The sequence below is a fragment of the Coregonus lavaretus genome, assembly GCF_964263955.1.
Source record: "Coregonus lavaretus genome assembly, chromosome: 6".
Classification (NCBI taxonomy): Eukaryota; Metazoa; Chordata; class Actinopteri; order Salmoniformes; family Salmonidae; genus Coregonus; species Coregonus lavaretus.
This window is the reverse complement of record NC_139993.1, coordinates 29,148,762-29,220,850: the sequence shown is the minus strand read 5'-3', so window position 1 is coordinate 29,220,850 and position 72,089 is coordinate 29,148,762. Positions and strand designations below refer to the sequence as shown.

The window sequence follows — 72,089 nt, the reverse complement described above, 5'->3', positions numbered from 1 at the left end:
GATGGGGAGCGTTGCTGCATAGCTATTTTCAGATCTCTCCATAGCTATTTTCACGTCTCTCGATCGGGTTCAAGTCCAGGCTCTGGCTGGGCCACTCAAGGACATTCAGAGACTTGTCCCGAAGCCACTCCTACATTGTCTTGGCTGTGTGATTAGGGTCGTTGTCGTGTTGGAAGGGGAACCTTCACCCCAGTCTGAGGTCCTGAGCGCTCTGGAGCAGGTTTTCATCAAGGATCTCTCTGTACTTTGCTCCGTTCATCTTTGCCTCGATACTGACTAGTCTTCCAGTCCCTGCCGCTGAAAAACATCCCCACAGCATGATGCTGCCACCACCATGCTTCACCGTAGGGATGGTGCCAGGTTTCCTCCAGACGTGACGCTTGGCATTCAGGCCAAAGAGTTCAATCTTGGTTTCATCAGACCAGAGAATCTTGTTTTCTCTGCACATGCTCGTGGTCCTCTGTAGCTCAGCTGGTAGAGCACGGCGCTTGTAACGCCAAGGTAGTGGGTTCAATCCCCGGGACCACCCATACACAAAAATGTATGCACGCATGACTGTAAGTCGCTTTGGATAAAAGCGTCTGCTAAATGGCATATTATTATTATTCTTATTATGGTCTGAGAGTCTTCATGTGCCTTTTACTGAGGAGTGGCTTCCATCTGGCCACTCTACCATTTAAGGTCTAATTGGTGGAGTGCTGCAGAGATGGTTGTCCTTCTGGAAGGTTCTCCCATCTCCACAGAGGAACTCTAGAGCTTGGCGCATGTGACAAATAACATTTGATTCAATTCAATTTGAGTTAGAATAGTAGAGTACACAAGGTGCAATTTCGAAAAACGTGGTTGGGCATCAGCAATTTTCCTCTTGTTATATGTCACTCACTGACAGTCACTCAATTAGCCCATGTCAAAAAATAATTAGCTGGCTAGACTAACACTAAACTATCTAAACTTGTAGTAATCATGGCCGAATTACCGACCAGGCACGCAGGGCCCATGCCCAGGTGCCCTGACATCCAGGGGGACCCCATTGATTTAGTCACTCTCGCTCAGGTATCAAATTAACATGGCATAAGTCATTGCAAAACGGGTAAAATTGCAGGAAGTTAACTTTAAAACTTTTTAAAAATCCCTACACCCCATGGAAAAATGTGTAGAATTGCAGGAAATTAGCTGTAAAACTGCTATTTCTTCTCTCCGACCCATTGCAAAATGTGTAGAATTTCCCGTATTTGCCCTTGCACGACACGCCCTTACAATCCCCCAATCCGGGCCTCACTAAAACTCAGACCCTGGCTACGGCTCTGGCTGCAGCCCAATAAGTCGACCAGAATATGGGCAAGTGGGTGTGTCGAAAGGAAAGTAGAGGGCATGAGGGAAGGGTGGGTGTGTCGAAAGGAAAGGAGTAACCACGCAACTACTGTCCCGCTAGTATTTGGACTTCTATTTTGAAGCCAGATGATGAGTCTGAGTCATAGTACGTTTTACACAAATAGTTGTACATTTTCAGTTATAAAACTGGCAATTGTTTATTTTTTATTAAAAGTACTGATGATGGGTGTATTGTTGCTTGCATGCATTGTATGCGTGGGCTTACTGTGTCTGTCACCCTGATATTGGCTACTAGGTAGCTACTTCCCACGCCGTTGCAGGACAGTAGTGCTTGGCAATTGGTTGCGGGACAGTAGTGCTTGGCAAATGGGAGCGAAGGACACCGGTGTTGTTGCCGTTTATACCCTCCCCATTGAATAAACTGTCTGTATCAAGGTGATATCTAAATTGGTTTTCAATATTAGTTATTTCTTGTGTAGGCTGCTATCCTACCATAAATAAAATCATGGGAGGGAAAAATGGCCACGTTAGCTACTGCCTGTGACACCATGATACAGCTGCCCAGTGGGAAGCACCTCAGGTTGGCAGACACCTTGATACAACACCGGTGCACTGGTCACCATGTTAACTACCGCTGGCGACATCGTGATACAGCTGATACATCTGCCCTGTGGGAAGCACCTCAGGTCAGCAAGCAGCTCCATACAACACCGGTGCACTAGTCATTCGCACTGGCTTACCAACTCAGCCATGCAAAACGGTTTAGTGGCAACAAATCTGCCCAATTAACTGATTTGCTTTCCATACACCCACTCCTTTAAAATATTATGTGTATTAAAGTAGTAAAAAGTACTTGGTCTCATATTCATAGCACGCAATGACTACATCAAGCTTGTGACTGCAAATTTGTTGGATGCATTTGCTGTTTGTTTTAGTTGTGTTTCAGATTATTTTGTGCCCAATAGAAATAAATGGTAAATAATATATTGTCATTTTGGAGTCACCTTTATTGTTAATAAAAATAGAATATGCTTCTAAACACTTCTACATTAATGTGGTTACTACCATGATTACGGATAATCCTGAATTAATCTTGAATAACGATGAGTGAGAAAGTTAGACGCACAAATATCATACCCCAAGACATGCTGACCTCTTAACATTACGATAACAGGGGAGGTTAGCATTTGGGGGGGGCCTTATGATATTTGTTGAGAGGAAGTGTAGTGACGGGAAGTGGGAGAGGATAGAGCTAGATGAAACTTGGCCAACATTCTTCAAATTTTCTTATTGATGAAACATTCGATCTCAATACAGTTTTCCGTTCCCAAAACGATCATCTGTTACTAACAGAGTGCACTAAGTTTTGTGGACTTCACCCTTTCTAAAAGTTTCTAAAAATGTTATTGTTCAGGAGTGCAAGGGCAAATTGCGATATTGCACACAAGCGCTTCACAGAGTAGGTGTTCGCTAAGGGAAATATGCAAATACATGCTAGAACGCTAGCTCGTGCTTGGCCCTGCCCACCTCCTTGCTTGTTCTGCCCATTATGCTTAATTTTCTCCCATTGGAAACGACACCCCATGGTCTATCTTGGGTTAGTTATCAAAATCTTTGCTTGCACTAAGTGGCAAATCAAGTTGTTTTTGACTGGAGTCACTGGGCTAGTGGTCCACTAGTATATTCAGACTGGGCTACTAGTGGTCCGTAAATCCAGTCAAAATAACCAACTTCATTTTACATTTTAGTCATTTAGCAGACGCTCTTATCCAGAGCGACTTACAGTTAGTGAATACATATTTTTTTTATACTGGCCCCCCGTGGAAATCGAACCCACAACCCTGGCGTTGCAAATGCCATGCTCTATCAACTGAGCTACATCCCTGCCGGCCATTCCCTCCCCTACCCTGGACGACGCTGGGCCAATTGTGCGCCGTCCATGAGTCTCCCGGTCGCGGCCGGCTGCGACAGACCCTGGATTCGAACCAGGATCAAGTGGCACAGTTTGCACTGCTATGCAGTGCCTTAGACCACTGCGCCACTCAGGAGTTTTCCACTTACCTTGGCTGTTGATTCACCTAGAAAGTTTGGTAACTCTTTATTTGAGAATATATTAATAACACATTCCCTACATAACATACTCACACACAGTACAACAACCGCACGTTCATATTTCTGATGTCACTTGCGATGAGATAATTTGGTGGCACTTTTCTCTGGGACTCCCTAAAAACACGCCACGTAAGTGACTATTCGTAGCAGGTTAGGAGAGCCTTTTCACTAACCCTTTCCCTAACCTTAACCTATATCTCCTAACCTGATTCGTTAATTCTACTAACCTGCGATGAAAAAGTCGTAGGCTTGTTTTCAGTGAATCTCCTTTTTTTCTAGGCCTTTTTTCCAGACATGGCTAGAAGGAATCCAGCTTTTTTCAAATTAAGGTCAAATGTTTATTTTATTTTTTTGCATTTTAGCTAACCCTAACCCTTTTCCTAACCTTAACGTAGCAGGTTAGGATAATTAGGTTAAGGTTAGGAAAAGGGTTAGCTAAACTGCCAGAAAAACAAAACAACTTTTGACCTTAATTTGACAAAAACTGGATTCCTTCTAGCCATTACCCTTTCCTCCCTACAACCAACTTTGAACGGGGAGGGGGTTCATTGGGTTGCTTGCTGATCACGAGTGCGCATGTGCTAACTGTCAACAGACTCAAGAGTAGCAGCTCTGTGGTCGCAGCCTATGCTGAGCAATATATTCCATGGACATTTTTGAATAACATGTGAACATCCCAGTTCAAATATAACCCATTTTTGGGACCATTGTGGATGTACCTTTTTTCTCAGTGATAATAAATTGCTTTAATTGATTAGGCCTAAGTACTACCGCACTGCGCAGTGACTGTTGGGGGAAGTTCGCGGTTGGACTTGCTGTATTGTCTGCCCCAGACGCCGCCGAGTGTCTCCTACAAGCGCTGTCCAAGGCTACTTCAGAACAGACCATCCACATTGGCGTGTTTTCGCATCATTAAAGACGGCCATAATACATTTCTTAGAGCGGTGAAGTCATTGAAAAGTATAAATATTTTTCTTATTTTTTCAAAAATGGCCGCAGCAGTGGAAATGGACGGAAGTATAATGGAGGGTGTGAGTATTTCACACGATTAAAATACACTTTCTACTACATATTTTATAAAAATGATTTGACAGTAAACGTAGGATATGTATTTACTGTGTACATTGTCATGTTTTGTCCTCTTTCAGGGCGGGCAAATTTTGAGAGTAACCGCCGCACTGAGTTGCATCAACGGCGCATCCATCAGAATACACAAAATCCGCGCAGGTAGAAGTACACCAGGATTAAGGTAATACATTTAATAAATCTATGTCATAATATTATAGAGAGTATGTATAACAACAAAAGCCACATGTCATTACTAATAAATGAAAGCTTCACTCTAGTCGCAGTCTATAGCCCTGGGGCGATCCCCGGCGTCCCCAGACCGAAGTTTAGTGAATCACAAAACAAAGCAAAGTTGGTTTAAAGGACCTTTCTTTTCAAAGCAGATAGAGCATAAACGTACGGCTCTGATCAACAGTTGATAACGGTTTTACAGCATTGATTTGTAACTTGTCTGTTTTGTTTCATATTTAACGGCAGATGCCCTCCCTCGTACATTTTTCATGTGATCCTTTGTTGGTTAGTGCGCAAGCACATGGCTGTTCACTTATTCCGATCAACAACTGAACTAGCCTACTCAACTTTTCCCTCATCGCCTATGTTATTCTGCACAGATAATATCAAAGCCTACATACATTTTTTTATTCTAGTGAAATAAGACGTTTGTTCCTTTCATTGTTAACCCCCACCCCCCTTCCCCCTTTCACAAGACCACAACATCTGTCAGGGTTGGAGTTGGTGAGAGACATTTGTTGTGGAAATCTAGAGGGAGGCACAGTGGGATCCACTGAAGTCACACTCACCCCTGGGAAAATAAAGGCTGGGAATCACACCGCAGACCCCCAAACAGCAGGGTAAATCATGTCAGGCTGCTCCTCCATTCTTCCAAACTGCACATTCAATGGGAGTATGGGACAGACAGTTTGTTGTTCCTAAACTCAGACAAGAAAGACAGAGCTGTTAAAAACCTTGTTGTTACTATCAACCTGATATATTTGATACCCATAGAAACACTATCCAGAACAATATCTAGAAGTGTCTATAGAATTCAATACATAATTTCACACAAAATATAGGGAAAAAACCTACTGCATTAGTCTCCTATCTAACTAATACTTCCGTGTGTCTCTGCGCCAGGAGTGTTGGGCTGCTGCTGCAGGTCTCTCTACCCTGTGCCCTGTACGCTGACGGACCCTCAGAGCTCTGTCTGAAGGGGGGCACCAACGCAGACATGGCCCCGCAGATTGACTACACCATAAAGGTATGGTTAACCCAAGCTGTTTTTGTAGAGGTGCAGTGGTTGTAGTGTGGGTAATGGGGGCTTGTGTTCCTGGGAAATCATGAATTGGAGTTCTCTCAAATTCTTATATACCCTGTGTCTATAGATATGCCTGCAGATGGACCGCTTGGTATATGACTGTCATTCGACATCCTCTTATTTGCCATTCTCTTACTGCTGTTAAATGCCATTGGAAATACTTTAATACATACAAATGTCTTCCAGGTATTCAAGCCCATTGTGGAGAAGTTTGGAGTACATTTTGACTGTGATTTGAGAATGAGGTTAGTATCCCTCCTCGTGTTGGATAATTTTTGGTGGGAAAATACTGCCTGGCCCCAAGAATGACAGTACGCGTTCTTGTGTCTTTAATAGGGGCTACTACCCCAAAGGTGGAGGTGAGGTGGTGGCGAAGGTAAACCCAGTGAGCGAGCTGAGCCCTGTCACCATGACCGAACGAGGGACCATCACCAAGATATATGGCAGGTCCTTTGTTGCTGGGGTGCTACCCTATAAGGTACCGTACCAAGCAATGGCTTTGGGTTAGAGTTGCCTAGGAATTTTACATTAAGTTAATGTTGTACCTGTGTAATAATATAGTACTGTAGTAATTGCATAGTAATGAAGTTGAGTGGTTTTCATCCTTATTCCACTTGTGTACTTACAAACAATCAATTAGACGTTTCTGGACAGGTGAAATGTATGTGATGGAGCAGTTTCTTTCACCTATCCGTGTGCTGCCCTCTATGCCCGTGAAAAAAAATTAAGTACATTTTGAGAGCAGTTTTGAGTGAGCTCATATACTTGTTTTCCTCCAGCTTGCCAAGGACATGGCAACGACGGCAACAAGAGTTATCAGGAGAGAGATAAAGGACCTGTACATCAACATCCAAACACTGCAGGAGAAGGACATGGCCTGTGGTAGCGGCAACGGCATAATGTGAGCTTATACCTGATATTTACCATTACATGAACCTTCAAACTGTAAACATTGTCAAAAGATGTCAATACCCGTATGACCTCAGTAAACCTGCATCAATCACAATGCTAATGTGATTGCTAATGAGTACGGAGTATACACATACACACACACAGAGACTTTTATCTATGTAAAGTCCCGTGTAGCTCAGTTGGTAGAGCATGGCGTTTGCAACGCCAGGGTTTTGGGTTCAATTCCCACGGGGGGCCAGTATGAAAATGTATGCACTCACTAACTGTAAGTCACTCTGGATAAGAGCGTCTGCTAAATGACTAAAATGTAAATGTAATGTTTTCAGTGAAGATCCTTGTCAAAACAATTGCACTAGTAGAGGGTGTGTTGATGGTGTCATCTAAAAATCATTAATAAGTAGACTGATGGCTTGCATAATGTTTGGTGGATAGACAAGAGAGAAGGCTACTTAAAAAAACTGCCATGGGTAATCTGTCATCTTAAATGCTTTGCACCAATACCACATTATTGATATGCTGTCTATCCTCACCAGAATCATCGCAGAGTCTTCCACAGGCTGTATATTTGCAGGGTCAGCTCTTGGGAAGAAAGGTGAGAAATCCACTGTTCTTGTGCTAGCTTGCAGCTTGGTCTATGAAGTGAAGTGTACAGTCCAGTATGTACCACTAGTGGGCAACATCCTACAGAGAATGCCAAGCATGTCTGTTACGATGTGAAACTGTAATAGATGATTGGATGGTGAGTGAAGTTGTGCTTCAACATTTCTAAGGCCATACAAGGTAAGCTGTCAACGGTGGAGAATAGGAAAATATTGAGAAAATGGACAATCTTGCTCATTGTGTTTTGTTTGGCAATATTGGCTACCATTTTCAAATTGCCATCAGCAGATGCATCCGTAGATAGTTTTTTTTATAGATTGTGTCCGTTTCTGCAACAACACATAGTTTGTTCTCTAGGGAGCAGAGTTAGGAGGTGTATGCAGTGCACCTGTTAAGAAAGAAAAACAAATGACAAAAACAGTATTCATGAATTATTAAAATATCAAACCGAACTCTATCCACTGGCCTGGTTTGAACCTCCCCTGTGACTCTGGCACACCCCTCACTCACTGATAACCTCTGGGCCAGTATTCATAAAGCTTAGAGTAAAGGCGTCAGCATGCTTCGAGCTCGGCTAGCCAAACCGAACGAGTGTGCTCGCATACTCCCTTAAAATACCTTTGCTTGAAAGACGAGAAATAATCGGCAAAAGTACTGTTTGACAGTTTTGAGACTCATTAGCCAGTCAGCATACACTTCCCCAAAATAATCATAATTAGTCTAAGATAACTCAAGAAAACTGTCATTTTGATGTTTTTGCAGAGGAGATCTTAGTCGTGCAATTTTACGTCTAAGATGTTTGGTGCAGTATTTCTCAATGAAAAAATGTGCATGAAAACAAGTTTTCTCCTTGAATGACAAATACTTTATTGAAGAATCCTTACTGTTGACTTTGGCTACTGACTTTGGCTTGCCTCGAGGAAAAATTTTGTGTGCTCGAACAGCCGAAAAACTCTTACTGAAGTCCAAAACTAACAACAATGTCACAAAATGTTGTCATAATATATGCACAAACTCTTCCTAACAGTTTCGGCTGGGAAGCATGCAGACACTTTAAGAGGGCTGCTGATCTGGGATCAGTTTTGCCTTTTTATATTATAATGAATAAGATTACAAGAGGGGACCTGATCCTAGATCTGCACTTTGCTCTCTTAGACACAAAAAATATGGGCCCAGATCTAAAATAATTGAAAAATGTACAACGAATGCTTTTCTTCTATGCCTCAGGTGTGTATGCAGACAAAGTGGGCTTCGAGGCTGCAGAGATGCTGCTTAGGAATATAAGGCACAACGGCTGTGTGGACGAGTTTCTCCAGGACCAGGTTAGCAATGACACCCACGCAGGGGTATTTTACAGCGCAAGTTTAGGTGTCCTCCTGTAAGTCATCTATACTAATTGTAAGTAACGTGAACTTCCAAATCCAAGTTGAATAGGTGCTTGACACCTATCTTTGCCTTACTCTCCATGTAACAGCAGCCACTTGAACTTATTATATTTAGTCATACTGAACTCTTCGTCTTCGTCCATCTCTCTTTCACTCTCTGGCAGCTCATCCTCTTCATGGCCTTGGCGAATGGCACCTCCAGAATCCGCACTGGCCCAGTCACCCTACACACACAGACTGCCATCCATGTGGCAGAGCAGCTCACCCAGGTGGGTCCAAAAACACATTTTGATTGATTTTCAAAGACTCACTTGATGGGGAAATGAGTTAATATCCTTGGTTTTATAAATGTTTATAATACCAGTCAACATTTTAATTGAAAGTGTTGTCCTTATTCCCAGGCTAAGTTTACAGTGACCAAGGCAGAAGATGAGAATGCCAGCAATGACACCTACATTATCGAGTGCCAAGGAGTGGGTGTCACCAACCCTCATTTCTAGCCACGCCCATGTGTTGTCTCCCCACCCCTTTTATGTTGACATTTCCACCTGCAGTCGTGGATAGAAGAGGCACTGGAGAGACTTGAGGACTCATAGCCGATACACTACTGTGACGTCACTGAATGGTCTGACGCTGCTTGTATTTATATTATGATTTATGGCCCTTGTGGCTCGATATTCAAGCAAATTAATTATTGGTTTAGAAACGTACAGCCACATGAGTTGGTCATCATTGTCCTTTCCCCTCCAATTGCATTAACTATCATTACCCTCTTAGCTTGTATAACTCAGGGTATTAATGCCTTACACTGTTATAATAAAAACCTTCGGTTTCTGCGTAGAAGTGGTGTACGTTTCAGCAGTTTGTTGAAGTGCCTTATAGTGCATACAGGCTTTTACGACAATACATTTACATTTACGTCATTTAGCAGGCGCTCTTATCCAGAGTGACTTACAAATAGGTGCATTCACCTTATAGCCAGTGGGATAACCACTTTACAAGTTTTTTTTTTTTTTTTTTCTTCTTCATGTTCTTTGTCCCTAGTTTATCATTTTAGTTCTATGCTGCTGTCCTTTCTTAGGGCAATTATTTCTCTATTTTTTGTTGTTGTTGATGGTCACTCTAAAGGTAATGCAGACTAGACTGCAGAGGTTTGTTGGCTACTGTATTAGTCATACGGTTAAAAAGACAATTTGGAGATTGCTTCCCTGTTTTTTTTCTTCATTTTTTTTTGTAAACATTTACAAATAAAATGCCTTCCCAGAACAGATGATTTTGAGGAAAGGATTTCTCACAGACCTGGATAAATTCAGGTATTTTCTCACCACCAGAAATATGTAGCTAGAAATCTGTCATCTTAGTCCGTCATAACACTCAAAAAGTAAATCCGTATCTTCACATATCATGTTTGTGATTCAAACAAATATTTAATTCCAGTCAGTGACTTGTTCCAAAAATCTTATTAGATGTGCTTGAGAGTAATTACATAGACATCACATGGAGTTGCCTGTCTGATGCTAATAACTATCTAGCCGACCCAGCTTGATAGCATTCTTGTTATAGTTGCCACCTAATGATTCAACAGCAAAAAGAACCCTTTGGCACTACAAATGTTGAGGCGCTTAGGCTGCGTTTACGCAGGCAGCCCAATTCTGATATTTGTTTCTCTAATTGGACTTTTGACCAATCAGATTAGCTCGGGAAAATATCTGATGTGAACAGATCTGATGTGATTGGTCAAAAGACCAATTAGTGGAAAAAAATATCAGAAATGAGCTACCTGTGTAAACACAGCCATAGTGATCTTATTCCAGATAACTAGCAGAAATAGTTGCATGTTGGTCTGACTGGAAAGCATGCAGAAAACCTGTGGAAAACCTTATGTAACTACTCCTGGCAATGTTGACTTTTTTCCCTCCCGGCTGTGGCAACTTGACAAAACATTTTCAACAAGCTCTATGTAATGAAAATGCAGTATAATGAGAAGGTCAACGACTATGTTTTAGCTTTGCTCATTGAGTGGTTATGAAAGTAAGTGGTGAATGTGTGAGGGCTTAAGGGTTTACGGCAAGGCTTGTTGCTCAGCTCCTTTTGTGGCCTGTTCCAACCCCCTTGACTCACCACCCCCAGATGCAGGGACAATAGGGGGGAAAGAATGGGTCCAACCCATGTGAATGACTATGCAGGGGAGGGGGTTGTGACCACTGAACTTTATTCAATCTCTAATTATTCACAACAGTCATGTGCATCTGTTGCTTATAGAAGTCACCAACTCCCTAATTCTACCCTATTATGTTTTAGATTGAAACCAATGTCGTTTTTATTTTTAAGCTCACAGTCAGACTGAATTGTATATCAATTTACAGTACATCATAGAACATGAAATGAAAAATGATCATAAAAAATAAAATATATATACAATGATGCCATAGTACTACACCTAGAACATCAGTGCTATAAAAACCATAGGCTGTTTTGTCTATTTCAGGGACTGCGTGCACCAGGACATGGCTATGTTCTCACGGCAGGGGATATTGCGTCATCTCAGTTATCTCGCCCTGTTTCCTTCCATCTTTCCATTGTCCTTCCTCCTCTTTCGCCATCCAGCCTCTGTCTGTTCTCAGACACAATAAAAGGACCTTTAAGGTCCCATAACATTAATAAATAATTTACGGAGCTGATTTAGTGGAACTTCGAAGTATGTGAATGAGAAAGATTTGTATGCAACGGTAAAGTAGGCCTACAATCAGTAATCTCTGTGCTTTCTCAAACCTGGGTGGTGCTGATACGTATGAAAAAAGTATGAAAAATGTATGCACTCACTAACTGTAAGTCGCTCTGGATAAGAGCGTCTGCTATATGACTAAAATATAAAATGTATGTCAACACCAGGTGAGAAAGAGCACTGGTGGTCGACTGAGAAATGTGCCAGTTTAGATAAAGGTGCAACTGTCCTGGTGCCGCTCAGAAGGCGGATAATGTCCAGCAGGAGACTCGAAGAGGACTGATGGTAGTGAATAGTGTGGGGGTCTATTATCCCAGGTTGGACCTCTGATTGTTTGCAAAAAGTCAGCTGACACTGAGAGTTCTAGAAGGATATTCCCTAAAAGCACAACACTTCGATTCAGCAAAACTTTTTCCAGATACAACTACGACTTTTTTGTAACAGGTTAGGATAACTTACGCAGCAGGTTAGGAGAATTAATGTAGCAGTTTAGGATAATTAGGTTAAGGTTAGGAAAAGGGTTAGAGTTAGCGAAAATGCTCTATTAACCTGCTACGAAAAGTAACTTGTATCGAAGTGGCACATTTTTAGGGAGCCCTGTTCTAGAAGTGGTGTGAAGAGTAGGGGCCAGAGTTGCCTGAGAACAATGGAAAGCCCATCCCCCGAGTTGACGAGGTTGAAAGCCCATCCCCGGAGTTGTGTCTCTGAGAGAGGGTCAGAGAGGTTTCTGAGAAATGTTCAGAAAATACTATAGGTTTTCTAAAATATGACTTTATGGCCATTGTGGTATTTTTACTGCAGATAAAGCAAGATAATCAGATAAGATTGTAAATATTTTCAGGTTCATTATGTAGGATGACATGAAAGAACAGGCCTGAAAATATCACATGTAAACAATATACTGTATTGTAACATGTATTAATCAAATATACACACTCGTATGTTGTTCCTCGTCAACCTTGATCAACCTTTCTGAAATACTGCTCTAACAACGGTTGCGTAAAGGATTATTGTCAACATGCTTCCAAAGTAAAAAAGATTTACTGGGAGAGTTGGCAGATCCATGAAAGCCTATGTTTCAACACCACTGTGACCTTAGATGCACAACACTTAGAGGAGATTGGGAAGTTGCATCACTTCACTGTTGTTAACTTAGCTACACAATTAAACACCCTCCCAAGACAACTCTCTTGGTCTAATGCTCCTGTGGTCGGGGGGTTCTTTAGAATATATTGTACAGATTAGAGGAAACTATGCATGTACAAACATTACCTTTTTTGAAATTCCTTGTTGAGTAGTGCAGGTAAGCCATCTCCTTACAGCTACGGGTTCACTTGTCCTGTTTTTCCATGATGTCAAAAGGGGAGAGTATCAGGTCGTCTCCACGTTTGCCCAATTGACATGATCCCAAATACAAACAACACTCATCAATGCATGGTGTCTGAAATAATACACAGCACAGCACTGCAATTAAATGAAAAATGACCAGCATTTATAGGGCAGATCGATATCTATCTACAGAGAGGAAATAACAAATGAACGGCTGATAAATCTGAGAGAAACTTGAAATTCACACCGTGGCTGCATTGTGACAGGAACAGGAGCACCATGTTAGGGCCGATCACATTGCAGTAACCTGAGGTGGTTACCTGACCCCACCATCCCTAGCTTTGTGTTCCTCTGGCACACTCAGAGGTACAGCACTCACAAAGCCCCTCTTTTGGTAAACATCGACTCGATCATATTCAGGGGTTGGAAGGGGCACAGTGATCCACAGAGTCGTCGCTGAGGTCCCGGGTGGCCCCCAAACCTTCCCTTTTGCTGCACCCCAATGAAGGCATGTCAGACGTTGTGTCCTGGAGGGCCCAAGAGCACAGTGACTGGAGCCAACCTGCAGCCGCAGCAGCAACACCCCAGCGGGTCTGGATCTCTCTCATAGCAGGTGAGCTGGATCCATGGAAAACTACATTCTCTACCTCATTGCTGCCAGATCAACCTTTACTAGCATCATCAACCTTTACTAGCATCAATTAGTATTATATCTGGGATTGGGGTTTGTTTTATGTGGTATCTCTTCTAAACTCCAATTAATTGGCAATAACCATATTATGGGATTTTTTTCTGTGAGGGGAAAAGGTACAGTATTTTTTGCAGTCTATGATTGAACGAAATGAAACAAACAGCTACTATGACAAATGGCATTCTATCACAGATACATGTTTTCATGATTGATGGTGTCACTGTTGGTGTGGGTGCGTGGAGAGGAGTCAGACGCAGGACGCATAAGCTAAGTCCAACAAGACTACTAGATGTACAACCAGTACAAAATAAAGTACCTCTATCGAGGAGGCAAAACGATAACGCAACACAGTGCGTTATAATAACAATTCCAGCGTACTGCACAGGATACCACCAACAGACAGGAAATAAAATAACACACAACTAACGAACACAACCACAGGAAACTTATAAGGCACATAATCAAGACCAAACGGACACAGGTGTAACAGACAGACCAAACCAAACGAACATCGAAACATTTAACGGTGGCAGCTAGTACTCCGGGGACGACGAACGCCGAAGCCTGCCCGAACAAGGAGGAGGAGCAGCCTCGGCAGATTCCGTGACAGATGGATACAAGAGAAAATAAAATATATGGTTTGTCAACAATCAAATTACTTGGTTTTTCATGACCCGTGATCTGAGCAGGACAAACTCTGGACCTTACTGAGGTAGCCTCTTTTTAAAGGACGGTTCAATAAAAATACAAATGTATATGATTTTGTGTTTACGTTGACCCTGAGTAGGCACATAGGGTCAATACAACGTTGAATCAATGTTGTTTCTACGTCATTTGAATGAAATTACGTTGAACCAATGTGGAATAGACGTTGAATTGGCGTCTGTGCCCAGTGCATGATGGCAATAAAACAAACACATAGTACCCTAGATGATAACTACACCAAATTTCACACAAAACAAGGAAACCCCATTGGGAAAGCTTTTTAGCTACACTGAACAAAAATATAAACGCAGCATGCAACAATTTCAAAGATTTTACTGAGTTAAAGTTCATATAAGGAAAGCAGTCAATTTAAATAAATTCATTATGCCCTAATCTATGGATTTCATATCACTGGGAATACAGATATGCATCTGTTGGTCACAGATACCTTTAAAAAAAAAAAGTAGGGGCGTGGATCAGAAAATGTGTCAGTATTTGGTGTGACCACCATTTGCCTCATGCAGTGCGACACATCTCCTTCGCATAGAGTTGATCAGGCTGTTGATTGTGGCCTGTGGAATGTTGTCCCACTCCTCTTCAATGGCTGTGCAAAGTTGCTGTATATTGGCGGGAACTGGAACACGCTGTCGTACATGATGATCCAGAGCATCCCAAACATGCTCAATGGGTGACATGTCTGGTAAGTATGCAGGCCATGGAAGAACTGGGACATTTTCAGCTTCCAGGAATTGTGTACAGATTCTTGCGACATGGGGCTGGGCATTATCATGCTGATACACGAGGTGAGACAGCCTATAGGGAGGAGGTCAGAGACATGGCCGTGTGGTGCCAGGACAACAACCTCTCCCTCAACGTGATTAAGACAAAGGAGATGATTGTGGACTACAGGAAAAAGAAGAGGACCGAGCACGCCCCCATTCTCATCGACGGGGCTGTAGTGGAGCAGGTTGAGAGCTTCAAGTTCCTTGGTGTCCACATCACCAACAAACTAACATGGTCCAAGCACACAAAGACAGTCGTGAAGAGGGCACGACAAAGCCTATTCCCTCTAAGGAGACTGAAAAGATTTGACATGGGTCCTTAGATCCTCAAAAGGTTCTACAGCTGCACCATTGAGAGCATCCTGACTGATTGCATCACTGCCTGGTATGGCAACTGCTCGGCCTCCGACCGCAAGGCACTACAGAGGGTAGTGCGTACGGCCCAGGATATTACTGGGGCCAAGCTTCCTGCCATCCAGGACCTCTATACCAGGCGGTGACAGAGGAAGGCCCTAAAAATTGTCAAAGACTCCAGCCACCCTTGTCATAGACTGTTCTCTCTGCTACCGCAAGGCAAGCGGTACCTGAGCGCCAGGTCTAGGTCCAAGAGGCTTCTTAACAGCTTCTACCCCCAAGCCATAAGACTCCTGAACATCTAATCAAATGGCTACCCAGACTATTTGCATTGCCCCCCCCACCCCTCTTTTACGCTGCTGCTACTCTCTGTTTATTATCTATGCGTAGTCACTTTAATAACTCTACCTACATGTACATATTACCCCAATTACCTCGACTAACCGGTGCCCCCGCACATTGACTCGGTACCGGTACCCCTGTATATAGCCTCGCTATTGTTATTTTTAATGCTGCTCTTTAATTATTTGTTACTTTATTTCGTATTATTTTATATTGGATTTTCTTTGGTATTCTTTACCTGTTGTATTCGGCGCATGTGACAAATAACATTTGATTTGATGGCGGCGGATGAATGGCATGACAATGGGCCTCAGGATCCCGTCACAGTATCTCTGAACTTCAGTCAGGTCAAGACCCTGGTGAGGACGACGAGCATGCAGATGAGCTTCCCTGAGATGGTTTCTGACAGTTTGTGCAGAAATCCTTCGGTTGTACAAACCCACAGTTTCATCAGCTGTCCGGGTGGCTCGTCTCAGTCGATCCCGCAGGTGAAGAAGTCTGATGTGGAGGTCCTCGGCTGGCGTGGTTACACGTGGTCTGCGGTTGTGAGGCCGGTTGGACTTACAGCCAAATTCTCTAAAACGACATTGGAGGTGGCTTATGGTAGAGAAATTAACATTACATTATCTGGCAACAGCTCTGGTGGACATTCCTGCAGTCAGCATGCCTATTGCATGCTCCCTCAAAACTGTGGCATTGTGTAGTGTGACAAAACGGCACAATTTAGAGTGGCCTTTTATTGTCCCTCGCAGAAGGTGCCCCTGTGTAATGATCATGTTGTGTAATCAGCTTCTTGATATGCCACACCTGTCAGGTGGATGGATTATCTTGGCAAAGGAGAAATTCTCACTAACAGGGATGTAAACAAATTTGTTCGCAACATTTGAAAGAAATAAGCTTTTTGTGCATATGGAACATTTCTGGGATCTTTTATTTCAGCTCATGAAACACTTTACATGTTGCGTTTATATTTTTGTTCAGTATATTTTGTCTATAATCAGTCCCAGCAGCCTACTTTCAAAATGCCCAAGTATGTCAGTTATATGTGTGTGATTCCTCACGAAACTAGAACAAAACAGGACCATGATTTTGGGGATTTTGGGAAAATCACCCTAATCCGGCTATTGCCGACCCCTGCTCTACAGGCACATCAAAGTACCAGAGAGGGATCTCTGCTAGTTTTGCAGTTATGATCCAATTTGTAAGCATTATCAACAGAGTGAATGTGAAAATTGATTTAAATTGGTCGCCTCTGCTGGTGATTTGCAGGATGTGCAATGATACAAGTAAAAGGAGGGCTGATTGCCTACTATGCCAATGTCTCTGTATAAAATAGGCCATAACCGTAAAACTAGCAGAGATCCCACATGAAGTTTGATATGCCCGTAGAGTATACTATATTGTTCAACAATATATTGAAACTTTTGCCAAATCTAAAATCATATATTAATGTAAGAAAATTGCTGTTGAAATCAAAATACTACTCATATTACAGAGCATATGATATATACTCATATATCATATGACACCACACATACAGATAAAACATTATGGAGTCTTAAAGGAGGCCTGGGTAAGGCCAAGATGTCACAAATGTTCTAAAATTTGCCCCAACAATATTAATATAACTGTTTTTGGTCAGTATTTGCATTCTTAATTATTTATATTTTTCTCTCCAAATGATATTTTTTTCTAATCACCAATTGCATAACTTAAATTAAATGTGTCAACCAGCCACTGAACTAATGGCTACAAAATGATTAGGTAACATATTTAATTAAATAACATGTAAGGTTGAAGGTTAGAGAGCATATTTTAAGGTGGTTAGGGACAGAAGAGCTTATAAATCACCAATGTTCCTTTTTTAGAGATAATTTGTGTTTACCTAAATCTTTGTGTTAACATGCTGGGACAACTCAACAAATGGCAGAGCACACCTTTCATCTTAGCATGCTGAGTATTGTTATACAACAGACTATTACAGGTGGAAACTATAAAACCAATACCCTATCAGCAGGGCCGTAGCTACATATGAGTACACCAAGGTCCAGACCCCTGCATTTTTTTGGAATATTTATAAAAAATACAAATTTCAACTTACTGTTGAGAGTTATAATAGTGGAATACACAAGGTGCAATTTCGAAACTTGGTTATGCACTAGCAGTTTTCCTCTTGTTACATGTCACTCACTGACAGTCACTCAATTAGCCCATGTCAGTTAATTGTTTTTAGATCTGTAAATTAGTCTACTTAGTCTAGCCAGCTATCTTATCTTGTAGTAATCATGGCCGACCGGGCATGCAGGGCACGTGCCCAGCAGCCCTGACCACCAGGAAAACCCCAATGAATTGTGTTATTCACTCTCACTCAGATATCATATTAACATGGCAAAATGTGTAGAATTGCAGGAAATTAGCTTTTAAAACTGCACAAAATTATCCTCACCCCATAGCAAAATGTGAAGAATTGCATGAAATTAGCTGTAAAACTGCTAAAAAAAAGTTCTGGAAAGCAAACATTTTACCTTTTGTTAAAGATGCACTTTCGAACTTTTGAATAATTTCAGCCAGTAGTTCTGGAGCCAAAAGTTGTCCCAGTTTTTTTGTGTACTATGTCATCAAATTGTGCAAGCTGACTCCAGTCATCAGTCGAGTGGTGTTTCCTCTGACACATTGGTGCGGCTGACATCAGGGTTAAGCGAGCAGAAGTAGGTGGCCAGGCGGGTCATGTTTCAGAGGACGCATGACTCAACCTTCGCCTCTCCCGAGCCCATTGAGGAGTTGCAGAAATGACCCAAAGGACCTAATGCGGGGAGAAAACGGGATAAAAAATACTTTTGTGGCCATACGACCCTGAACAAGTCTATAGAGGGTCGGGCCTGGTTAGTACTGGGACGAGAGACCGCCTGGGAATACCAGGTGCTGTAAGCTCAAAAAAAAAAAAAAAAAAAAAATATTGGGTACAACGTCATCCATTTCGTATGATGTTGCATCCTGCAAAAAAAATAAAATGGTGCTACATCTTACAAATTGGTTGTGCTCAAGATCCTGGAGTGCAGCTTTAATAAAATACTTTTTCTGCTAACAGATCTCTCTGTACATATTCAATTACAGTTTTTAATCCCGTTGCCCAGTTATTGTGAGTTAATGTGTAGCGGTTAATAGTATAGCTAACAGCTATGTGTTTGTAGATTGATTGAGGGGAATGAAGCTACAGCAACCAATGGGATAATGGCTTGGGTAATTTTAAAACTCAGACCCTGGCTACCAGATTTGTATTTGTTGTATTTGTATTATATCCCACTATACCCAATATCCCTAAAACAAAAACACTATATATACAAAAGTATGTGGACACCGCTTCAAATTAGTGGATTTGGCTATTTCCAGACACACCCGTTGCTAACAGGTGTATAAAATCGAGCACACAGCCATGCAATCTCCATAGACAAACATTGGCAGTAGAATGGCCTTACTGAAGAGCTCAGTGACTTTCAATGTGGTACCGTCATAGGATGTCCTGCTAGAGCTGCCCCGGTCAACTCTAAGTGCTGTTACTGTGAAGTGGAGCATCTAGGAGCAACAACGACTCAGCCAGGAAGTGGTAGGCCACACAAGCTCACAGAACGGGACCGGTGAGTGCTGAAGTGCGTAGCGCGGAAATATCGTCTGTCCTCGGTTGAAACACTCACTACTGAGTGCCTCTGGAAGGATCATCAGCACAATAACTGTTCGTCGGGAGCTTCATGTAATGGGTTTCCATGGCCGAGCAACCACACACAAGCCTAAGATCACCATGCACAATGCCAAGCGTCGGCTGGAGTGGTGTATAGCTCGCCGCCATTGGACTCTGGAGCAGTGGAAACGCATTCTCTGGAGTGATGAATCATGCTTCACCATCTGGCAGTCCAACGGATGAATCCAGGAGAACGCTAACTGAGGAGAACGCGGATGCCAGGAGAACGCTACCTGCCCGAATGCATAGTGCCAACTGTAAAGTTTGGTGGTGGAGGAATACTGGTCTGGGGCTGTTTTTCATGGTTCGGGCTAGGTCCCTTAGTTCCAGTGAAGGGAAATCTTAACGCTACAGAATACAATGACATTCTAGACGATTCTGTGCTTCCAACTTTGTAACAACAGATTGGGGAAGTCCCTATCCTGTTTCAGCATGACAATGCCCCCCCCACACAAAGCGAGGTCCATACAGAAATGGTTGGTAGAGATCGGTGTGGAAGAACTTGACTGGCCTGCACAGAGTCCTGACCTCAACTCCATCAAACACTTTTGGGATGAATTGGAACACCGACTGCGAGCCAGGCCTAATCGCCCGACATCACTAATGCTCTTGTGGCTGAATGGAAACAAGTCCCCGCAGTAATGTTCCAACATCTAGTGGAAAGCCTTCCCAGAAGAGTGGAGGCTGTTATAGCAGCAAAAGGGGGGCCAACTCCATATTAATGCCCATGATGTTGTAATGAGATGTTCGACGAGCAGGTGTGCACTTACTTTTGGTCATGTAGTGTATGTAGAATGTTCTATTGTTGTTTAATAGTCTTTTTCAATTAGTATGTGAACATTCCAATTTGTCTCAACATTAGTTTATCAGCGGGCGAACATTCTATTGTACAACATATATAAATGTGTGAAAAACATAGAAATATACTTTTTTTGAGAGGTTATCATATGAATTTTGTCAGGGGCTTGTGGGGAACAATGTAATGCCATTAACCCTTTGCTGCCCAAAAGTGTACAAATCTTTCCACTTGCCATGGACCAATAGTTATTATAATATAATAATATGCCATTTAGCAGACGCTTTTATCCAAAGCGACTTACAGTCATGCGTGCATAAATACTTTTTTTTGTGTATGGGTGGTCCCGGGGATCGAACTCACTACCTTGGTGTTACAAGCGCCGTGCTCTACCAGCTGAGCTACAGAGGACCACTAGGGGGTTATATAGCATCTTAATCTCTGTTAACTCAGAAGTCAAATATAGCGTAAATTGGCCAATTGCACGCAGAATCTGCTCACGGGAGATTTAATAGGATCTAATTCTCATGATGTTATTTTGCATTTCCTATCAGCTATAACTTTGTCAATAATCCACTGGGCCATGCTGAACAGGCATACAAAGTGTGTTACTCATATAGGCCTGTTTATACAGTGCTACTTACCCATAATGTTATAGAGTTTTTATTATACTCTTTACCGTGCCCTTAACTCCATTGTTGAGTTTAGGCACAGTGATTTTGATCGCTGATTGGTTGAGGCAGACATGACCTAGCAACGTGCCTTTGTGTGGTGATTGGATGGTTACCATGTGACGTTCCTATCCTCAATCATGGCAGGGAAAGGATTTGTGAGGTGTCAGAAATAAGTGAAGAGGACGTCTGCTATTTGTAATGCATGGATATTTTCCTAAGCCGATAACACAGCGCGGAATGAAACCAAGAGGCATGCAAATAGTTTCTACTGCAGGGCTTCACTTTATCTTTGGGCATGGATTTCGAATTGGAATGTAGAAATGACGTCTAATTTATTATTTCAGCCTAGAGAGTGCAGAGCAAAGTGCGTGGCTAGCAACTAGGATAGATTCTTCTGTCTATCGAGCTAACTTCATTACTGTACTTTTAAAAAATAGTTTGATACCATTATCTAGCTAACTTTTTCCCAGTTTAGTCGGTCTTTGCAACTTGTCTGTCGATGACTTTCGACAGCCTTAAACATTCTGCTATTCTTTCAACTCTGTTTAAAATGGCAGACGACATAGAATTGATAGGAGCTTCTGAATTGATAAAGGGTAAGTGGAAATTAGGTAGCTATGTGTAAACTTGCTAACTAACAGTTATCAAGTTAGCAAACTCAATAACGTTAGTATTTCGCCAACCTGGCTACCTAGCGAGCGAGCCTTTTGCACCTCGCGAGCCAATGTACTGGTCAGGCTCCTCGCTATCTGTGATTGACACATGCGTTCGAGAACTGCTAACTTGATTACTCCTCTTTTCTTATTTTCAAAGTAAATTAAACTAGCGAATTAATATGCCATTTTGATTTTAAAACGGACATTTGAATGAACGTAGCAAGCTTTGTACGGCAACTCAGCTACTTTTTAATGACAGCTTGCGGGTAGCGAGTGATACAGTCGCATGAGTAAACAATGTTGCCATAAACGCATTCTTACTTTGTAATGTGTGTGGTGGATGCAGGTTTTTATGCCCCCTGAATATTTGTTCAAAATGTATCCATGTTTTTTCAGATCGATTATATTTTGCTACCCTAAGAAGCAAACCAAAAAGCACTGTAAACACGCACTACTTCTGCACGGATGACGAATTTATCTATGAAAAGTAAGTTTTGTTCTCCCTCCCAGCATCTCTTCTCACTTCCATTCGCTTCAGTGCATTTGCTTAGCTACAGTTGAAGTCGGAAGGTTACATACACCTTAGTCAAATACATTTAAACTCAGTTTTCCACAATTCCTCACATTTAATCCTAGTAAAAATGCCATGTCTTAGGTCAGTTAGGATCACCACTTTATTTTAAGAATGTGAAATGTCAGAATAATTGTAGAGAAAATGATTTATTTCAGCTTTTATTTCTTTCATCACATTCCCAGTGGGTCAGACGTTTACATACACGGAATTAGTATTTGGTAGCATTGCCTTTTAAATTGTTTAAACTTGTGTCAAACGTTTCGGGTAGCCTTCCACAAGCTTCCCACAATAAATTGGGTGAATTTTGGCCCGTTCCTCCTGACAGAGCTGGTGTAACTGAGTCAGGTTTTTAGGCCTCCTTGCTCGCACACGCTTTTTCAGTTCTGCCCACAAATCTTCTATAGGATTGAGGTCAGGGCTTTGTGATGGCCACTCCAATTACCTTGACTTTGTTGTCCTTAAGCCATTATGCCACAACTTTGGAAGTATGCTTGGGGTCATTGTCCATTTGGAAGACCCATTAGCGACCAAGCTTTAACTTCCTGACTGATGTCTTGAGATGTTGCTTCAATATATCCACATAATTTTCCTTCCTCATGATGCCATCTATTTTGTGAAGTGCACCAGTCCCTCCTGCAGCAAAGCACCCCCACAGCATGATGATGCCACCCCCGTGCTTCACGATTGGGATGGTGTTCTTCGGCTTGCAAGCGTTACCCTTTTCCTAAAAACATAACGATGGTCATTATGGCCAAACAGTTCTATTTTTGTTTAATCAGACCAGAGGACATTTCTGTGCAGTTGCAAACCATAGTCTGGCTTTTCTATGGCGGTTTTGGAGCAGTGGCTTCTTCCTTGCTGAGCGGCCTTTCAGGTTATGTCGATATAGGACTCATTTTACTGTGGATATAGATACTTTTGTACCTGTTTCCTCCAGCATCTTCACAAGTTCCTTTGCTGTTGTTCTGGGATTGATTTACACTTTTCGCACCCAAGTACATGAATCTCTAGGAGACAGAACGCATCTTCTTCCTGAGCAGTATGATGGCTGCGTGGTCCCATGGTGTTTATACTTGCGTACTATTGTTTGTACAGATGAACGTGGTACCTTCAGGCGTTTGGAAATTGCTCCCAAGGATGAACCAGACTTGTGGAGGTCTACCATTTTTATTATGAGGTCTTAGCTGATTTCCTTTGATTTTCCCATGATGTCAAGCAAAGAGGCACTGAGTTTGAAGGTAGGCCTTGAAATACATCCACAGGTACACCTCCAATTGACTGATGATGTCAATTAGCCTATCAGAAGCTTCTGAAGCCATGACATCATTTTCAGGAATTTTCCAAGCTGTTTAAAGGCACAGTCAACTTCGTGTATGTAAACTTCTGACCCACTGGAATTGTGATACAGTGAATTATAAGTGAAATAATCTGTCTGTAAACAATTATTGGAAAAATTACTTGTGTCATGCACAAATCAGATGTCCTAACCGACTTGCCAAAACTATAGTTTGTTTAAAATAAATGTGTGGAGTGGTTGAAAAACAAGTTTTAATGACTCCAACCTAAGTGTATGTAAACTTCCAACTTCAACTGTACACTCTATTGGACAGCGGCAACAAGTCGCTGGGGCTGTTGAGGAGCTTTCATTGCAATTATGTAACAGCGTTTCATTGAAAGTTTTCCAGTTAAGATTAATAAAACCATTGTGTTCCACTCGGCTTGCGGTTGACCAATAGTTAACATAAGGTTGACCCTCCCTGCTGAACTTGAGAACAGAAAAGTAAAACAATCAATCTGTGGTTACAATACACAAATATTTAATTGACAATAAATATAGCAGATGGGCTTCATTACTGAATAGGATAGCTAAGTCATCTCTGTAATAGCCATTTCTATTTAGAATATCAAGGATTTAAATATGTTTAAGTAGTCTGACATTTTTTTTTATGTTCATTATATTTCAGCTTCTATGCAGATTTTGGACCCCTCCACTTAGCCATGCTGTACAGATACTGCTGTAAACTCAACAAAAAGCTGAAGGTAAGTCATGTGCCTCTATCTCACGCCTTACCTCCCTCAGTAAGAATGTACAGTATGCATCTGTGACAACAAAACCACTTGTGAAATTCTACCTCCCACACCCTCATTGACAACAACTGCAAGGTATGTGGCATTTGAAAACATGGCAACACATACAGTAGTGTGGTTTATGGGGTTAGTTTGTAGATAATTACAAAACCCACACAAATCAAATCAAATGTTATTTGTCACATGCGCCAAATACAACAGGTGTAGACCTTACCTTGAAATGCTTACTTACAAGCCCTTAACCAACAATGCAGTTCAAGAAAGAGTAGAGAAAATATTTACCAAATAAACTAAAGTAAAAAATTATAAAAAGTAACACAATAAAATAACAATAACGAGGCTATATACAGGGGGTACCGGTACCGAGTCAATGTGCAGGGGTACAGGATAGTCAAGGTAATTTGTACATGTAAGGCCTCCTGTAGCTCAGTTGGTAGAGCATGGCGCTTGCAACACCAGGGTTGTGGGTTCGATTCCCACGGGGGGCCAGTATGAAAATGTATGCACTCACTAACTGTAAGTCACTCTGGATAGGAGCGTCTGCTAAATGACTAAAATGTAAATGTAAGTAGGGGTAAAGTGGGGGGGGGGGTGTCAATGTAAATAGTCCGGGTGGCCATTTGATTAATTGTTCAGCAGTCTTATGGCTTGGGGGCAGAAGCTGTTAAGGAGCCTTTTGGTCTTAGACTTGGTGCTCCAGTACCGTTTGCCGTGCGGTAGCAGAAAGAACACTCTATGACTTGTGTGACTGGAGTCTTTGACCATTTTTTTGGCTTTCCCCTTTTGGCTAGAGTTCAGTTACTTGCAAGGACAATAATACATTTAATAGGCCTTAAGCTAGAGTATATGAGCATCTTTCTGTTTGGCAGTGCCTCACATTGTGAAACCTGAAGGGTAGGTATGGAATGAATGGACAAAACAAAAGTCCTCTGACCATGTAAATCAGGGCTTTGGCAAAGTTATTGGCGTTCTGTTTTTAGCCACTGACTCACCTGTCACAAAGCTGGCCTTCATTGCTCCCCGTTGCTCAGCAGTTTTTGTGGGCTGATACAACACCACAATCTACTCCAACTTGTAGTATAGGCTACAGCTATATTCTTGTCTATTCTGGAGCCTCCCAAAAGAATGATTAGATAATACTGTTTGTCATGTTTGGTGCAAATGAAATCTGCAGTGATTATTACCACTTTTGGTAACAGGAGAGGCATTTTGTTTATAGATCTACATTTGTTCTTATTTGTTGATGTGCATTAGAATTCATTTGAGTTCAATCAGGGCCTGGCTTTTATCCAGGAGTCATAACATTGTTGCAGTCTACGATGATTTATAACTCAATTTTATGCCAAGATTTTACATGAAGTTAGTTTGTTAGGCAAACCTGAGTATTTATGAGTTATTCTTGGCATTCAGGGTACATAAATTCTCCAGATATGTTTGTTCAGCCATTTTAATTATGTTCAAATCTATGTGGGGTCTAGGAGATGTGAAGCTCTAGCTAGGCCTACTCAATATTTGTTCTCAATTGCCCTTTTAAAAGGTCCAACAGGCCAAAACCTTCACATAAGACCATAGTCAAGGGGAGGTCCCAACGCTTTTGTTTAACTCGGCTATTCTCAAATGGTGGGTCGCGACCCAAAGGTTTTGAATGGGTCCTGGGTGTCTGAGTAAAAAAAACATTTATTTATTTTTATGAAAAAATACTCCAGTTTGACCTTAAACCAGGTAGAACGTGTGTAGAAATGATAATGAATTTACATTTTTAAATAATGTAACCTCTGATTTTTTTCTTTTCTTTCTTCAATCACATTATTTTCAATATAGAGCTATTAGCAACGCTATTTTGGTTGATTTTGTGGTCTCAAACCAGAGTGTATTAACACGCTTCATCAAGAATGTGCAACATTTAATTATTGACAATGAAAGAGGTGGGAATGTTGTTCCCTTGTCATATAATTGCTACGGATTGTGTCAAGAGGTTCTGCGTCTTTTTCTTTTGTCCTGTCATTTTTCCTTCGATGCAGCCAATCTGTAGGTCTGTCATATGTAGATGTTGGTCAATGTTGAAGGTAAAGTCTCAAGCAAGCATGATGTTTTTAACACTGTCACCCCCTTCCCCGCTCCTCCCTTCTGTCCATGCCACCGCGCTTTGCCCTCCAGTGTTTATGTTGTGAACAGCTTGTTGCCTTAGGGACAGCATTCCTTTGAACCTCACTGGTTTGGATCTGCTGCATGACAAGCTGAGTATCGTCTGAAAAGGGCAAGGAAAAGTGGACAACCCTGATTTGAGAAATGCTGAAATTACACAGTTTGGAGGCTGGAATGTCTTTGTGAAATTTGTCAGGTTGTCCCTTTGACAATCACGTTTTGACCATCCCACACCTGTTGGACTTGAGTCCATTTGATTTGTGTTGTAGCCCCCACTCACCTACCCTGTTTCCACATCCTCTCACCACTCATGCATGTGTCTGGCCTGGCCTCAGTTTAGTCTAATTTAACCTGCTTAGTGATGCATTTCACCTGACCTTTACCCAGAGAGGATCAAGGAAGTCTAAACATCTGTGTTCACTGCTCACTAGTAGATTCAATCCATTTCCCAGATAATTTCATAAACATTACAAATCCATAAATCAAATCCATCCATGTCTTTTGGAAATGTATTGCTTCAATATCTTGGAGGTTTAGGCCTACTATTTTAGGTCTAGGCCTACATCCTCTAGCAAACCTTGTTAGCTAGTCTGTTGAAGTATTTTACATATAAAGTGAAAGCATTACAGCAGATGGAGTCTGTTTCCCCCAGAATCCAAAATAGGCTGTGTTTTCGTGGTCATATAGCCATCAATTTACATGAAACGGTGACCGCAAAGTATGTAAGCTAAGTTTCTCTGATATAGCAATTTACTGTCTCTATAAAGACTAGCATATTGGTGCCATGAATGCAACAAGTAGGTCACTTCCCTCAGGCCTAGATGATGGTATTGATTCATGACCAGGCCCGTTGTCTTTTGCTATGGTAAAATATTCCTCCCACACCTGTCCACTGTAAGTTGCTGCCAAGGTTTTCCTCTCGGATGAAAAGACTGAGGTCATCCTTACAAGCCTGTGCAGTTTCATTTCCATACCACACTTCAATTAGTATAGAGACTTCTCCTCACATTTCTGATTAGGCCTATGTAGCAGTGACTGTGCATTTGTGTCTATGGATGTGTATCTTCTAGCTTGCCTTTGCTGCTTCCAAGTGCTTTTGCCCCCTCGGGCAGTGATTCTGAACAAAAACACTGACAGCGGCACACACACTGTCACACACACCTGCAGCCCACCTGTCCTGCCAGCGGCGGTGACGTCCTGAGCATCTGAGGAGAGCAGCTGCCACAGCGTCTGTCTGTATCTGTACACATCACATTTTTTTCTGGATCAAAAAGGGGCTTAGGTGTTGGGTGTGGCGAGGGGGCGTGGCAATGGGCGTGTTCGGCCCATCGGCACGGCTGAATTTTAGAGAATGTTTTAGAGGCCCCCATCTTGGCAGTGTAGAGGAATTTGTGAATATTTAAGCCACTTTCCTGCAATTCTACACTATGCCATGGATGTGAGAAAATGTTGCTGTTTTAAAGCTAATTTCCTGCAATTCTATGCATTTTGGCATGGCTAATGCTGTTCTTTTGCTCAAACATAACAAAATCAATACTGCTCAATTAAATAATTGTTTTTGGAATTATCAATTCTCCCTGACTGTCTAGCTAGTGATTGTTAGTTCTCAAAGATTATATTATAAAAATATATATGTTTTACATACTTTATTTTATTTTAGTCGTTTAAGTTTATACTGAAGGCCTTTTTCCATCCCGAAAATTCATTAAAAATGTAAAAAAATGTACACTGTCCGGACTTGGCGGCCTGAAAAAAATGCTTACTCAGCCTGCCGAAGGATTTCAATGGCAGAAAAAACCCTACATATAATATAGCGTCATTTCATATACAAGCCAGTACGGTGCCAGAACCAGGTGTGCTTTCAGGTCTATTAATTAGCCCCAAAACTGACATGTTCTTGCATCTTTCTCTTGAGTAGAAAATAGGAGGCTGACGAGTTTATCGTTGTTGATTTCTATTTGTTGCACTAACTAGCGTATTTTTATGCCAGATAGAAATACATACATGATAATGCACAGTACCTTACAACCTATGGTCACCTAACCATTGTTGTTTAGACATGGTTTAGTGGAGTTTGTTGTGACTCAGCCAGCGTTTGTGGATATCTTTATCAATTGTTATAATCTAAATAGCTTTAATGTGATTAAGTTTGAATGATAATGATTATTTTTTTTCCTTGCGTGTATTTTCTCCTTTTGTCGCAGTCCTTCACACTGACCAGAAAGCGAATCGTACACTACACCAGCTTTGACCAGCGGAAAAGGGCTAACGCTGCTGTTTTAATCGGCGCCTATGCTGTGAGTACCCCCTTTCTCTCTCCTTCTCCCTCTCTCCCTTTCTCTCTCCCTGCAGGGAAAGGAAGTTACGCAAGGGGAAAAGTGTATTTTGGGGCGTTATGTCATGCTGCAGCTCAACTCATTTTGCATTAGTATCAATATACCCAGATGGGCCGATGCACATTTCCCCTAGCGTGTTGTTTTGGCAGTATTGTTGTCGACCCAGGCCTTTTTTCAGTGCTTCTTTCAGTCAGTGCGGATTTCCTTCAAGGTGGTTCAACCCCTGCATAGTTAACCCTGCCAGCCAGGTCTCTCTCTGACTCCCTTGGAGTCAGAACAGAAACTGAGGGGAGCTGATTGATATATAGTCAGCCCTATTGTCCTCAATGTCCTGCCACAATGGCCCCATCTTCCAGCCCCTTTGAATGCCCAGCAGCTGCTGTTGCACTAGGCCCTATTCATTTGGCCCTTGTTGCCAGCCATGGTTGAAGGCTGTCCTTTCACTTACAGTCAGATACCAGCCTTGACTAATATGTGGCCGTCCCCTGCCAGCTGGCCGCTCTGTCACATGGCAGTAAACGATGGGATTTATCTGGTGCTTCTGTTGTTGCTGTGTTATGATGACATGCCTTATGACAGATGCCGTAGATGACATGATGATTATCACCGGCAATGTGGGTCAGTAGTGTTTCACCCAGTGGACTGTGCCCAGTCCTTACCCGAAGGGAACAGACAAAGGGGTCAGCATCGGTCATGACAAACTTTGTATGTAACTTAAGGCCCTTCTCTGAATATTTCCATTGTGATGCCCTGCAAATAGAAGCTTTAATAAACATGGACTAGACCTTCCTCTAAGGGAAGCATGATATAGGTTATATCAGCCTACATTCTGGTATCGGCCCTTAATGGCTGAACACATGATTGATAAAACAGTTGTTGGCATCTTAGCCATGTTTACATTTTCTTAACTAGCTAGCCTATCTGAATCAATAAGTATATTCTAATGCTGGCCTGGGTTAGATTGAATAGGGCCCTTTGTCTATAGCACTCTTTGTCTTGCTATCAGCCCAGGCAAGCCCCATAGCTCTGGGCGGAGATATTAATAAGCGGCGTTGCAGCAGGGGGCCTGCTGGAATATAATCTGGATTTGGGTTCTAATCCTTGATGACAGTGGCAGGAGGATGGTTGCATGCCATAATACCCCCCTGGCCCTCCCCAAACAACATACACCCCTGAAGTGAACCCTGTATAACATGCTGTCCTATGCACAGCTGTACGCAAGGTCCCATGCTAGCTTAGTCCTCTCAGCATGTCTAGACATAAGTATTCAGACCCTTTGCTATGAGACTCGAAATTGAGCTCAGGTGCATCCTGTTTCCATTGATAAGGTATTTCTGTTTTTTATTTATTTTTATTTGCTAAAATTTCTAAAAACCGGTTTTTGCTTTGTCAATATTGTGTTTTGATGAGGAAAAACATTTAGTTAATCAATTTTATAATAAGGATGTAAAGTAACAATATGTTGAAAAAGTCAAGTGGTCTAAATACTTTCAGAGCGCACTGTATGCTAACCTGTAGAGCACCTAGGCCTATATGTCTACATGATATGGTGCAATGGTTATAACACAATAAGAACACCATGAACTTCAAGAATCAAACTCCACTGAACTAGTTTCAATGTATGGAATCACTTGGGAGTTTCTGGATTTTGGGCAAACTTTCCTTTTAAAGGGGCTGTTACTACATCCATTTTTGGACTTTTAATGAAATTAATGATACGTACCCATTGATTCTTGAAGAATATAACTTATAAATGCCTCATGAGCTTAGTTTAACTGTTGTACCCCATCCCATCAGAAGCCAAAATATATAAGCTTGTTTTACTCTAATGTTCGTAAACAAAGAAGGGGTTTGAACCAAAATGATTTTCCAATAGTTTCGTTCTGAACAGAACCATTACTTTTTTCGTCCCATTCCACTCTTCCAACCAGCACAATAAAGTTCTGAACCGGTTCGAACCATAATAAAAGTAACGTTTATATTGTTCCTTTTTAAACCTGTGAAATATATGTGACTCCTTCAGAGCGTTTGCTTACCGTTGGACCAGAGCTAGCTAGCTAACAAGCTTGTGTGTGCAGAGCGGCATCAGAATTCAAATAAAAACATGTTTTTCCTTTTTGTTATTAATAAATCCGATGTGAAAAGTGATAACATAGTATCCTTAACTAGGATTGAAAAAAGTGAATCCATTCTTCTCTAATAATAATAATAGATCTCTCTCCCTAGTTTCTGAATCACGCTTGTAACGGCAGTAGGCTACAGTAGACTATGGTTCTTAGGGGGAGGGGCAGGTAACCTGCACACACACTGGCAAAGATTTTGAGACTGGGACTGGAAAAAAATGCCCGGAACTAAAATTGACGTTATTAACCAGTTCCCATGCTTTTAAAAATAACGGGTTCCAGAACGGTGTAGATAACTCGTTCCGGTTTTTGGTTCTGTTCCCTGAACCAGTTCCAACTACTGAAACAAAGTAAATGTAAACAAACACTTTATAGCCTCAACATGGTTAAAACTATAATTTTGAAATCATGGATGGTCAGTCCTTGCATCCATGGCTCTGAGAGTGATTACATTTCTCCAGCCCCATCCCTCAGCTTTCTACCAAAACGGTGGCGGGGGAATATTTGTTATTGTTTCAACTGATGATTGGCCCTTTAAAGATCCTGTCGTTTTCCCCTTACATTTCCTGGATTGGCCAATAGGAGACTGATGATAACCTTGTGGGTTGTGGGAGGAGTTTTGCACTGTTGGTGTGTCTAATCTGTCACTAGGTGACCCTATTAAAGCTGCTATCACTTATTCCTTCCTAGACAATCTCTCCAGGGTAGATACACAAGGCGAGGCGCTCAGCTAAATTTTGCCTGAACCCTGACCGATGCCCAAGATGAATTCCTCATTCATTGACACTTAAATATCACATTCTCTTTCAAAACCAGGCCATATAGTTTCTCCCAGCTGCATGAGTCATTAGCTCTCAAATGCACACCGAGGACATAGCATTCAGAAATCAATATCGTGCCTGATGAACTGCGTTTAACCAATTAGATGGGATACTGGATGTGATGTTTGTCTGCAATGTCGTAACCTCTGTTGTAGCTACATCATGTGGATTGTGTTGACTTTAATAAGGAGAGAATGTGCAGGGAACACGGCAGGGCGGTCTGCTACTCGCTGTGTTTTCTTTCCAAGTGGGTCTCCATTGATCGCGTCACGGGATTGTGTGGGCTCCGTTGAGCCCTCCTGGCCCTGCTCTCATTACAGAAGTTTGGTGCTGTGCTTTAATACAAATGACCCGCTTTCAACCCAAGAGGATTATATGTGGGACAAACAGCTGGCCCCGTGGAACTCTACATCATGGATCACATGGGACAACACGCACACCAGCAGAATAATTTAATCTGGTGCATTTCTGCTGGATCCAATTGTCTGACTGGTGAATATTTCATGAAGCGGGAGCAGGAATAAGAAAGCTCTGTTCTACTTGCTGAGGATGCGTCGGCTTCATGCACTATTTGGCCTCCATGTCACCAGATCCACTGACACAAAAGCTGCAGTCATAAGCCCACTCTCCCATACATGCCCCCAAGTCGAGACAAATCATCCAGTCAACTTTTGCAAAATGGCACTCTTGGACAGATTTGTTAATTGTTCACACCAGGGGCCGGTTGCACCAGTTGGGTGTAAAAAAAGTTGGTCTTAAATGCTAGGTCGGTGCCGTAGCTACGTCCGACTTTGGGATCAGAATTTACACCTGTTGCACCAACCAAAAATAAGACTAGTCATAGTTAAGTCCGGCGTAAGCAAAGCGCGTTCATGAGATTTTATGCTGCATAATGATGGTTGCTAGGCAGCGGCCATTACTAAGCTGTTACCATCCTCGTGGCAGTTCTAAACTTTGCGAGGCATGTCCCATCACTTCGCAAAGCCCACCACTATGTATGCCAGTTTTCTTAACCACAACTGGATGGATCAATCAGTAATTACTGTGGTATTACGAAAATATTGGAATAAAGTAGACTGCCATTGAAGGTATTTATCGTATTGTTGCTTACTGAAAATCCCAAAGTCATCCAACTGTTTTAAATACTTTAAAGCAATAGCCGTGTGTTGTCAACTATAATTTCAGCACTGTTATGATTGGGACAGCGTTATCGCACTGCTTTGGGGACTGTTCTTGATAAATCAATCAATGTCAGATTTCTGTTTTCATAGAATCTTCGTTTGAATATTTGGTTACAATTAGGCTGAGAAAATGTTAGCCAAATTGAGGTGAGTGTTCATGATGATAATTGTTAGACGAGCAAACTAGATTATCTGAACATTTTGCTAGCATGTTATGTAGCCTACGCTAGCCTAGTATAACAGGTGGATTATTTTTGCTCTTTAATCACGTAGTAGCCTAGGCTATATTCCGAGTTAAAACCCTTGTCTGATAATCAATCAATGTGATTCTATTTCACTGAATCTCCTTCTGTATATTTGATTATTGGATCTCTGGCTGGGCAAATAAGTGGAGGTGGTTTGCTAATATCTGATCAGACACATTTAGCATGCTATAATGTAGCGTATAAATCAAGTGTGTTATTTTGCTATTGACTCGCGCATAGGAAACTCGAAAAGCCCACGGAGGTTGTGAAATATGAACACGAAACTCGCATACTTTTGAAAATAAAGATTGCCATTATTTTCCGTGCATATCATGAAAGAAGAAAGTCCCAATTTAACACCCTATGCCTTCTCTCTACTAGAATCTACGCCCAGGCATAGCACGTAGACAGCATTACGCCCAGGCATAGCACGTAGACAGCATTACGCCCAGGTTGTGCAACAGGTATACTTTTTTATGTCTGGCATAGAGCACATTTTTACGTCGGACGTGGAGTTACGACCAACTGGTGCGACCGGTCCCAGGGCAGTTTGCACCGGTTGTTTCCTGCGGAATGTTTACGTCATCTTTATTTACTTTGTCCAGAGTTATGCCTCATTCTCTGAATCTTTGTTTTACCCTTTATTCTTAATGCATACATTTTACGTATTTTTTAATGCAAGCCTTTTAGTTTTTTACATGTAATGATTAGCTAAATCTGGTCCTCTACATCCAAATGTTATGAACACACCTTGTACTGTAGCTGATAAATTCACTTATTCAGTGAAAAGAAATGGCAGACCTTTTGCTCCACTCTGTCGTTGCTACTCCTTGTATGGATTTGGGACGCTGAGGTGTTGAGTTCAGCAGTGTTTAGTTTGAGCGTTGGTTCAGATGAGCTACCAGCTTTGCTGACAGAGTTGGGAGAGCAGCACATTCATGAATGGATGACTTACCTAGCGTGTGTTTTTATGTCCTCCATTTGGAGAGCCTGTGGTGCTGAGACGTGGCCTACCTGCCTCTTTATGCTCTTGCCCGTGGAATCTCATCTGTGTGACACATTTTGTGTCCCTGTCCTTGTCACCTGTCCATGTTATATCCGTGCTCTCAGAACCAATCTTTTCAAAACCTGAATAAATCAGGAAGGTAGAGGATTACCAAAATCATGGAATGAAAGCTGTGTGGCTTCAGTAATTCAAAGTAATTGTTTATTAACTGCTCCCCCCCCCCCCCTCTCGCTCTCTCTCGCTCAGGTCATCTACCTAAAGAAGACCCCAGAGGAGGCCTACAGGGCTCTGATATCAGGCTCCAACTCTTCATATCTTCCCTTCAGGTAAGACCCATGTCCACACTATCACACAGCAGCATGGTTTCTTACCACAGAAACAATCATTGGATATTTGCCTTGGAAGCACATCTTGGCTAATTGCCTTACATTTGTATCATGGTTGAGCTTACAAAGGTGCTTGTTTACATTGTCTCTGTAATCCTTATTCTGGGGCTTTAAGCAGCTCGCTTACCTTTCGTACTGTGCTTGCTCTGCTCAGTGCAGATGACTGGTTCATTGGTCTGTTCCCCTGCCTTGTCTGGTTTCCACCTCCAGAGGAGACAGCCACCAGAGGCTTCCCCAGTTCCCCTGTTTGTTTGTGTCACCTGAAACTGTGACGCCCTGCCTGTCCCTGGGTCATCTGATACTCTGTAATCACCCTGTCATTCAACCCGACAACACAGACCTGGGTCACAGCTCCACAGCACAATCAGTCCCCTGTGGCGCCTCCCTCTGTGACATCATCATTGTCATAATTTCCCCATAATCCTCTTATTAACAGGGTGTGTTTGTGTCTTTTAAAATAGATTAGATTGGGCCTGTGTGTATATGTATGACGCTTGACATGCGAGGCTAAAATAACTTCCGGAGTGTCTCGTGTCCATCAAAACCAGGTCAGTTATTAGACCTGAAAAATCAGATGAATCGGTGTGCTCTCCGATAGTATTCATACTTCATATAGTAAGGTCTTTGTTTTTCCCAGGCTTGTGGCATTGACAAATAAAAATCTAGAGCCTTTACCCTCCAGTTGTTTTTAGTTATTAGACCTGCCCTACTCCAAGACAGAACTCACACGTTTTACTCAGCAAATTCCACCCATTCCATAAACACACACATCCTGTCTCTCTCCCCAGCATAACATGGAGTTAATCCACTTTCTCGTGGCATAAGATATCTATGCCTGTTGTGGATCAACGGACTCATTCTTTAATAGGATTGGGCTACATTTTTAGAGTGAGTGTGACAAAAATGGAATAAACAAGTATCTTTTCCCATCACTCGCCATTGTTATGTGTGTAAAATGGTATAATCTTCATGTTAGCCTGGTTTGTTTCACTTGTCATATAACACAAACAAGCAGTTTTCATGCATCTGGATGGAGTGTACGGTTTAGAATAGATAGCTGGATTAGATTTAGCCTGGCTACCAAGACTCCTTGCTCCGGCCAAACGCTACGCCACGCCCAAGGACGTTAGTTTCTTCTCCGCAATGAGTCTGGATCGGAGTGCCTCCCCGACCCTTCACCGAATGCATTCGGGGCTGTCGGGTTGGTCCAGAAACCGATGAGATGGGCCCGAGCCAGAACACGCGTGGGTAAAGCAGTGGTTTGAAAATTCGTCATTGGTTTTGATTCTTTGATTGGTTAGAGACAATTCAATCGCTGATGACTTTGTTTTGTACAATGCCCCTCTTTAACACAAACGACTCCAATTACTTCAGTCTCAGACTGAAGTATGTAGTGAATGACAGAGCAGTGGAAGTCGTCAGGCTAGATTAGATTAGCGCCGCTACTTTAATTAGGTATTATGATGGGTCAGGTGGGGCTTCTGTAATCCCAGCTGGTCATTTGGGGTCAGTCGTGTGGTGTAGACGTGGTCACGGTTTGTTGATGGAGTTGTCCGTTAGATCGTCTATGCATTGAACAGGCCACAGATAACAGGAACAAGGCTATAGTTGTGTGTGTGTGCGCTCAGGGGTCTGTAGCAGATAGCCTTACCTCATCAGCTCCTTCCTATTGAACTGTGGAGTGAGTCACACCCTCATGATCACAGTCCCATCCGCATTCCAACCCAATATCACATGGAAGTGAGGAATTGGTGATGGGGTTGGGGATATATGAGTGGGTAAGTAAAGTGAAGGCGTGTTGATCTGTTGTACCCTCTCTCTGCCCCTACATTGACCTGTGATTGCATTCTGTACTTGTCTTGTGCAGATGGTCTGTGATTCATTGTCTTGTGACCTGGGTAAGCAGCCAGGCTCTACGATCGATTTGGGCATTGTTGGCTTGAGTTATAATAGTGCCATATCGACCCTTAGGGCTTGTCTCAACCTGCCGGTGTGTTTGGTGAGTTGAAGCTGAACAATATCAAATAGTCCCATGGACTCTCCCCCATGTTGGTACCAAATGAATGAGAGATTAGGATATCTCACTGAACCTAGTTGTCCTTGCTGACTTCCCTTTCTGGTCAGTGCTTGGTTACAATTTAGGCCTATCGTCACTACATTCCTATATTCTCCAACTACTCTTCCACTCCTTTATTTACTCAATAAATTACTACGATGCATTGTATCTATCCACCAAAAGAAAATACCAATCTGAATACAATGAGAACGACTTTGGAGAGTCTTCCTGGTCATAGAAGAATCATAGGCGCTGCAATGTTTCTCTCCTCCCTGTGGTGATGCCTCTATTGGCACTCTCTGGTTTAATTGGGGCCTTGTGTGGCCCACAAAGATGGCCTTCTTGCCGGGGCCACAGGGCTGTGTGGAGCAGAAGAATGGAGCTTTGTCAGTTAATTTGACCAGCTCTAATGGCCCGAGCTAAAGGGATGGCACTTATGTAATGTGGAGAATGAACGAGTAGAGATTAGCGAAGAGGGGAGATAGGGTTCTCATTCGATCATTATGCTCTCTTGTCCTGCACTTTAAGCTGTGTGAGCATTCCCAACTAAGCTACTGCCTTATTTTTACATACTTGTGTAATGAAGGCTGGACCAACCCTCCTCCCACCACTCTGCGTTGCCAGCACATTTTAGTTTCCTTTGAACTGGATTTGATGGATATCACAGGGCTACTTTTAGAAAGTCTATTTATAACTAGGCCTTTGACCTTGTTGCTCCATCTCTCCCCAGTGGCTCCCTCCAGAGGTTCAGTGTGTGTGGTTAGAGAACGGTGTGACACAGATGCTGCCCTGATCCTCACCTCCCATAATTTGTGACTGACTTATTTTAACTCTGTGCGGACTGGAGTTTGGTTTTTGGATGGGATTGTTACTATGTTATGAAAGGGAAATGGACGGACCTATGCACAGTAGTACATAGACACCCATTACATCAGGGGTCTCCAACATTTTCTAGCATGAGAGTTACTTTTTAAAAATTGAACATGTCGCAAGCTACACATTTTTTTTCTAGCTTTCAAATAAGCACATTTTTCACTTCTCCCCTGCAACTCTTCCCCGGGTCCTTAGTGTACAATAGAAAGTAGTGCACTGTTTTCTGTCTATATACAGTGCCTTGCAAAAGTATTCAGCCCCCTTGGCGTTTTTTCCTATTTTGTTGCATTACAACCTGTAATTTAAATGGATTTTTATTTGGATTTCATTGGATTTCAAAATAGTCCAAATTGGTGAAGTGGAATGTTAAAGAAAATAAATAACGGAAAAGTGGTGCGTGCATATGTATTCACCCCCTTGAAGACCAAGGAGCTCTCCAAACAGGTCAGGGACAAAGTTGTGGAGAAATACAGATCAGTGTTGGGTTATAAAAAAATATCAGAAACTTTGAACATCCCACGGAGCACCATTTTTAAATCCATTATTAAAAAATGGAAAGAATATGACACCACAACAAACCTGCCAAGAGAGGGCCGCCCACCAAAACTCACGGACCAGGCAAGGAGGGCATTAATCAGAGAGGCAACAAAGAGACCAAAGATAACCCTGAAGGAGCTGCAAAGCTCCACAGCGGAGGTTGGAGTATCTGTCCATAGGACCACTTTAAGCCGTACTCTCCACAGAGCTGGGCTTTACGGAAGAGTGGCCAGAAAAAAGCCATTGCTTAAAGAAAAAAATAAGCACGTGGGAGACTCCCCAAACATATGGAAGAAGGTACTCTGGTCAGATGAGACTAAAATTGAGTTTTTTGGCCATCAAGGAAAACACTATGTCTGGCGCAAATCCAACACCTCTTATCCCCCCGAGAACACCATCCCCACAGTGAAGCATGGTGGTGGCAGCATCATGCTGTGGGGTTGTTTTTCATCGGCAGGGACTGGGAAACTGGTCAGAATTGAAGGAATGATGGATGTCGCTAAATACAGGGAAATTCTTGAGGGAAACCTGTTTCAGTCTTCCAGAGATTTGAGACTGGGACGGAGGTTCACCTTCCAGCAGTACAATGACCCTAAGCATACTGCTAAAGCAACACTTGAGTGGTTTAAGGGGAAACATTTAAATGTCTTGGAATGGCCTAGTCAAAGCCCAGACCTCAATCCAATTGAGAATCTGTGGTATGACTTAAAGATTGCTGTACACCAGGGGAACCCATCCAACTTGAAGGACCTGGAGCAGTTTTGCCTTGAAGAATGGGCAAAAATCCCAGTGGCTAGATGTACCTAGCTTATAGAGATATACCCCAAGAGACTTGCAGCTGTAGTTGCTGCAAAAGGTGGCTCTACAAAGTATTGACTTTGTGGGGGTGAATAGTTATGCACGCTCAAGTTTTCTGTTTATTTGTCTTATTTCTTGTTTCACAATAAAAAAAGATTTTGCATCTTCGAAGGGGTAGGCATGTTGTGTAAATCAAATGATACAAACCCCCAAAAAATCAATTTTAATTCCAGGTTGTAAGGCAACAAAATAGGAAAAATGCCAAGGGGGGTGAATACTTTCGCAAGCCACTGTACCTGGTAAAATAATGGCTAATAAACGACTAAGGGGCGCCCTATAAAAGTTATTAATTCTTCTAAATTATTTTCTCAGTTGTATATTTCCTGGTTTTAGAGTTTTTTTGTTTCTCACTCTCAATTACAATTGTTCGTAAAGAAACAACGAAATTGGATGTTCTGAGGCCATGTCAATGGTTAAATCGCATGATAATATTTTTTTGGGGGTCTGGAAAAAAACAAACAAATAGTGTAATCCCCCTTTTTTAATTGGGCATCTGGCACTTTAATTGCGCATCTAGCGAGTGAGCAATGTGCTGTCTAATGTATGTTCTAGCGATGGTTCTGTACTGCTGCTGCTCATTTCATGGTGACGTTTGCAAAGAACAGATACAAATTATATACTTACTCATGATATACTTCATCTAGGTAAGCCTACTTTACAGTTAACATTTAATTGAAAGGTTTTGGGGAAAGTATTTCTGTCAACCCACAAGACAGTTATCACGTCAACTGGCTACACACGGAGTGATAGACAAACACGCACACCATGTAGACAGACTGGGGCAATGTTGCTGGAAATGAATTGGCAGATATTGTGTTAGGTTTGGCTTTTTAAGTCAATAGTTGCTAACCAGGGGTGGGATAAAGTCAATGTTGTGTTGATTAGATAGTAGCTGGTAGTTGTGAGATTTGTTTGACAGTTTGCGATGGAACGCATGAAAAAATGTAATATACTTTCGGAATTGTTTGGCGAGCTACTGGTAGCTCGCAATCGACCTGTTGGAGACCCCTGCATTACGGTTTGTAGACACACACATTACGGCAGGGGTCTCCAATCATTTCTAGCATGAGAGCAACTTAATTTTTTTTTATACATGTGGAAAGCTACTAGTTTTTTGTATAGCTTTCAAATAGGCACACTTTTCTCTTCTACCCTGCAATTCAATTGGAGTACAAGAGATGTTTTCTGTCAGTATTCAGTGTCTTCAGAAAGTATTTATACCCCTTTGACTTATTCCACATTTTGTTGTTCCAGCCTGAATTCAAAATGGATGAAATATAATTTCTCACCCATCTGCAATACCCCATAATCACAAAGTTAAAACATGTTTTTAGAATGTATTGAAAATGAAATACAGATATCTCATTTACATAAGTATTCGGCTGCGATTACAACTGTGTCTTTCTGGGTAAGTCTCTAAGCGCTTTGCACACCTGGAATGATTCCTGCTTATAAGCAAAAAATAAAGCAGGAAGCACCAGTGACTCGGTTAATAAAAAAGTGGTCAGAAGACGCAGATGCTAAGCTACAGGACTGTTTTGCTAGCACAGACTGGAATATGTTCCGGGATTCTTCAGATAGCATTGAGGAGTACGCCACATCAGTCACTGGCTTCATCAATAAGTGCATCGATGACGTCGTCCCCACAGTGACCGTACGTACATACCCCAACCAGAAGCCATGGATTACAGGCAACATCCGCACTGCGCAAAAGGCTAGAGCTGCCGCTTTCAAGGAGCAGGACTCTAACCCGGACGCTTATAAGAAATCCCGCTATGCCCTCCGACGAACCATCAAACAGGCAAAGAGTCAATACAGGACTAAGATTGAATCGTACTTCACCGGCTCTGATGCTCGTCGGATGTGGCAGGGCTTGAAAACTATTACAGACTACAAAGGGAAGCACAGCCGCGAGCCCAGTGACACAAGCCTACCAGATGAGCTAAATCACTTCTATGCTCGCTTCGAGGCAAGCAACACTGAAGCATGCATGAGAGCACCAGCTGTTCCGGATCACTATGTGATCACGCTCTCCGTAGCCGATGTGAGTAAGTCTTCTAAGCAGGTCAACATTCACAAGGCCGCAGGGCCAGACGGATTACCAGGACGTGTACTCCGAGCATGTACTGACCAACTGGCAAGTGTCTTCACTGACATTTTCAACATGTCCCTGACTGAGTCTGTAATACCAACATGTTTCAAGCAGACCACCATAGTCCCTGTGCCCAAGGACACTAAGATAACCTGCCTAAATGACTACCGACCCGTAGCACTGACGTCTGTAGCCATGAAGTGCTTTGAAAGGCTGGTCATGGCTCACATCAACACCATTATCCCAGAAACCCTAGACCCACTCCAATTTGCATACCGCCCCAACAGATCCACAGATGATGCAATCTCTATTGCACTCCACACTGCCCTTTCCCACCTGGACAAGAGGAACACCTACGTGAGAATGCTATTCATTGACTACAGCTCAGCGTTCAACACCATAGTGCCCTCAAAGCTCATCACTAAGCTAAGGATCCTGGGACTAAACACCTCCCTCTGCAACTGCATCCTGGACTTCCTGACGGGCCGCCCCCAGGTGGTAAGGGTAGGTAACAACACATCTGCCACGCTGATCCTCAACACGGGGGCCCCTCAGGGGTGCGTGCTCAGTCCCCTCCTGTACTCCCTGTTCACCCATGACTGCATGGCCAGGCACGACTCCAACACCTTCATTAAGTTTGCCGACGACACAACAGTGGTAGGCCTGATCACCGACAAAGATGAGACAGCCTATAGGGAGGAAGTCAGAGACCTGGCCGTGTGGTGCCAGGATAACAACCTCTCCCTCAACGTGATCAAGACAAAGGAGATGATTGTGGACTACAGGAAAAAAAAGAGGACTGAGCACGCCCCCATTCTCATCGACGGGCTGTAGTGGAACAGGTTGAGAGCTTCAAGTTCCTTGGTGTCCACATCACCAACAAACTATCATGGTCCAAACACACCAAGACAGTCGAAGAGGGCACGACAAAGCCTATACCCCCTCAGGAGACTATAAACATTTGGCATGGGTCCTCAGATCCTCAAAATGTTCTACAGCTGCACCATCGAGAGCATCCTGACAAGTTGCATCACCGCCTGGTATGGCAACTGCTCGGCCTCCGACCACAAGGCACTACAGAGGGTAGTGCGTACGGCCCAGTACATCACTGGGGCCAAGCTTCCTGCCATCCAGGACCTCTATACCAGGCGGTGTCAGAGGAAGGCCCTCAAAATTGTCAAAGACTCCAGCCACCCTAGTCATAGACTGTTCTCTCAGCTACCGCGCGGTACCGGAGCGCCAAGTCTAGGTCCAAAAGGCTTCCCCAAGCCATAAGCCTCCTGAACAGCTAATCATGGCTACCAGGACAATTTGCATTACCTCGACTAGCCGGTGCCCCTGCACATTGACTCTGCACCGGTACCCTTCTGTATATAGCCTCCCTACTGTTATTTAACTTTTTTATTTATTTTTCTTACTTTGCATTGTTGGTTAAGGGCTTGTAAGTAAGCATTTCACTGTAATGTCTACACCTGTGGTATTTGGCGCATGTGGCAAATAAAATTTGATTTGTACAATATTATCACTTTCTTTTTTTTAAAGCCCTGTCAAGTTGGTTGTTGATCATTGCTAGACAGACATTTTCTAGTTTTGCCATAGATGTTCAAGTAGATTTAAGTCAAAACTGTAACTCAGCCACTGAGGAATATTCAATTTCGTCTTGGTAAACAACTCCAGTGTTGTATCTTTGGCCTTGTGTTTAAGGTTATTGTCCTGCTGAAAGGTGAATTTGTCTCCAAGTGTTGGTTGGAAAGGAGACTGAACCAGGTTTTCCTCTAGGATTTTGCCTGTGCTTAGCTCTATTCAGTTTCAACTCCCTAGTCCTTGCCGATGACAAGAATATCCATAACATGATGCATCCACCACCATGCTTGAAAATACAGTATGAAGAGTGGTACTCAATGATGTGTTGGATTTGCCCCAAACATAACACTTTGTATTCAGGACATAAAGTTCATTTCTTTGCCACATTTTTTGCAGTTTTACTTTAGTGCCTTATTGCAAACAGGATGCATGTTTTGGAATAGTTTTATTCTGTACAGGTTTCCTCCTTTTCACTCTGTCAATTTGATTAGTATTGTGTAGTAACTACAATGTTGATTCATCCTCAGTTTTCTCCTATCACAGCCATTAAATTCTGTAACTGTTTTAAAGTCACCATTGGCCTCATGGTGAAATCCCTGAGCGGTTTCCTTCCTCTCCTGCAACTGCGTTAGGAAGGACGCCTGTATCTTAGTAGTGACTGGGTGTATTGATACACCATCCAAAGTGTAATTAATAACTTCACCATGCTCAAAGGGAAATTCAATGTCTGAATTTTGTATTTTTACCTGTCTACCAATAGGTGCTCTTCTTTGCGAAGCATTGTAAAACCTCCCTGGTTTTTGTGGTTGAATCTGTGTTTGAAATTCACTGTTCGACTGAGGGACCTTACAATTATGTGTAGGGTACAGAGATAAGGTATTCATTCAAAAATAATGATAACTATTATTGTACACAGAGCGAGTCCATGCAACGTATGTGACTTGTTAAGCAAATTTTTACTCCTGAACTTATTTAGGCTTGCCATAACAAAGGGGTTGAATACTTATTGACTCAAGACATTTCAGTTTTTCATTTTAAATTAATTTATAAAAAAATTCAAAAAACATAATTCCATTAACATTATGGGGTATTATGTGTAGGCCAGTGACACAAAATCTCAATTTAATACATTTTAAATTAATGCTGTAACACAACAAAATGTGGAATAAGTCAAGGGTGTGAATACTTTCCGAAGGCACTTAATAAACAACTCTAAGGGGACCCCATCAAATTATATTTTCTATTTTCCTGAATTCTTTTTTTCCAGTTTAGCTTTCTCCTATTTTTTTTACTCCCAATATAGAGAAACAACGAAAATTGATGTTTTTTAGGTCTGGGAACATTTTTAAAAAAAAAATCTGATTTAAGCGTTTTTCCCCTTCAATTGTGCATCTAGCAAGAGCGGAATGTGTCGGTCTAGCAATGTTTCTGCTGTTAGGCCTACTGCTGCAGCACATGTTATGCCGGAGTTTGCAAAACAATCGCCACCCAATTGATACAAATAATCACGATATAGTTCTCAGGTAAGCCTACTTTGCAATTAACACTTAATTGAGAAGGTTTTAGGGAAAGTATTTCTGTCTACCAACAAGACTTATCATTAGCATCACTAATTGGCTACATACAGAGTGATAGACAAACGCATGCACCAAACAGATGTAGGCAATATTGCTGGCAGATATTGTGTTATGCGTAGCTTTTTAAGCCAGTAGTGGCTAACCAGGGGTGGGATAATGTCAATGTGGCTTTGATTGGGTACGTGCCGGGAGTTTGAGGTGTCTAATATTTGTGAGATTTGTTTGACAGTTTGAAAAAATGCATGTACTTTCAGAATTGTTTGGTGAGCTACTCATAGGTGGGCTGCTACTGGCAGCTCTCCATCTACCTGTTGGAGACCCCTGCATTACAATATATAATCACACACACATCTACAAACAGTCTCAGCCTTTGTGTGTGTGTCTGAAACAACTTGTTTTGTGTTGTGAGTCGTGTCATGGTAACTGAACTCCTCATGTCTCCGACACACTGCTTTGTGTAGGTGGCCTCTTGAAGGCTCTTGGTTGAACCTCTCCCATTCACTTTGATGCTCCTGTCAGTAGCAGAGCGCTCACAGCCTGCAGCAACACTCCAACCTAGAGAGAGGAATGAGAACTAACAGCTGAATTTGACCCAGATCCTTCTGCCAGCTACAATATGCCTATGAAATGAGGAATTAAGTACATGCGCACATAATGTGCCAGCTGAGATTTTGTGCGTGCATAATTGTGTGTGTGTGTGTGTGTGAAACAGGGAAACTGTGTTATTGACCCAAAAAAAAAAGTCAATTTGGTTTGTCAGCATTGGAGAATGCCAAATGGGGCTGCAATGCAAATGCTTTGATTTCGTGAAGGCTGTCTCTAGAAAGATATATCTTCCCACATTCTCTGGTCTCCTCTCAGGGCCAACTCTCTGCACGCAACATCTTACGTTTTCAGTTTTCACATTGAATATATACACTACCGTTCAAAGTTTGGGGTCACTTAGAAATGTCCTTGTTTTCGAAAGAAAAGCATTTTTTTTTGTCCATTAAAATAACATCAAATTGATCAGAAATACAGTGTAGACATTGTTAATGTTGTAAATGGCTATTGTAGCTAGAAACGGCAGATTTTTTATGGAATATCTACATAGGCGTACAGAGGCCCATTATCGGCAACCATCATTCCTGTGTTCAAATGGAACGTTGTGTTTGCTAATCCAAGTTGATCATTTTAAAAGGCTAATTGATCATTAGAAAACCCTTTTGCAATTATGTTAGCACAGCTGAAAACTGTTGTGCTGTTTAAAGAAGCAATAAAACTGGCCTTCTCGAGACTAGTTGAGTATCTGGAGCATCAGCAATTGTGGGTTCGATTACAGGCTCAAAATGGCCAGAAACAAATAACTTTCTTCTGAAACTCATCAGTCTATTCTTGTTCTTAGAAATGAAGGCTATTCTATGCGAGAAATTGCCAACAAACTGAAGATCTCGTACAACGCTGTGTACTACTCCCTTCACAGAACAGCGCAAACTGTCTCAAACCAGACTAGAAAGAGGAGTGGGAGGCCCCGGTGCACAACTGATCATTTTGATGTTATTTTAATGAACAAAAAAAATTAATTTCTTTCGAAAACAAGGACATTTCTAAGTGACCCCAAACTTTTGAGCGGTAGTGTACATCTATCTCCCCGTTGCCCTGTTTCAAGCGTTCTTTCCAAACTGAATATTTTTTGTTCTCCTTTGTCGCTGGCATCTAGTACCCCAATTGTCTCTGAGGTCACTCTCAGTGTCACCTGAGAGGTGGATGGTGACATCACTTGTCCTGGCTCAAGGACTTGTTCAATTGGAGCATTCCTCTTGGTGCCCGTGTCCCACAAAGATGAGACGTTTGGATTCTAGGCTCGGATAGGGACTAGGGGTTTCTGATTTGTGTGTATGTGTGTGCAATGAGGATGTTTGTTGTGTTTTGATAGGAGTGAGTACATGGAGGGTAACCATAGCTATATATAACCTACCCCTATTCAAAGAGCACCTCGTCTCCGTAGCTTAACTACTTATACAGTACCAGTCAAAGGTTAAGTGTGCCTTGAATTCTAAATCAATCACAGACAGTGTCACCAGCAAAGCACCCCCACACCATAACACCACCTCCTCTATGCTTTACGGTGGGAACTACACATGCAGAGATCATCCGTTCACCCATACCGCGTCTCACAAAGACATGGCGGTTGGAACCAAAAATCCAGACCATAGGACACATTTCCACCGGTCTAATGTCCATTGCTCGTGTTTCTTGGCCCAAGCAGGTCTCTTCTTCTTATTGGTGTTCTTTAGTAGAGTTTCTTTGCAGCAATTCGACCGTGTGTCTGTGACTTGAACTCTGTGAATCATTTATTTGGGCTGCAATTTCTGAGGCTGGTAACTCTAATGAACTTATCCTCTGCAGCAGAGGTAACTCTGGGTCTTCCTTTCCTGTGGCCGTCCTCCTGAGAGCCAGTTTTATCATAGTGGTTGATGGTTTTTGCGTCTGCACTTGAAGAAACTTTCAAAGTTCTTGACATTTTCCGTATTGACTGACCTTCATGTCTTAAAGTAATGATGGACTGTAATTTGTCTTTGCTTATTTGAGCTGTTCTTGCCATAATATGGACTTGGTCTTTTACCAAATATATACATCTTCTGTATACCACCCCTACCTTGTCACAATACAACTGATTGGCTCAAACGCATTAAGAAGTAAATAAATTCCACAAATTAACTTTTAAGAAGTCACACCTGTTAATTGAAATGCATTCCAGGTGACTACATCATGAAGCTGGTTGAGAGAATGCCAAGAGTGTGCAAAGCTGTCATCAAGGCAATGGGTGGCTACTTTGAAGAATCTCAAATATATTTTGATTTGTTTAACACTTTAATGGGTTACTACATGATTCCATATGTGTTATTTCATAGTTTTGATGTCTTCACTATTATTCTACAATGCGGAAAATAGTAAAAAAATTATGAAAAACCCTTGAATGAGTAGGTGTGTCCAAACTTTTGATTGGTACTGTATATACTGAACAAATATATAAACACAACATGCAACTTGGGAACTTGCCCCCCCCCCCCCCCCCCCCTTTTTTTGTCCCCAGCACAAGGTGCACCTGTGTAATGATCTGTTTAATCAGCTTCTTGATAAGCCACACCTGTCAAGTGGATGGATTATCTTGGCAAAGGATAAATGCTCACTAACAGGGATATAAACAAATTTGTGAACAAAATTTGAGATAAATCAACTTTGAGGGTATGGAACATTTCTGGGATCTTTTATTTCAGCTCATGAAAAATGGGACAAACACTTTACATGTTGCGTTTTATATTTTCGTTCAGTATAGTTCCCATGTTTGGGCTCCAGCATATTGTCTTTCCAATCTCTCCGATGTGGTATGACTGCAACACTTTATAACTCGCTCACCTTTCAATGAATGTCTCACTCCTTCATCTCTTTTGATTTTCAGAGACGCCTCATTTGGCAATTGCACATACAACCTGACTATTCTTGACTGCTTACAAGGAATCCGGAAGGTGAGTTTTTTTGTATTTATGGTTTGGTGAATTCACAGTAAATCGTGACGTTAAATAGAAAGCAATCTTTTGTGTAGCATATCATGATTGCTTTCCTGCTGCTCCCTCTTTCCCACCTCTTGATCACCATTCTACAGACTTTCTTATATCCAAGGCCAAGCCAACACTTTGCACATGATGCTGGCCTTAAGTTACTCTAACTACTCTGGTGACCTAAATGTAAATACTCTTACACTGCTGAACTTTGTTAAACGTTTCCATGTGTAGTTTCTGTGCAATTACCAGTAATTTGGCAGTTGGTTACTAAATGGTACTCACAGCCCAACTGAGAAAATCTGGACTCATTTTAACTTCATTGGTGAAGATGACTGGCAATGTGACAGGGTAAAAAAAAAAAATGCCCCAAAAAACTGCTCTGTTGTCATACGAAGTCGTGTTTCTCTACTCCGACGATTAATCCACAGGTAAAAAGGGAAAGCTAGTTAGTTTTTAGTTATCTAATAATTAATCTCTCCTCGTTTGTCTTTCAAGCGTACAAGTGGGTTTATATCTTCCTGATATCCAATAAGGAGGGGACTTGTGGCGCGTCTCAAATAGAACCAAGTTCTATTTTAGCGCTTGGCTACACAGATGCTCGTTCACGCGTGGGTGAAATTATTGAATAACACGTACAGTGGGGAAAAAAAGTATTTAGTCAGCCACCAATTGTGCAAGTTCTCCCACTTAAAAATATGAGAGAGGCCTGTAATTTTCATCATAGGTACACGTCAACTATGACAGACAAAATGAGAAAAAAAAATCCAGAAAATCACATTGTAGGATTTGTTATGAATTTATTTGCAAATTATGGTGGAAAATAAGTATTTGGTCAATAACAAAAGTTTCTCAATACTTTGTTATATACCCTTTGTTGGCAATGACACAGGTCAAACATTTTCTGTAAGTCTTCACAAGGTTTTCACACACTGTTGCTGGTATTTTGGCCCATTCCTCCATGCAGATCTCCTCTAGAGCAGTGATGTTTTGGGGCTGTCGCTGGGCAACACGGACTTTCAACTCCTTCCAAAGATTTTCTATGGGGTTGAGATCTGGAGACTGGCTAGGCCACTCCAGGACCTTGAAATGCTTCTTACGAAGCCACTCCTTCGTTGCCCGGGCGGTGTGTTTGGGATCATTGTCATGCTGAAAGACCCAGCCACGTTTCATCTTCAATGCCCTTGCTGATGGAAGGAGGTTTTCACTCAAAATCTCACGATACATGGCCCCATTCATTCTTTCCTTTACACGGATCAGTCGTCCTGGTCCCTTTGCAGAAAAACAGCCCCAAAGCATGATGTTTCCACCCCCATGCTTCACAGTAGGTATGGTGTTCTTTGGATGCAACTCAGCATTCTTTGTCCTCCAAACATGACGAGTTGAGTTTTTACCAAAAAGTTCTATTTTGGTTTCATCTGACCATATGACATTCTCCCAATCCTCTTCTGGATCATCCAAATGCACTCTAGCAAACTTCAGACGGGCCTGGACATGTACTGGCTTAAGCAGGGGGACACGTGTGCACTGCAGGATTTGAGTCCCTGGCGGCGTATTGTGTTACTGATGGTAGGCTTTGTTACTTTGGTCCCAGCTCTCTGCATTCATTCACTAGGTCCCCCCGTGTGGTTCTGGGATTTTTGCTCACCGTTCTTGTGATCATTTTGACCCCACGGGGTGAGATCTTGCGTGGAGCCCCAGATCGAGGGAGATTATCAGTGGTCTTGTATGTCTTCCATTTCCTAATAATTGCTCCCACAGTTGATTTCTTCAAACCAAGCTGCTTACCTATTGCAGATTCAGTCTTCCCAGCCTGGTGCAGGTCTACAATTTTGTGTCTGGTGTCCTTTGACAGCTCTTTGGTCTTGGCCATAGTGGAGTTTGGAGTGTGACTTTTTGAGGTTGTGGACAGGTGTCTTTTATACTGATAAGTTCAAACAGGTGCCATTAATACAGGTAACGAGTCGAGGACAGAGGAGCCTCTTAAAGAAGAAGTTACAGGTCTGTGAGAGCCAGAAATCTTGCTTGTTTGTAGGTGACCAAATACTTATTTCCCACCATAATTTGCAAATAAATTCATAAAAAATCCTACAATGTGATATTCTGGATTTTTTCCCCTCAATTTGTCTGTCATAGTTGACGTGTACCTATGATGAAAATTACAGGCCTCTCTCATCTTTTTAAGTGGGAGAACTTGCACAATTGGTGGCTGACTAAATACTTTTTTCCCCCACTGTATGTGTACATTTATTTTGCAATGCTTGCGCGTTCAACGTGGCCGGTAAGGTTTACATGTTAGCAGTTGTCTGTCTCGCTGTAGCATCCTGACCTAGCATTTAGACAGCAATCCCAGACTGAGGGCAGAGTTCTGTAGTCCGGCAGCGGGATCCTTATGTTGTGCAGTCTATGGGGGATGAAGGGGGGTGTTCTAGTTTGTCTCTGTAGGGGGGACAGTTACGTTACCCTGTAGGTGAGCGGTAGGAAGGTAGCACAGTCTCACGTGGCACAGCAGGTGGGGCACAGCAGGGACTGGGACAAAGGCAAACACACAATAACCACTCTTTAGGTTACATCACCCACACAGTGTCTTAGCTGGGGACTTGTGCCAGCAGTGTGTCTCTCCGTCCGCGCGGCCATGTCATTCCGGAAAGACTTGTCAGACAGCCATCAGATAGGAATGTCTGCGATTCCTTGGCACATTCCAGTATTTTCCGTCACCTTCCACAAAAGGCCCTAGCACACACACACACACACACACACACTACGTCACTCCCCAAAAACCCAGGGAATTCCCCTACCCATTGTGAGAGGCAGGGAATAACAACAAGTTAGTATGTGGCAGTATTGAAACCTTTGGGAGATTTGAGACTCCAGTCCCATATATTTGCAATGAGGATTTGGGGTAATTTAAATTCACTTCCTGAATTGTCATAAAATTGACACCAATTCTGGTATAGGCTGGTATATAGCCCTCAGAACAACTTGCCTACTTCCGCTGTTGCTGTATTGCTGGTGCTTGAACACTAGAAAAACCTGACCTCTTTGGACCTCCCTTCAGGCAAATAAGGAGTCATTTTGACTCAACATTCTAACAGTCTAATAAATACATTCCATATATGCTATCAGAAAAATAAGACTTTGGTTGCATTTATGGAGGTCTTGGTTAACAGAATACAAAAAAATTATTATTTAAAAGAACACAATAGCATTTCTATTAGGCTAGTTTGTTACTGTAGTATATCTGTTGCCGCGTGCTCACACGTGGAGCGCATGGAACAGTGGTTATGCTTGGAAAATATTATTTAGAAAAAATACATTTATTTGGCAATGGTAAGTGTTTTGGAAACCTCCGAATCGGCTCTTTCTGATACTATATAGAAATCAAAACGTCTTGCCTGCATGTGACTCTCTGTAGGAGGATTTGAAAAAGTAACCTTTTGTCCTCTTAACTGCTTAACACATTCAAAATTCTAACAACATACGTGTGTTAAATATACTTATTTAGGAAAAGTAAAGGACAGAGGGGGGCATGACTTTAAAAATGGCAGAGATATTTACATTGTAAATTCATATTGGGTCAAAATTGTCCCCTTGGCCTTTTTAGTGTTAAGCAGCCATTTCCCCATCTCTTTATGGCCCTGTAATGCTACTAAGTGAGTGAGTCTCAGTATGGTGTTTAATTACAGGCTGTTTCTGTTCTAATCACTGTTATCTGTTCCATGATTCACTGTTTGGCTGTCTGCTCTGCTCTAATAGAGGGAACCAGTGACCCCGTTAGCATGTCACTGTGCTAATGAATTAATTACTTGACACACACGCTTATGTGACATGTGCCCAGGGCACGTATGCACACACTAAGGTACATACAGTGCATTCGGAAAGTATTCAGACCCCTTGACTTTTTCCACATTTTATTATGTTACAGCCTTATTCTAAAATGTATTACATTTAAATGTTTTCCTCATCAATCTACACACAATACCCCATAATGACAAAGTGAAAGCAGGATTTTATTAATTTTTGCAAATGTATAAAAACAAAAACAACAGATACCTTATTTACATAAGTATTCAGACCCTTTGGTATGAGACTCGAAATTGAGCTCAGGTGCATCCTGTTTCCATTGATCATCCTTGACGTTTCTACAACTTGATTGGAGTCCACCTGTGGTAAATTCAATTGATTGGACATGGTTTGGAAAGGCACACACCTGTCTATATAAGGTCCCACAGTTGAAAGTGCATGTCAAAGCAAAAAGCAAGCCATGAGGTCGAAGGAATTGTCCGTAGAGCTCCGAGACAGGATTGTGTAGAGGCACAAATCTGGGGAAGGGTACCAAAAAATGTCTGCAGCATTGAAGGTCCCCAAGAACACAGTGGCCTCCATCATTCTTAAATGGAAAAGTTTGGAACCACTAAGACTCTTCCTAGAGCTGGCTGGCTGCCAAACTGAGCAATTGGGGGAGAAGGGCCTTGGTCAGGGATGTGATGAAGAACTCGATGGTCACTCTGACAGAGCTCCAGAGTTCCTCTGTGGAGATGGGAGAACCTTCCAGAAGGACAACCATCTCTGCAGCACTCCAACAATCAGGCCTTTATGGTATAGTTGCCAGACTGAAGCCACTCCTCAGTAAAAAGCACATGACAGGCCGCTTGGAGTCTGCCAAAAGGCACCTAAAGGACTCTCAGTCCATGAGGAACAAGGTTCTCTAATCAAGATTGAACTCTTTGGCCTGAATGCCAAGTGTCAAGTCTGGAGGAAACCTGGCACCATCCCTACGGTGAAGCATGGTGGTGGTAGCATCATGCTGTGGGGATGTTTTTCAGAGGCAGGGACTGGGAGACTAGTCAGGATCGAGGAAAAGATAAACGGAGCAAAGTACAGAGAGATCCTTGATGAAAACCTGCTCCAGAGCGCTCAGGACCTCGGACTGGGGGCAAAGGTTCACCTTCAAATAGGACATCGACCCTAAGCACACAGCCAAGACAACGCAGGAGTGGCTTCGGGACATGTCCTTGAGTAGCCCAGCCAGAGCCCAGACTTGAACCCGATCTCTGAAAATAGCTGTGCAGCGACGCTCCCCATCCAACCTGACAGAGCTTGAGAGGATCTGCAGAGAAGAATGGGAGAAACTCCCCAAATACAGGTGTGCCAAGCTTGTAGCGTCATACCCAAGAAGACTCGAGGCTGTAATCGCTGCCAAAGGTGCTTCAACAAAGTACTGAGTAAAGGGTCTGAATACTTACAGTGAGGGGAAAAAAGTATTTGATCCCCTGCTGATTTTGTACGTTTGCCCACTGACAAAGAAATTATCAGTCTATAATTTTAATGGTAGGTTTATTTGAACAGAGAGAGACAGAATAAAAACAACAAAATCCAGAAAAACGCATGTCAAAAATGTTAGAAATTGATTTCCATTTTAATGAGGGAAATAAGTATTTGACCCCCTCTCAATCAGAAAGAGTTCTGGCTCCCAGGTGTCTTTTATACAGGTAACGAGCTGAGATTAGGCGCACACTTTGAAAGGGAGTGCTCCTAATCTCTGCTTGTTACCTGTATAAAAGACACCTGTCCACAGAAGCAATCAATCAATCAGATTCCAAACTCTCCACCATGGCCAAGACCAAAGAGCTCTCCAAGGATGTCAGGGACAAGATTGTAGACCTACACAAGGCTGGAATGGGCTACAAGACCATCGCCAAGCAGCTTGGTGAGAAGGTGACAACAGTTGGTGTGATTATTCGCAAATGGAAGAAACTCAAAAGAACTGTCAATCTCCCTCGGCTTGGGGTTCCATGCAAGATCTCACCTCGTGGAGTTGCAATGATCATGAGAACAGTGAGGAATCAGCCCAGAACTACACGGGAGGATCTTGTCAATGATCTCAAGGCAGCTGGAACCATAGTCACCAAGAAAACAATTGGTAACACACTACGCCGTGAAGGACTGAAATCCTGCAGCGCCTGCAAGGTCCCCCTGCTCAAGAAAGCACATATACATGCCCGTCTGAAGTTTGCCAATGAACATCTGAATGATTCAGAGGAGAACTGGGTGAAAGTGTTGTGGTCAGATGAGACCAAAATGGAGCTCTTTGGCATCAACTCAACTCTCCGTGTTTGGGGAGGAGGAATGCTGCCTATGACCCCAAGAACACCATCCCCACCGTCAAACATGGCGGTGGAAACATTATGCTTTGGGGGTGTTTTTCTGCTAAGGGGACAGGACAACTTCACCGCATCAAAGGGATGATGGATGGGGCCATGTACCGTCAAATCTTGGGTGAGAACCTCCTTCCCTCAGCCAGGGCATTGAAAATGGGTCGTGGATGGGTATTCCAGCATGACAATGACCCAAAACACACGGCCAAGGCAACAAAGGAGTGGCTCAAGAAGAAGCACATTAAGGTGCTGGCGTCTCCAGCCTTAATCCCATAGAAAATCTGTGGAGGGAGCTGAAGGTTCGAGTTGCCAAACGTCAGAGAAGATCTGCAAAGAGGAGTGGGACAAAATCCCTCCAGAGATGTGTGCAACTACAAGAAACATCTGACCTCTGTGATTGCCAACAAGGGTTTTGCCACCAAGTACTAAGTCATGTTTTGCAGAGGGGTCAAATACTTATTTCCCTCATTAAAATGCAAATCAATTTATAACATTTTTGACATGCGTTATTCTGGATTTTTTTGTTGTTATTCTGTCTCTCACTGTTCAAATAAACCTACCATTAAAATTATAGACTGATCATTTCTTTGTCAGTGGGCAAATGTACAAAATCAGCAGGGGATCAAATACTTTTTTCCCTCACTGTATGTAAATGTGATATTTCCATTTTATTTTATTTTTTACATTTGCAAACATTTATAAAAACCTGCTTTTGCTTTGTCATTATGGGGTATTGTGTGTAGATTGAGGGGGAAAAAACAATTTAATCAATTTTAGAATAAGGTTGTAACGTAACAAAATGTGGAAAAGTCAAGGGGTCTGAATACTTTCCGAATGCACTGTAGGTATGTACACACACAGACAGGTGGGTCGGGTGGGCACCACAGTGTAAACGGTTCAAAGGGATTTCCTTCTTTATAAACCTAAGCGTGGTACAGAAAAATAGGCATTTTTCACCATGGTTAACCCTCGCTGGCAGAGGGGTTAATTGTCTATTAAACCTGCTGCTCAGGAGAACTGAGAACCGTTGCGTAACACAGACCTGGGGGAGAGAGCAGCTCCGACAGTTCTCAACACTACAGACCTGACAGAGAGAAGAGGGGATGGAAAGAGGCTGTCAGCGCAGTGCACGCTCACATGTACAATGTTTGTGTGCATCTTTGTCCACTCCCTGTCTCAAAAAGTGGTCTCCCACTCTCTGCTTTTCCATAGATTTCTGTTAGTGTAAAGTGATTTTACATTAAGAAGGATACATTTCTAAGCCAAGGAGAGACCCTAAACGTATCCTTGAAAGAGTGCATAGTCCACACAATATACTCTACATGGACAGCATCTTATTATTGTATGCGTTATGTGAGGGGCGTGGAGGTTTGTTTGACAGTAGCCATGTTAGTTTGATTTACTGGTTACTGTTCATCCACAGGCTGGAGAGCTCGACCGGGTGGTTTCTTTAAGACTCAACTGTTGACACGAAATGCGATAATTTGTTTAACTGGTTTTGATTTAAGAGTAAAGGCCTGGACAGTAAAGACCAGATCTCTCCCATCTATCTGACCTTTGTTGAAGTAAAATAGTTTTGGGCTATCATTCTGGCTTTAGAATCTGTGACTGATCCAGACATGGGGAAACCAGAAGTATGACCTCTGTGGCAGATCGATTATACCAGTTGATAATTGATTTCTGGTGGATAAAGAAACCAGTCAACACTTCCGGGACATTACCAGGACTGGAGTTGAATAGCCCTTTGGCTCGCTGCCTCGGAGAAGCAAAGCAAACGATTGGCTCAGCAGAACTATAAAATTCACTAAATAATTGAAACTTCATTGTACAATGCTGTGAATCACGACCTCCTAATGCTTACCAATGATAGTTCTACAGCATATGGCTGGTACAGTGTAGTACCGTCTTCACACGCTTAATCTGACCCTGCCTATTTGACACCTCTGTCACAAATGTCACAGACCTTAGACAGAGACACAGGGGTGTGGGGTAGAATACTGGGAAGGAGCATGGTGGTTACATGTTCTCTACCCTCATGGCTTTGGTTGGTTGCTGACTGTTCACTATGCGTCTATCCTCACCAACACTATATTTGAGTGTGCGGTTAAAGTGCCCACATGATTTATCCTTAGTAATTTAGCCTTGTACCTAGCGAACACGTCACTTCGTCATGCCAGTAATGCCCTCTTGTGTTACGGTGCCTTCATTATTCCTATCCTTGTAAGCCCACATTATCATCAACATGGCTTAGTTTGATGCAGCTGATAATGACTGCGTTGGTCACTTTGCCGACCTCAGCTATAACAGTATCTGTTATGAGCGTTGCAGATTGTAATCGGTCATCATGACGCTGCAAAGGCTTTAGTGCGTCAGGCTTTCCAGTGGACCGCAGGCTTGAGGTGAACCTAGTTCTAGGGCTGCCTGGGTCACTTTAGTTTTGCTTGGTCATGAATTAATTGAGACACACACGCATTAAACTGTCTCTGGTCTGTTCTTTTCTCACCTCTTCAGGCCCTGCAGCATGGATTCTTTGACTTTGAGACGTTTGACGTGGACGAATACGAGCACTACGAGGTAATGAAGACACGTCGTCACGGTGACCTTGGACCTGCTCCAATAATAAGCGTCCACCCATCAGTTTGAACGGCAGAGCATCTGTAAAGGCAAACGGCAGCACCCCTGCAATATTCACAATCCCACTCGAAGATGTTACGCAACGCTGTGCTTGACTGATGAGCTGACGTGCCATTTTAGTTTCATGAGAAAGTCTTGTGTGAGCGACATCAGTTTAATTTGACCGGACTCTGCAAAAACGGACATAATATTGTCTACTAAAGTGTATGGCACGTAGTCACAATTTTTTTTATTTTTATAATGTTGATGTGGCAGCCTGGTCCCAGAGCTGTTTGTGCCATGGATTGACAATGACCGTAGGAGTTGGCAAGGCGGCACAAACAGATCTGGGACCAGGCTAGTGGGAGCCATCAGTTTAGGTTGTTACAGAAGATGGCTACTAACTGGCTAGCCTGAAAAGTCTGAATAAAGCATTTAGTGTTGAAGTAGAATTTTCAGTCAGAATGTCCATATCCCATTTCTTCTGGGTCCCTGTTGGATATGTTGAGTCCTCTTCTAATCTCTCTCTCTGTTATAGCGAGTGGAAAACGGAGACTTCAACTGGATCGTGCCCGGGAAATTTCTGGCCTTCAGTGGACCCCATCCCAAAAGTAAAATAGAAAATGGTGAGATGAGATTTGGATTCAGCCGTGACCTTTTATGGACCCTTTTCCTTTAAGAAGCAACAGCTCTTCCAGTGTAAATGAATAGTGTTGTCTCGACCAATGAACCTTGGCAAGGTTCGGGTTTGGATTCGGGTTTAGATTCAGGTAGACTTTCCCTATGCACCTGTTCTCCCTCGGCTGTTCTCCTCTGTAACAGCAGATGGCGCCATTGGCGTAGTAATACGTTTGACGACAAACCAAAGAAGATAGCTCTGTGCTTAACAAGGCTCTGGTTACTTTCTGTCTTCAACAGCATGTCTAGAATCAGTTTTCCTTACCTAGGTTTTACACTAATTAACTGTCCTGAATCTCCTCTTCCCCCCTCTAAACCAGGCTACCCTCTTCACGCTCCAGAAGCGTACTTCCCCTACTTCCGACAGCACAACGTTACCTCGGTGGTGCGGCTCAACAAGAAGATCTACGATGCCCAGCGCTTCACGGACGCCGGCTTCGACCACTACGACCTGTTCTTCGTGGACGGCAGCACGCCAAGCGACGTCATCACCCGCCGCTTCCTGCACATCTGCGAGAGCACCGACGGAGCCGTGGCCGTCCACTGCAAGGGTGAGACATGCACACACACACACACACACACACACTGCAGTATATGTTGAGATATTTCAAATATCTGATATACCTGAGGTGTGCTTGATTTGGCTTGCCTGGCATATGGGGTCTGCACTTTTTGGACTATTCCATTGTTTCCACTGTGTGCCTGGCAAGCTAAATCAGACGCACCTTGAGTATTTTCTGTTTGTTAAGAGGGATTTTAAAGAGTTCACTCTTCATTGAAATGTTGGCGGAGCTAAGTTAATCAGTAATGCAACGCTCAACTGTAGGCTATGTTTTTGTATTCTTTGCCACCGAAAGCAGGTCTGCAGGTCTTACATTAGGGGGCAGTGTTGTTACATTATGGGGCAGTGTTGTTCAATGTATGCCCCTTGTCAGGCATATTAGTTACCAGTCTTACCATTATGCTCGAGTACTGCAGTGATACTGTCTTATGTGGTGAAGCCTATGTTCCTAAAAGTGTTATTTCTATAACAAATCTTATGACATTATAAGGGCATTTTTATCCAGTCACATTCAGGTTTGGGTCAATTCCTTATTTATGAAACATTAAATCATCTTTCTTTCCCTTTTGTTCTCTCTATATATATATCCCTCTCTATCTCTCTCTATATATATCCCTCTCTCTCTATCTCTCTCTCTCTCTATATATATATATATATATATATATATATATATCAATCAGCTGGCCTTGGGCGTACAGGCACCCTCATAGGCTGTTACCTGATGAAGCACTACCGCTTTACAGCAGCAGAGACCATCGCCTGGATCAGGATCTGCCGACCAGGCTCCGTCATCGGCCCTCAGCAGCACTTCCTGGAGGAGTAAGTATTCCTTAAAAAAAATTTTTTTTACATTTTATTTTTAATGTCACCTTTATTTAACCAGGTAAGCCAGTTGAGAACAAGTTCTCATTTACAGCTGCGACCTGGCCAAGATAAAGCAAAGCAGTGCGATAAAAACAACACAAGAGTTACATGTGGGGTAAAACAAAACATAAAGTCAAAAATACAACAGAAAATATATATACAGTGTGTGCAAATGTAGCAAGTTATGGAGGTAAGGCAATAAATAGGCTATAGTGCAAAATAATTACAATTAGTATTAACACTGGAATGATAGATGTGCAAGAGATGATGTGCAAATAGAGATACTGGGGTGCAAATGAGCAAAATAAATAACAATATAGGGATGAGGTAGATGGGCGGGCTAATTTCAGATGGGCTGTGTACAGGTGCAGTGATCGGTAAGGTGCTCTGACAACTGATGCTTAAAGTTAGTGAGGGAGATAAGAGTCTCCAGCTTCAGAGATTTTTGCAGTTCGTTCCAGTCATTGGCAGCAGAGAACTGGAAGGAATGGCGGCCAAAGGAGGTGTTGGCTTTGGGGATGACCAGTGAGATATACCTGCTGGAGCGCATACTACGGGTGGGTGTTGCTATGGTGACCAATGAGCTAAGATAAGGCGGGGATTTGCCTAGCAGTGATTTATAGATGGCCTGGAGCCAGTGGGTTTGGCGACGAATATGTAGTGAGGACCAGCCAACAAGAGCGTACAGGTCACAGTGGTGGGTAGTATATGGGGCTTTGGAGACAAAACGGATGGCACTGTGATAGACTACATCCAATTTGCTGAGTAGTGTTGGAGGCTATTTTGTAAATGACATCGCCGAAGTCAAGGATCGGTAGGATAGTCAGTTTTACGAGGGCATGTTTGGCAGCATGAGTGAAGGAGGCTTTGTTGTGAAATAGGAAACCGATTCTAGATTTAACTTTGGATTGGAGATTCTTAATGAGAGTCTGGAAGGAGAGTTTACAGTCTAACCAGACACCTAGGTATTTGTAGTTGTCCACATACTCTAGGTCAGACCCGACGAGAGTAGTGATTCTAGTCGGGTGGGCGGGTGCCAGCAGCGTTCGATTGAAGAGCATGCATTTAGTTTTACTAGTGTTTAAGAGCAGTTGGAGGCTACTGAAGGAGTGTTGTATGGCATTGAAGCTTGTTTGGAGGTTTGTTAACACAGTGTCCAATGAAGGGCCAGATGTATACAAAATGGTGTCATCTGTGTAGAGGTGGATCTGAGAGTCACCAGCAGCAAGAGCGACATCATTGATATACACAGAGAAAAGAGTCGGCCCAAAAATTGAACCCTGTGGCACCCCCATAGAGACTGCCATAGGTCCAGACAACAGGCACTCCGATTTGACACATTGAACTCTATCTGAGAAGTAGTTGGTAAACCAGGCGAGGCAGTCATTTGAGAAACCAAGGCTATTTAGTCTGCCAATAAGAATGCGGTGGTTGACAGTCGAAAGCCTTGGCCAGGTCGATGAAGACGGCTGTACAGTACTGTCTATTATCGATCACGGTTATAATATCGTTTAGGACCTTGAGCGTGGCTGAAGTGCACCCATGACCAGCTCGGAAACCGGATTGCATAGCGGAGAAGGTACGGTGGGATTCGAAATGGTCGGTGATCTGTTTGTTAACTTGGCTTTCAAAAACTTTTGAAAGGCAGGGCAGGATGGATATAGGTCTGTAACAGTTTGGATCTAGAGTGTCACCCCCTTTGAAGAGGGGGATGACCGCGGCAGCTTTCCAATCTCTGGGGATCTCAGACGTTACGAAAGAGAGGTTGAGAGGTCCTATATCAGTTTCCTCTAGCTACTTGTCATTCATTTACATTATAAGCCTTTGGAAGAGCAATTGTTAGAAGCCACAGTTTCTCAAGCAAGCAACTGTCTTGATATAGTCTTTGTGGCCTTGATTGGCAATTTGTCTTGTTCATTCAGAGCTCAGGGTGATAATTTTTTTTGGGGGGGGCATGGAAATCTTCAGAGCCACTGAAACGTTTGTGCTTCAGGCTATGGCCTGATAAAATGCTGAAAAGTTCTGCATTGCTGTAGATTTTGGCAGGGGAGAATTTATAATCTTATTTTTCTTAAGTCTTCTATAATCTTCATACCAGTTCATCACAATCTGTGGGCTGACCACTCTTTTTCAACTTGCTGACTAAAGCAGGAAGTCTGGCACTCGTGTGTTTGTGTTGTGAAGGGGAGAACATACTCCTCCATGGGGGAGAGTCTAACGGGAAATGCAAGGACATACGAAAGCTTTTCCGTTTTGTGGGAAGAGTGTGTGTTTTAACACAGTGCTCAGGTCATGTTCCCAGTCCATCAGTCATCTGTGAAGCTGAACAGACTCCTGTCCTGGTTGTCCACAGCTTGTTGTTGGTCCTAATCTCTCCGGAGCTGTTCTCCATGTTCTGGGTGAACAAAGGGGTAAAGATTAAATGGGGTAAATTCTTGGTCAAATCTGCTCCCCCCCCCCCCCCCCCTCCATTCAGCCCTTCAACAGCAGTTGTAGTCATGTCTTTTGGCATAGTTTCCACCCCAGGACAATTGAATGGAATGGAATGGACAAGCTGGTCTGTATTGGTCTCTCTCTGGCCAGGCCACAAGTGACATGGTCTTATAGACTTAAGGTCACACGGTAGGCGAGTATGTCCTAATGCAACCTCTCTCCCCTCTTTCTCTCTCCCTCCCCACTTCCCCACACCTGTCCATCTTTCTGTCCTCCATCTTTCTATATTTCTCTCCTTTTCCCTCTCCCGCTTATCGCTCTCTCCTATCTGTGTCTGTCAGGAGGCAGGCAGCCATGTGGATGCAAGGAGACGTGCAGCGTTCGCAGCAGAAGCAGCCGAGGGGAGTGTCTCGCCTCATCTCCAGCATGGACGACCTCACCCTCAGCCCCACCCACACCACCATCACCACCAGCCCTGCTGGCATCCTCAGGTCCCACAGCACCGACCACCTCCAAGAGGTCAGCGCCACCCACAACCCTCCCTGGGGTCCTGTTCATTAGGCACAAAACGGAATAAAACAGACTGAAACAGGGAGGGAATATCTGAACTTGTCCAATAAGAAGCACTTGTTTCGCCTTAATGAATACAACCCTGGGTTCACGATGGAAATTAAGACATTTTTCTACCTTGTTTTAATCTGTTATTTTCTGTTTGGTGCCTAATGAACACGATGTGAAACATCTGAGGCTACAGCTATTCCCCCACTTTTTATGTAAAACCATTCTAGTGTTCCTTCTAGAATGTTCAGGTACACTTGTGTTCTATGTATTCTCTTGTCAATAGCGATGCAGTGTTTGGAGCAGTAGCATTACATTTACATTTACATCATTTAGCAGACGCTCTTATCCAGAGCGACTTACAAATAGATGGTGATGACTAAGTATCATCTACTCTTGCTTGTGGAGGCTGACTCACTCGCCCTGTAGTGTGTGTTCACGTGCGCGTCTGTGCATAGGTGGTTATTCTCCGTAAGTTCAGGGGGCTATGAGGACAGAAAGGCTGCCGATGTTGTACTCTTATCCCAGGGCCAAATTATTTCCATCCATTAATCACATAACTGGAGACAATCTGAGACGTCTAGGGTGTATTATTTCGTACCTGCAGTATATTGTGCCTAATGTATTTATCAAACCAGCACTAGACATACTATAGGGGTGGGAGAGCTTTTTCCGTAGACAGCTGTTCTTCTTATACACAAAACACGGCTAGGTTTTCCTTTGTTTTATTGTGATCTACTGTACATGCTTAGGCACATCATCTTATGGGTTCATGTGTTCTCTCTTCTCCACAGAACGACTACATTGAAGAGAATGGGCTCTGCATGACCCAAGGAGATAAACTGCGTGCCTTAAAGGGCCGGCGCCAGCCCAGTTCGGCCACAACGGGAGCCCTAAGGTAAGAACTACCATGGATACCCCAAACTTCCCCTTTAAGATCCTCCCGCCTTATTAGTTGGCACCTTTTGAGATCCTCCCTTAGCAGTATAGCTTGCCATGCTTGATAAACTCAGTCTTCTGCACTATGGAAAGTAATGTATATTTTAGGTTATAACCCACAGGTAAAAATTATGTGATCTGATTCGAGGCTCTGGTTTCCATAGTTATCAAGCTGAAATAACACAGGCACTGCCAGGCAGGGAAGGATTTTCAGGATAATGGCGTGGTTTCACGCTGGTGTTTCTGTTGAAAAAGACTTGATTTGGTTTTCCTCTAGGAAGTCATTTTTAAGCTTTCGTTTTAGGTTTTTCCAGAGTGACTTAAACGCTACTTTCCCAGTTCTCTAAGGACGTGTGAACTCTTCTTCATCTTTGTCTCCCTCTTTCTTTTTCAGACTTGAAGAGATGAAAATGCACACCAGGTCACCGTCCCAACCTTTTAGGTACCTTTACAATAGTGTTGGCTATGCTGTTTGTCTGTTTGCCCAATTTTTACTCGCACAAAGAGCCAGAGGTGGCAGGGGTGTATCCTTGCTATCACACAATTCACACAGTCTCTTCAATATAAGTGGCATTAACACATCTCTCTCAAGTCTCAACACACGTCTCTGCACACACAATGTCCCTCCCACATGCTACCATGCCTGCCTATATTTCATTCAATTCAGTGCAATTCAAGCTAGAACTAGGCTACAGAGAGGAGGAGAGGCGGCTTGGAGTGTGAAAAGAGGGGATGGAAATTGAACTCCCTCTCTTGTGCTAGAGTACGGCCTTTAATAAATGTTCCTCAAAGAGGGGCGAGCGACGAGTGCTCTTAGACAGCTCTCTCCTCCCACTCCTTTAGCCCTCTTCCTTTCACCTACTCAAAGGTGTGTGTCGCTGAAAGGCCGAGGCTACTCAGGCTAGCACATCTCCTCTAGTTGTAGTTCTCTCCTGAAAGAAGATGGTCCTTCAGCCCAGTACAGACGGATAGTTCACAGCTTTAATGAAGGAGCTGGGAGTGATGCCTCGTACCAGAACCACCTCTTTTCTTTCTCCTATTATCGCTCTCCCTCATTCATTCCCACTCCATTCACATTTCTATTATACTAGAGTATCAAAGATTCAACTATGGTGCTTTTGAAGAGCCTTACCTAATAAATAGTCATTCAGATACTGTTCTGTAACGTTGTCTGGTGTTACTGGATACATCGTTCACTGGTCGTCATCATTCAAGTCTTGCCTATACCTTTGTTTCTAACAATGGGATTTGTACTGTAGGTCATTCATGTCTTTAAGGGGTGCACACTAACCAATTGGTGTTCCTGACAGGATGATGTTTTGTAGAAGAAACTTGTGTATGTTGGCTAAAGTTGATACTTCTGTTAACGGCTGTTCCGTTTGTTACTCCACCTCACAATATGTACATCCAGATAATCTTTCTCCCTCTTTCTCTCTCCCAGCAGGATGAACCTCGGAGTGGGCACTCAGGGCACCATTTCCCCCATCAAGTCCTCCAAAGTCCCATCATCTTCTGCTTCCGCCGCCGCCAAGAGAATCAGCCGCAGCTCCTCCTCCTCGGCGTCCAACCTCAAGAGGTGAGCCTGCGCCCTCCGCCCTGCGCATCCCTCCCCGGACACTTCTTACCTTTTACTCCTCTTTTTTTATCTAAACACTTCTTTCTTTCTTTCTTTCTTTCTTCCCATTTCATGCTGCGTAGCCTCCCATCCCTCCAATTATCCACTTACCCTTTCTCTTGCCTCCTGTAGATTGGTTTATTCTCCAACCTTTCTCTCTCCCCCTCTTTCTCACTCTTTCCTGTCATATCTTTCTTGCCTTTCCCCTGGTTGTGTTTCTGCCTGTCTGTGACTACCCAATGCCCTGAGAACCAGTGGAAGGATACGCAGGGCAGAACAGGGAACAAGTGTGTGTGGTGCGGCTCACTAGACCGATTCACATAGAGAATTGATGTGCTGCAGGCCGTGCGCTTTCCCGACAGGCCGAATCTAAATCCCCTGTATTTTGCTGTGCTAGAGACAGGCACAGGCAGACACACACACACACACACACACACACACACACACACACACACACACACACACAACCGAGAAAATATGCAACATCAACCTCTCCTCTTGAGGAGTACAGACCTACTTTGCTCTGTGCAGGATTTGTGAATGTTTCTTTTTCTATTCTACTGAATGATATAACTGTGAATGTGTAGGTAGGTAGTTATGGCAATGAGAACTCCAGATTCCCCCCCGGTGAATCTGGCAAAATGCCTGAAGTGCTGACGGTGTGCGATTTACAGGGGCCTGACTACCCATATTAGTGTATCAGACTGCACATTGACAATATAGATTTTCTATGTCTGGATCAATCCACTATTACGATCTGAGTCAATCCACTATTCGACTGTTAGCCGATTGTATAAATCGGTTGTGTGTTAATCAATCTCCTATCAGATCCAATGTACCCAAAGGCAGGTGCCCTCTGCTTAGCCTGTGAAAGCGAAGGCAGTGGCTATCCCCTTGTCATTGTGTGTGTTTGGGGCGTGTCCTGTGTATTTACATTTTCCCTCTCCCACTCCTGCTACCTTTCCCTCCATATATTTGTCCACCCCCTCCCTCCACCCCCCCCCACACCTCAGCTCCTCCATCAACTCCAGGCTAGCCAGCTCCTTAGGCAACCTGTATGCAGCCAACGGCAGCGAGGACAATAGGAAGCCGCCTTACGCTCCCCCTTCATCACCCTCCTCCGCTCCTCCCTCGTCCATCGTCATCACGCCATTGGGCTGGACGGCTCCCAGTCCCGGCTATGTGGCTAACGGCACGCGTGGCGCCAATTACCACCACCACCACGAGGTCAACAACAATCGTTATAATTCCTCCCCCGCCGGGCTCTTTAGCCACGGTGGACTCACGGGGGCCCCACACCACGCTGCAGGCAGGCTGGCGCCCGGGCCTGAGTATGGCCCCTACAGATCCCAACAAGGGGGTTACTCCGGCCTGAGCGGACACTCTGGCCGCTACCTCAGCCGATCAATCCCCGTAAGTGTGTGTGCGCACCACCTGAAAAAACAAAAACAAAACTCCAACAGCAGCATCTTTTTGGTATTTCCACTGTGACCCTTTTTTGACCTCTTGTGTTTCCTCTTTGCACTTCTCCGTCAAACATGAGTTTCCTCCCTTTTTCTGTGGATGTTGTCTTTTTATGATCGTAGCCAGTCGTCCTATTCCTGCTGCTGCTGTAGCTTCTCCACTGTCTGTGTGTCTAACTCTCTGGTGGCTCCACTGAACTCTATTCCTCGTCTGTTGTCTTCATGGTGCTGGAACAGGACCTGCGATGGCCTAGTTCCACTCTAAATGCCTACTTGATACACACCAACTATGGCTATAAGGCCATTTCACACCAGCTACCCATCTAGAGTTGAAAACACGTACTGGCACATTTGGGCAGAACCCTAATTAGTGTTATGAACGATGAAGTGCCTCTTCCATTGTGTGTTGGTGGGGAGACATTTTGCTGATTCGCTGTTCTTTCCTACCCTGTTAAAGGGATACTTCAGGATTTTGGCAATGAGGCCCTTTATCTACTTCCCCAGAACTTGTGAATAGAAATTGTATGTCTCTGCCTGCAGTTTGAAGGAAGTTGCTAAATAGCGCTAGCGCAATCGCTAACTAGCGTTAGCGCAAGCTAGTTAGCATTGGCTTGAAAAACAACCTCTAACTTTCTTAATACTGGACACAGAGACATAAGAATGGTATACATTAGTTAATCTGACTCTGGGGAAGTACACTGCTCAAAAAATAAAGGGAACACTTAAACAACACAATGTAACTCCAAGTCAATCACACTTCTGTGAAATCAAACTGTCCACTTAGGAAGCAACACTGATGCAGGTGGTGACCACAGACCACTTAAATAATAAAATAATAAATAATATGCCATTTAGCAGACGCTTTTATCCAAAGCGACTTACAGTCATGCGTGCATAAATTTTTTTTTTTTGTGTATGGGTGGTCCCGGAGATCGAACCCACTACCTTGGCATAACAAGCGCCGTGCTCTACCAGCTGAGCTACAGAGCTACAGAGCTACAGAGCTACAGAGCTACAGAGTTCCTATGCATCCTGGCTGATGTTTTGGTCACTTTTGAATGCTGGCGGTGCTTTCACTCTAGTGGTAGCATGAGATGGAGTCTACAACCCACACAAGTGGCTCAGGTAGTGCAGCTCATCCAGGATGGCACATCAATGCGAGCTGTGGCAAGAAGGTTTGCTGTGTCTGTCAGCGTAGTGTCCAGAGCTTGGAGGCGCCACCAGGAGACAGGCCAGTACATCAGGAGATGTGGAGGAGGCCGTAGGAGGGCAACAACCCAGCAGCAGGACCGCTACCTCCGCCTTTGTGCAAGGAGGAGCAGGAGGAGCACTGCCAGAGCCCTGCAAAATGACCTCCAGCAGGCCACAAATGTGCATGTGTCTGCTCAAACGGTCAGAAACAGACTCCATGAGGGTGGTATGAGGGCCCGGCGTCCACAGGTGGGGGTTGTGCTTAGAGCCCAACACCGTGCAGGACGTTTGGCATTTGCCAGAGAACACCAAGATTGGCAAATTCGCCACTGGCGCCCTGTGCTCTTCACAGATGAAAGCAGGTTCACACTGAGCACATGTGACAGACGTGACAGAGTCTGGTGACGCCGTGGAGAACATTCTGCTGCCTGCAACATCCTCCAGCATGACCGGTTTGGCGGTGGGTCAGTCATGGGGTGACATTTCTTTGGGGGGCCGCACAGCCCTCCATGTGCTCGCCAGAGGTAGCCTGACTGCCATTAGGTACCGAGATGAGATCCTCAGACCCCTTGTGAGACCATATGCTGGTGCGGTTGGCCCTGGGTTCCTCCTAATGCAAGACAATGCTAGACCTCATGTGGCTGGAGTGTGTCAGCAGTTCCTGCAAGAGGAAGGCATTGATGCTATGGACTCGCCCGCCCGTTCCCCAGACCTGAATCCAATTGAGCACATCTGGGACATCATGTCTCGCTCCATCCACCAACGCCACGTTGCACCACAGACTGTCCAGGAGTTGGCAGATGCTTTAGTTCAGGTCTGGGAGGAGATCCCTCAGGAGACCATCCGCCACCTCATCAGGAGCATGCCCAGGCGTTGTAGGGAGGTCATACAGGCACGTGGAGGCCACACACACTACTGAGCCTCATTTTGACTTATTTTAAGGACATTACATCAAAGTTGGATCAGCCTGTAGTGTGGTTTTCCACTTTAATTTTGAGTGTGACTCCAAATCCAGACCTCCATGGGTTGATAAATTTGATTTCCATTGATAATTTTTGTGTGATTTTGTTGTCAGCACATTCAACTATGGTAAAGAAAAAAGTATTTAATAAGATTATTTCATTCATTCAGATCTAGGATGTGTTGTTTAAGTGTTCCCTTTATTTATTTTAGCAGTGTATATAAAGGGCATCATTGTCAAAATCCCGAAGTATCCCTTTATCTTATTCACCTATTGAGTGGATTCTTGCATCACATATCAATTAAAAATTATAAAGCTCCGCAACAGTACAAACCCTAAACTGGAAATGCGCTTTAACTACTAACTAGGTGGATTCTGCGTAAACAAAGGGTTATTGGACACTGTGGCCTCATTGGCTGTGGCAGGGGCCACAGTCATCTGATTCCTCCTGGTTGGGTGATTGGCTAGTTCCTTCTGGTTGGGTGATTGGCTGGTTCCTTCTGATTGGGTGATTGGCTGGATGTCAATGTGGTTCCTCCTGGTTTGGTGATTGGCTGGATGTCAATGTGGTTCCTTCAGGTTTCTGGCTTTAACATAAGGAAATCGAATAACTGAGACATCGAACAACACTTTAAACATGACACTAACTTCTAACGCATGCTGCTGTTCGATAGATGCAAGGGTAGCGCAATTACGTTGTGGATCTGTGTGACTGCAAGCTTAGTGTGGCCAAACGTTTTTTCGTTATTTTTTTCTCAACAGCCCACATGTGTCCCCCCTCGAAAGCGTTCCACAGGGATGCTGGCCCCAATGCTTCCCACAGTTGTGTCAAGTTGGCTGGATGTCCTTTGGGTGTTGGACCATTCTTGATTCTTGTTGCAGTTCTTGACACAAACTGGTGTGCCTGGCACCTACTACCATACCCTGTTCAAAGGCACTTAAGTCTTCTGTGTTGCCCATTCACCCTCTCAATGGCACAATCCACGATCCATGTGTGAATTGTCTCCAGGTTTAAAAATCCTTCTTTAACCTGTCTCCTCACCTTCATCTACACTGATTTGAAGTGGATTTAACGGGTGACATCAATAAGGGATCATAGCGTTCACCTGGTCAGTCTATGTCATGGAAAGAGAAAGTGTTCCTAATGTTTGTTATCCACTTGTGGAGGCTATTATTGGAGTAAAGCGCATTCTTCCATCCATCCCTCAGAAGGAAGCATCTCCCTCGGACTCTGTCTTCCTTCAACCCAGAGGAAATTCTAACCTCCCTTTCTAAAAGCAGTTGTTAGTCTGGCACTGGACCAAAACTATCTCCTCTCTCCTATTATAATGATTTCATCTGCTCAGTCATACTTTAGAGCTCACTAATTTCCTGAGAGGCGAGCCCAGTAATCCTCCTCTTCCTTGACCGTGAACTCATGGAGGCCTTTCATAGGCCCTGACCACGAGGGCCTTACATTTGAGGCTAGTTCCCGTAACTTCCCACACTTGTGCCAGAAACTTGATTGCGCTATGAATAAGAGGAAAAAGTACCTAATTGTCATACTTGAGTAAAAGTAAATATGCCTTAATAGAAAATGACTCGAGTAAAACTGAAAGTCACACAGTTAAATACTACTTGAGTCAAAGTATTTGGATTTAAAATATACTTAAGTACTGTGCATTCGGAAAGTATTCAGACCCCTTGACTTTTTCCACATTTGGTTATGTTACAGCTTTATTGTAGAGTGGCCTTTATGGTAGAGTGGCCAGACGGAAGCCACTCCTCAGTAAAAGACACATGACAGCTCGCTTGGAGTTCACCGAAAAGCACCTAAAGAACTCTGACCATGATGAAACCAAGATTGAACTATTTGGCCTGAATGCCAAGCGTCACGAGTGGAGGAAACCTGGCACCATCCCTACGGTGAAGCATGGTGGTGGCAGCATGCTGTGGGGATGTTTTTCATCGGCAGGGACTGGGAGACTAGTCAGGATCAAGGGAAAGATGAACGGAGTAAAGTACAGAGAGATCCTTGATGAAAACCTGCTCCAGAGCGCTCAGGACCTCAGACTGGGGCAAAGGTTCACCTTCCAACAGGATCTGCTGAGAAGAATGGGAGAAACTCCCCAAATACAGGTGTGCCAAGCTTGTAGCGTCATACCCAAGAAGACTCGAGGCTGTAATCGCTGCCAAAGATGCTTCAACAAAGTACTGAGTAAAGGGTCTGAATACTTATGTAAATGTGATATTTCCGTTTAATTTTTTATAAATTTGCAAAAATGTCTAAACACATGTTTTTGCTTTGTCATTATGGGGTATTGTGTGTAGATGAGAAGAGAAAAAATAAACAATGGAATCCATTTTAGAATAAGGCTATAACGTAACAAAATGGGGGAAAAGTCAAGGGGTCTGAATACTTTCCGAATGTGTCAGAAGTAAATGTAATTGCTAAAATATACTTGAGTATCAAAAGTAAAAGTATAAATAATTTCAGACGGTACCATTTTCATGTTATTTTTTTAAGTGTACAGATAGCCAGGTGCAGTAGGGATGGCAGTAGGAATGACCAGATCAGAGGCAGTAGGGATGACCAGGGATGTTCTCTTGATAAATGTGTGAATTGGACCATTTTCCTGTCCTGCTAAGCATTCAAAATGTAACCGGTACTTTTGGGTGTCAGGGCAAATGTATGTAAAAAGTGCAAAATTTTCTTTAGGAATGTAGTGAAGTAAGTGTTGTCAAAAATATAAATAGTTAAGTACAGATACCCCAAAAACGACTTAAGTAGTATTTGAAAGTATTTTTTCTTAAGTACTTTACACCATTGCAGAGGGGGTGGTTGAGAATGGGGAATATTGGATGACTGTCTGGTACGAATGTCTCTGTTCTCCTCTCGTCTCCTTGTTTTGCCAGTAAGTGGAGTTGTTCCTTTATCAGAATTTCCATACCCTATCAGAATCCCATGTCCTTCTCTCCCTCGCTCCCTTCTTCTTGCACAATGCCTCTCACCCCCATCTGTTTTGTCAGTCCTGCTAATTCCTTCTCTCTACCTCGCAGCTGCCTACTCCTGCCCACACACACATACACACCCTGTCGGTCTTGTCCACCATAAATCTATTCATTAGTCCAGGAAAAGGCATTTAAATGATTGTCTATTTTAATGGCTTTTCTTTGTAACCAACCGTTCAAGTGTAACCTGTTATTAATAGAATATTTCATGCAGGCTTGTTAGATAAAAACCTTCACCCTTCATGTTTTTTTTCAGCCGTCAACACTTTGAAAACAATTAGATGCAGCAGTTTGCTTTTCCATTTGCTTCAGAGCCAGAGGCAGTGTTATAATCCACTGTGATTCTCTCTGTCTCCCCTCTCCGTCTCTTGCAGTCCCTTCAATCTGAATATGTTCAATACTAAAGCGGTGGTTCTGCGTTGACCAAGACCGGACAGACATCTTGACACTGACCTCTGACCTGGACGGGATGGAGTCTCCCGCCCCCCTTTTTTTCTCTCCATCTCCCCCTTCTCCCCTGCTCTCTTCCACATACTAAATGGAAAATTAATAAACCTTGGCATCTGATTGGGTGTGGTCTTTGGAGGCGGGCACATCGACTGCAACAAACTCCCAAGGGCTCATGGAACTTTGAGTTTTGGGCTTTTTCTGTCAGCCTCAGACGGCCTCGATCCACCTTAACTGAAGTCACTGTTTGGATAATGCTTACAAAGGGCGATTGTTTACCCAGCTTTTATTTTTTGTTCTGGCCAGCTATGATTGGGCTTGGCCAGGCTGTGACTGTGAGTGCTGTTTCTTTAAAGCTGAGATCCGGCCATATACGTAGGCTGTAGGTTCTCTGCTTTCCTGCATCACATATCTGTTTTATTTTATATGTTTATGTGCTAATACTGTGTACACAACACATGACTTGTACTGGGGGGGAAAAATTGATTTTTTTTTTTAGACGAGAAAAGATTTTATACATGAAATATGGCAATTTTGTTGCCTGGATGAAGAAATATGTTTATTTACAAGTGGGTTAAAGAACATGTTGTGGTTTATGACAATTCTATTTTCATCTCTTTGAGTGTAACTACTTCACTAACAATATATCTAGATCAAAATATATATGAGAGGTTTATGGAGGGGCGGCGTACGGTATTTTGCGAGCCGTGTTCCTTATCAATAAAGTATTTACAGCACAGGACCAGGCTCAGGGTAAAGTGCTCTTGTATTTACGATTCTGTTTTGTGCGTGAGCGTGTACGTCCGCGTACCTGCGTGTAGTAGCATGTACGTACCATAGGCTATGAGAATATGTACGTATGTGCCTATGTGAGCGAGCGTTTGCGTGTGTGCATGAAAGAGATTGAGTAGTGACAGTGTGTGTACGGGGTTGTCTAGAGACTTTGTTCAGTCCTCTGGTGATGTGATCTAGAGAAGGGATGAGAAGGGCATATAGGGAAGAGATGAGTGCTCTCTCTTCACTAGTTTAAATTGATTGTTTTTTATTAAATAAATTCAATCGACTGGTGGGTTTTAGT

General features: G+C 43.0%; 2 protein-coding genes across 3 annotated transcripts; both read left to right on the top strand.

Annotated features, from left to right (window-relative positions):
- The first annotated feature begins 4,003 nt into the window (after positions 1-4,003).
- Positions 4,004-10,019, top strand: LOC311131227 (RNA 3'-terminal phosphate cyclase-like). The gene is made up of 11 exons (XM_084164082.1): positions 4,004-4,475; positions 4,593-4,693; positions 5,220-5,363; positions 5,647-5,770; positions 6,014-6,072; positions 6,164-6,305; positions 6,607-6,728; positions 7,273-7,331; positions 8,567-8,661; positions 8,889-8,993; positions 9,126-10,019. Exons 1-11 carry the CDS (start codon positions 4,434-4,436, stop codon positions 9,222-9,224), a joined length of 1,092 nt encoding a protein of 363 aa, XP_084020208.1. The 5' UTR covers positions 4,004-4,433; the 3' UTR covers positions 9,225-10,019.
- A 10,972-nt stretch (positions 10,020-20,991) lies between these two features.
- LOC311131629 (dual specificity protein phosphatase CDC14AB-like) lies at positions 20,992-71,131 on the top strand. Of its 2 annotated transcripts, XM_084164709.1 has the most exons (16): positions 20,992-21,454; positions 21,911-22,001; positions 24,053-24,128; positions 28,526-28,618; positions 34,280-34,359; positions 47,439-47,505; positions 56,208-56,270; positions 56,848-56,935; positions 57,308-57,538; positions 58,230-58,368; positions 61,188-61,365; positions 62,199-62,302; positions 62,738-62,785; positions 63,785-63,919; positions 64,972-65,371; positions 70,939-71,131. In XM_084164709.1, exons 1-16 carry the CDS (start codon positions 21,358-21,360, stop codon positions 70,966-70,968), a joined length of 1,920 nt encoding a protein of 639 aa, XP_084020835.1. In that variant the 5' UTR covers positions 20,992-21,357; the 3' UTR covers positions 70,969-71,131. The 2 variants fall into 2 exon arrangements, with proteins under 2 accessions (XP_084020835.1, XP_084020836.1); XM_084164710.1 differs by lacking the exon at positions 64,972-65,371.
- Positions 71,132-72,089: the final 958 nt, after the last annotated feature.

Coding starts and splice junctions, on each gene's coding strand:
- LOC311131227 (XM_084164082.1), top strand. CDS start 4,434: ATGGCCGCAGCAGTGGAAATGGACGGAAGTATAATGGAGGGT. Junction 4,476..4,592: donor ACGGAAGTATAATGGAGGGT/GTGAGTATTTCA, acceptor GTCCTCTTTCAG/GGCGGGCAAATTTTGAGAGT. Junction 6,306..6,606: donor CTGGGGTGCTACCCTATAAG/GTACCGTACCAA, acceptor GTTTTCCTCCAG/CTTGCCAAGGACATGGCAAC.
- LOC311131629 (XM_084164709.1), top strand. CDS start 21,358: ATGACTTTCGACAGCCTTAAACATTCTGCTATTCTTTCAACTCTGTTT. Junction 56,936..57,307: donor CAAAAGTAAAATAGAAAATG/GTGAGATGAGAT, acceptor CCTCTAAACCAG/GCTACCCTCTTCACGCTCCA. Junction 61,366..62,198: donor GCACCGACCACCTCCAAGAG/GTCAGCGCCACC, acceptor TCTTCTCCACAG/AACGACTACATTGAAGAGAA.